This window comes from Calonectris borealis, chromosome 2, assembly GCF_964195595.1.
Source record: "Calonectris borealis chromosome 2, bCalBor7.hap1.2, whole genome shotgun sequence".
NCBI lineage: Eukaryota > Metazoa > Chordata > Aves > Procellariiformes > Procellariidae > Calonectris > Calonectris borealis.
This window is the reverse complement of record NC_134313.1, coordinates 35688407-35760495: the sequence shown is the minus strand read 5'-3', so window position 1 is coordinate 35760495 and position 72089 is coordinate 35688407. Positions and strand designations below refer to the sequence as shown.

At 38.5% G+C, this 72089-nt stretch overlaps 1 protein-coding gene across 1 annotated transcript; it reads left to right on the top strand.

Moving 5' to 3' along the window:
- Positions 1–17414: 17414 nt before the first annotated feature.
- Positions 17415–62122, top strand: CRISPLD1 (cysteine rich secretory protein LCCL domain containing 1). Its single transcript, XM_075141617.1, has 14 exons — positions 17415–17672; positions 37609–37727; positions 37856–37988; positions 39494–39609; positions 40220–40320; positions 41460–41639; positions 41731–41791; positions 41917–41983; positions 42612–42742; positions 47059–47102; positions 47196–47268; positions 51685–51760; positions 58428–58558; positions 60461–62122. The coding sequence occupies exons 1-14, from the start codon at positions 17415–17417 to the stop codon at positions 60510–60512; spliced, it is 1542 nt and encodes a 513-aa protein (XP_074997718.1). The 3' UTR covers positions 60513–62122.
- Positions 62123–72089: the final 9967 nt, after the last annotated feature.

Genomic DNA, 72089 nt, shown 5'->3' with positions numbered 1-72089 from the left:
TAGAAGATCTTGGCTTACAAATAATGTAATTTAATTAATTATGGGTTGTTTTAATCAGATTTTTCTCATCAGCTCATCAATTTACCTGTGCCAAATCAACACTTCATTTAGTGGATTTAAAGGCTTACCAAAGAATTTCTTTTCCATCCATCTTGTGTTCAGAGCTTAGTAATAAATCTATGGATTTTCTTCAAAGACAAATCTTTGAAATGGTTACAATTAAATGGGCACACCTGGAACTCAAAGCAGTAGAAATATTATAACAAGCATACCAGTTTGTTACTCTGTGTAAGATCACTGAAGATGCTTTCAGAGAATGAATAAAAAACATCTGAAAAAAACAAGGCAGACTACATTTTTCAGTTCCTTACAGAAATCTGAAATGGTGCTTGCTTCACTCACTGATATTCCATAGTATGTCTAATAACCAAAAATAAAAATCAAGAACATCAAAGCCAGGATCCATATTATATTCTGTAGCCAAGTGAGAGTCTGAAGAGATGGGTCTCAATCAAGAATGTAAAGAGAATTGGCATGACATCAGAAAGTGATTGTACTTGAGAGACACGGTATTACCTGTGTCTCTCCATACCCTTCTACATGCTATGCAGCTTCTACTTCTGTTTTATTAACTGTTTTGTAGCAGTGATATTTAATTGATATTGTACTGCATTGCATCTTGAAGGATAAAGATAAAAGTAGACATCAAAAAAAGAAAATACAGGCACTTGCCATTTAACAATCAAACTTTTAGTAAAAATCCAATCTGTGTAACATGACATGGCTGTCTTCTGCCTTTGCTACATTTGGCATTTACAGCTGGAGGGGACACGTTTTCCTGAGTCTAATGCAATGGTATTAGCCTGAACTACCGTGTCAGGCTGGTGGAGTAGGAGGGAGAGACAGTGGAAAGAAGATGATAAAATAAAGGCCCGGAAAGTGAAAACAATTGGTGAGGAGTTGAAGAGAGACAGTGAAACATATGTCTGCCTTGTTCCAAGAAGGAAAGGGAAAGGACAGTGAGCATAAGAGAGGCAGCAGGGAAGAAGGGTTCAGGATCAAAAAGAAAAAAAAGCCATGAAATGAAAGAGACTGAGAAAATGCATTCTGGCAGGCAACAAATGGTTGAAACAATATTGTGGTGAGCAAATTGTGGAAAATATTTTTAAATAGCTAACTGGAGAAAAATCCTGAATTTGATAAAAGATGGTTGTAAGTGCACAAAGTATAGGATATAGTATTGAATACTGCACAAACAAATTTCAATACCTTCCAGTTAAACTTAGTGGATTGCTTGTATTCAGTAGATGTATGTAACTGTTCATGAGTTATTTATACAAGTCTTCTGGAAATGCTTCAAGATGTATCAGTCCTGGTTAGGCATTTTTTTAGGCTCTATCAAGAATAGATGGTTGTTCACGAGATCTGAACTGCCAGCTGGCCTTCTTGAGGGTTCCCCAGGACAACTGGATACTTTCCGCTTAGACAGGAGACGTGTGCATCTTGCCTTGGCTTATGCTACCAAATGTACCGTGAGATTAGGGAAACGTTGAATCAACAGCGGTCCACAGCCTGGTTTGAAGAATTTCTGCAGTCCAAGAAAGAATAAAGGCTTCCCAAACAGATTTGGGAGTTGCATCTCACATGGAAGGGAAGGCTGGGAGCAGGCATGGAGATACCTCTAAGAACTGATGAAGACACTTTACTGAGAGCAGCAGCCTGGCGAGGTATGGTAGTTCAATAAGCAGTTGGATATGGGAATTATGAAATATAACAGAAATATTTTCACTTGGATGTTTTAAATCACTCTTCTACACATGGAAATATATACATTATAATTAAAGATTCTTATAAAAAAAGCTTTAAAATTAGAAGGACTTTGACCTTTAGTTTCCTTATGGCAATCTCTATAGACAGTACCAATGCCAAACCATCTTTCCTGCACTTAACGCTGTTTCTTTTATGTTCCTTTGTCTCTTAAACTGTCTTAAAAGTTGGAAGAAAATGCTTTCTTAGCATTTTTTAAAGAAACATGCAATTTATTATACATCTGGAAATAATGCATTATATAGCTCCCTCAGAGCATTTTTTCTAATGTATATTTTGGGAACCTTAGAAATTTCAGTTATTTTTATCATGATTAGTTAAGTATAGATGTGAGTCTTGCTGACAGGTCATTTTTCAAAACCTTATCATATGTCAGTAAGTGGGTGGTCCTGATGTCAGAAAGTGATTGTGAAAGGGAAACGTGGCTGAGTGGAGAAAGTGCGTAGAGTTAAAATCTGCCCAGTGTCAGGTGGGTCACCACATTAATGTTGTGTGGCTTTTTATTATGATAATATTATTTTGACTATGTGGTATGCTATCATTCATACATAGTAATTCAGTTGTAAATTCGTGTGATATGAAACATTTAGGAGAAAAATGCCACAATACATAAAAAATGTCATCCACAAGTTTTCACCAAAACCGCAAGGATCAGGTTTCACAATCTTCCCAAAAAACTTTCGTCCTCTGAAAATTTTCTGAGAAGTATTTACCTCAGGCACAAGCACCTTTTAATAAAACCTCCCTATTATGCACCCTGACAACTTTGCACATAAATGGCAGTATTTTATCATTTTACTATTTTTCAAAGTGCTATGGTGAGTTTTTTTTTAAAAAAAAACTGCTGAACGCTTATTAGATCTATTACAGAATGTATTACAATTCCCCAAATATTCAAATATTAAAACTTTACTTTCCTAATGCTAGACCAGAGACCAGAAATTACGTGCTATTCCATTACAACACTGACAAGCAATAGCAGAGAACACAAACACAGCAGTATTTTGATTTGCTAACTGCAAAGGACATACAGACTATCAGCAATATTTGAGGGATAGGTCCTTTTTTCCTTCATTACTGAATCAATGTTTTGCACAGAGGAAATGAAGGAATCAAAATCTCCCCTTTCTAGCCATGCACTCGCATGTGGGGAAGTTACAGGTCTAGTTCATTAGTGATAATGGAAGCAGACAGTGATACCTTTCCCATGTAGCCCAAGTGTCCAGCTCACTGACCCTACCAGATATATGTCTCAATTGAACAATCATACTGTGCCAGCCACAGACTCCTTGGCACCCTCTGGTGTGTGCCAAAAAACCTGAAGCCTTCTAACTCCCTGTCCCCCACAAGATCCAGACTGTGATTCCAGCAGCTCTACTGCATTTTGAACATTTCGCACCTCCTCTGTAGTCAGTGTATTTCTTGCATGGTACAAACCAATTAAAATGAAGCCACATCAAATTTCTTTTCCAAAGGAAGGAAACTTCGAGTAAACTTGTTGCTTCCACTTGGCTGCACTAAATTTTATAGCATCCTCAGGAGGACCAGTCACAAAAGACTGTATGGCTCACAAAGTTTATCCTTAGATTGGTCAGGTACCATACTACTGCAAAGATGCCAAGATCCCAAAGCTCTCCCACATCAGGAAAGACCTGTCCCTTTTTCCCTTTTTTTCAAGGCAAGAAGAAACTGTGGTGTGAAAATATTGCAGTCCATACTCTCTGTAACTATCTTGTTTGCATATATAAATATTGCTTCTTTAAGAAAAACAGACGCTGGCACCAGTGTAAGAATGTATGTTTTAATATTTGCACACATACAGATATCAGTCTGTTTAGAGCAAGAAGGCTGAAGAACAGGCACACACAACTGGCACAAAAGGGAAGCTGACCTTTCAGTATTTACCCTGGTGGTGTTTTCAATGGCACCTACCTGGCTGACGTTGGCGACGCCGTTTCAGAAAGCGCCAATAGACTTTGCAAATCTGAAAGCTTCTTTGCAAAACGTTTACTATACGGCTTGCTTGAATTTCCTTTTCTGGGGCCCTACATTCTGTAAGCAATTAATTATGTTTTATAACACAAGCATTCAGAGAACAGGTCAGTATTTTGATGTGTATAACCTGCACTCCTTTAAAGGTGCAATTCCTTCAAAGCAGCAACTCAAATCCTCACATACCCTCCTTTAGCTGGAGCTGGAGCTGGAGCTGGAGCTGGAACTGTGTGGGTTTGCCATCCACTGCAGCAGCTGCGGATGCAGCATGTTCCCCAGTCCTTGGCAGAAGTACTCTGTTTTAACTGTGGGTCAGAGCAAAGAGAGAGTTGAGATTACTGGATGCAGAACAGCAGGGTATGGAAGACTGATGAAATGGGAGATTCCTAGGAAAAAGGAGTTCTTTGATAAACATCCTTTTATATTTTTCAGCCACCTGTATACCCATGCCCATGCTGCTGCCAAATGTAGGATTTTTTAATGCATAACCCATGCTACACAAGCAAAAAGGTGATAAATAAATGGTGTATCTACTTAGAAATATGTGCCCAGTTATTCTGAGAGGTGAGGTAGGAAGTTAGGGAATTGTAAAGAGATTGCTCCTGAGCAGGAGTCGGAGGTCCCGATATGAGGCAGGTAAGTACATGCAATTACAAAGTTGAAGAGGCAGAAAATAAAGGGCTGGGTCTTGCTGTGAGAGAGAGGGAGTATGGGGTCTGGTTGCTTGTTGGTGGAAGGACAGCAGAAGTGCGGAGGAAGGGAGGGAGTGTGGGACCGGGACAGAAGGAAGTAGGGGAGGAGAATTTGGTGCTTGGCTGATCTCATTCAATCAACATTTGACACAGTTAAGTTTAAAGAAGAAATGAGGGAAGAAGGGTTCTTCCTGCACCGCCTGCACTGCAGGCGCAGAGCTGGAAGCTGCTGCTGCTGGTGAGGGTGGCAGCCCGTCCGCATCACGGTATCCTTGCAACGGTCTTACTCTTGTACGATCATATCCGTCTCTCCTTGATACAACCAAATGTGCCACATGGATCAATTCCCAAAGCCATCATTGCCTCAAAAAAAGATACTGCGTCACAGCCCTTTTCCTGATACTGGAAAATAACTTACCCAGAGTGAGGAATGAGTATTTAGAGGTGCTAACAGTCAAGGCTACGCACTGAATTGTAAATGACTGGCAAATAAGCTATTAATTAAAATAGAAATTGATTCCATCTTGTGGGATTTAAGGAGAAATAAGATTCTCACAAGGTCTCTTCTGAGTGCTCTTTTAGTACAGCTAAAGGCAGTATTTTAATTTTCAAATAATCCAACTCTATAATTAAAGTTACATTTTTGCCACAAATTTTAAAATATTAATGAAACTTGAATAAGTCTGGCCGAAGTGCTCCTGGGCAAAATATAGAAATATGCTAATGAGCACCTTCTTCAAAGATCTACTTATGAAAAAGCTATATTCTAACTGACAAAGTTCATTGCTTTCATTGTCCTTTGTAATTCTAATTAAATCTTCCTTTATGAAGCAATTTTTAAACCATTCCTTCCTTTCATGTGCTTGTGGAATCATACATTTAATTACATTTATCTGGAAATTTACAGGAAATATAATAATATAAAAATTAATAATCTTAACATCTTTGTTTTAAACATTGTGTTGATTTTTGCCACCTAGAACGAGTTGCTATTGAAAACTGAGGTTTATGTAGGATGACATAAATTAATTCTTAATAAGTGGATTGTAACTGTCCATGCTGATATAATTTATAACGACCTTGTTTTGCACAGCAGGGTATGAGTAATTTATATAGAAGAAGAAAAAAGAATTACTAACAACCTATAATAGAAGAATTAGCATGCTTAGTCATGCCAACATAAAATCAGAATTAAATATTCTTACTCTTCCTTGAACAGTCCTGTTTCAGAGTGTTCCAGTTGCACTATCAGGATGTGAATAAAGACCTTTAGGCTGTGGTGTCATGAGATACTAAAGGACTCCCAGCACCAACTCAGAATCGTAGCTAAATAAAACAGTTTTTCTGTCTGATCTATGCACCTGTACTAGATTTGTTCAGGAGAAAAAAAAAAAAAAGTGGATTAACTGTGCAAGAAGTTTTTCTGTGTTATCTAAAACTATCCTGTGCTCTAGATGTACTAGCTGTACCACAGGCATGATCTCCAGTACCTCCATCGTTCCTTTGGCTTCTGGTGCTCCTGGGGGCTTCTGCCCCCCAAATCCCTTAAAAGCATCAATCCTTTCTCTAGGGGAATGCTACCTATGATCAGTGGAATTATTATGCCTCTGTCTGGTTTTGTCCACATTAAAAAGACATGTGATTCAGCCAAAGCAAGGCCTGAGAGTTGTACTTCATTCTGTATTTCACTGCAGAATCTCATATTGAACATCTATACGTAGGCAGAAGTGCTGGACGTACCAGGTCTCCAGGAGAAAGGTTGCTGCCAAGGAGTCACTTACTAGGGTGGCACAGATGGTGTGAGATGTTACAGATACTGATGCAGATGATTCTGTATTGGCACCTGAACATGTTTTCTCAGATGAAGATGCTCTACCAGTGTCACTGTCAGCCCCGTTTGTTGCTCTCTTCCAGTCATAAGCAGCTTGGCATAAGTAAGTAGACCTGTTCTTCTCCTCCACCTCTCATCCTTAGCATGGCATACAGCTTTGAAGACCCAGGATGATGTGGGAAGCAGAGGCTGAGTCCAAGATAGGGGTACAACCATGGCAGAGGCTGTCCCAGGGTGAAAATGGGTTTCTTGGAGCTAGATTGCTCCAGGCCAGTCAAGACATCTGAAGTCCTCTGATTAGACTGCAGAGAACTGTGAGTAAAGAAGACGACCAGCATGTGTAGAAGCAGTTCCGTAGGTCCTTTTTCATATGTGTTTGATTTAAAAAACAGACAAATACGTACATAACAGGGACACTCCAGGCCCAAGCAGGAAAGTCAGCAGGAAAGTCAAACATTTATGCCTTGCACCATTTCTAGCTCTGGGGTCAGGGCAGTGCTGCTTCCTATATTTCTCATCCCCATAACCAGCTATGCATCTCTCCCAGCTCACTTACACGAGCTCTGAACCTGCAGGATTTGGAGCACTGCATTGCTATTAGTTCAAGGTACCTCACAGCACTGGTCATACCGGTGCTATGTAACTCACAGCAGTTCTCAGCTGCTGCTTTTCTCAGAGACAGGACCTTCTAGTTTTTCAGGGTGATAGTGCTGCTGAAATCTGACTATTTCACTTGAAGTTACAGTCTGCCTTACTGCAATTGTGAAGGATAAAGCAGGCAAACATTAATAGGACATCAAGTCTGATACTGATGGATCTCTGTCTTCCTTCCAGTAAGCAAAACGCACATTTCACATACTATATCTGGAATCTAAAGTTGGTGGCTTCTACATACCCACAGTATCTTTTTCACTGTCGGTGGGCCTTCTAGTTTGTTCAATGGCCAAAATATCTCAGCCCAGATGCCTGTATCGTTTTCCCCACCCACTAAGCATTTCTTCATCTTTGTAGAGTGATGTACTGTTACCAGTCATTGCTCTTCCTATGTATCCAAACACTTTCAATAGTGAGTAGAGATGAGGCCCTGCAGACATCATCACTGGGAAAACATATGAGGCTGATACTTGCAGACTGCCTGTGCCCCAAGCGTGCACGCTTTAAGCTGCACAGGTCACGCCAGAAACCTACAAAGTCTAGAAAAGTCTTACCAGCAAATTAATGATTGATCCATCCCTGTGGGCCTGGTGGTATAGCAGGTGATCAGCATGGCCTGGGTAACCTGCAGCATGTAAGCATGTAGGTCTGCCAGAAAGGTCTTCAGGAGGCGGAAGCAGGCTGTGCTCCCCCACTGCAGCTAACCTTGGCTGTAGGTTAGGGGCATGGACACCTTGGTACCTGTGTTGCTAAAACAGCACAGGGGTTGGAGGATTAGGGCTAGGGGTGGTGGGGCCCCATGCTGGCATCACAACTAGGTGCTGTCATGACCTCGATGCTCTAGGCAAAGATGGGACAGTGCAAAGACAGAGGCCCACTGGGAAGAGTTGTCTTCCTCCTGTGTCTCTTACAGAGCCCCAGCCTCCCTAAAGAGGCCAAGTCCTCCCTGTCAGAGCGGAGAAATGCCTGGCAGCTGGTGGGTCAATGCCTCAGTGGTGAGTGGAGGTGCTGATGACACAACGGTGAGGGAACCACCTCTGAGGCCGCCCCAGCTAAGAGCTCCACAACTGGAGGAACAGCAGGAGAGTTGCTCCCTGCAGCTCTCTGTGCCTCTGTAGCCAGCTCTACCTCCTGGGCCATCTCTGGGCCATAGCCACAGGCCCACAGGTAACCTTCTCAGGTGTTTCGAGACTTTTCCCACCTTAGTGAGGAATGTGCTAGGCCCATGATTTAAACTTGGTGGTTTTGTCCCTCTCCCTGAGATAACTGGCTAGGGGATCTGGACTGAGGGCCACATGGCAGTGTATAAAGAGAAAGGATCAGAAGGCAGGGGAAGGAAGGAAATGGTGTAGCCCCTGGAAATGATCCTCTTCCATGCCAGACACACGGTTTCCTCTAGTTTGCTGTTCAAGAACCCTGTGTGGCTTTTTTTTGCTCCAGGCTGCTTTACTGGGTGTAATGGGAAGGGTGTAGGTGGTTGATTCTGCACCTGGGTGGGCTCTTTGGATAGTGTTACAAAGGAAGGGTGACATTCAGCTGAAGTGAGTCAACAACAATGATGTAGTCAGTGCTATCCACTGTCTGGGGCACTGGAGCTCCTCCTCGCTGTGCTGAAGGGCTGTCCTCCTGGGGTACTCCCACAGCCAGCAGGAATAGCACCATATTGCTCTTGCAGAACAGTTCACCGGGTAGAGGGATCTCTCCTTGACAAAGAAGGGTGACAAAGAACATTTCTATTCCTATCCGTCACACCGTGTGCTGCCACTGGCATTTGGATGATGTTTTGCCGGCAAAAGGAGAGCATGTGGTAGAAGGCAAGGTACTTGCAGCCCGGTGGGAGAGGGCTGAGGGGGAAACTGGCCTAGGGAGGCTAGAAAAGAGAAGGCACGGGGGGACGGAGAAGAGGAACGCAGAAGGGGGATGAAGACTACTTATAACCATAAAGACTCAAAGGGGATGGTGATACTATACACTGAGATTTCCTTCTCCACTGCTGTCAGGGTGTTAGCCCCCAATACAAAGATGACCACCTTCCTATACATCTTAGAGAATTATCACCACAGCTGAAAGCCCCATCCTCTCCTGTCTGGGTCTCAGGTTGGGGCAAGACAACATGATCAATGAGGGTAAAAATTTGCCTTAAACGCCCCCCCCCCCAAAAAAAAAAATCCAAGCAAAAAGAATTTACTTAGATATTCAGAAGGAGAAAAGGAGAAAGGTGAAGCAAGGGGGGAACAGGACAGAAGCCAACAGGAAGGACTTTCCTCTGTCCCTTTCCTTTCAAGGGGGGATAAACTGAGGAGTCTAGGTGTAGCAAGAGATATAATTCTTGGCAATAGCAACAGTGGTTGCAGCAGTTCAGACAGTAAATGTTTGATTTTTCCCCTCAACCCTCAGCGAGGCAGTAGGATTTTCATTTCTGTGCTGCTGTAGCCAGCGGGCCCTGCCACGAACACAGGCAGTGGGGCTGGGCTTGTCCTTCTGTCCTGGCTGGCCTCTGCTGGGCTGAGCTCAGTCTGCAAGGGGAATAGACAGCAGAAAGTGGCCGGCTCACGTGTGCTCCCTGTGCAGCCTCCTCTATGGCTGGCATTGGAAACAGGGCACTGGGCTAGATGGACCATTGGTCTGACCCAGCAGGGCACTCCTTATGTCCTTCATTTATTCTTACTATTCAAAGATTTCCTATGCTTAGATTTAGACGTTCAGAAGAAAAAAAATGCTTCTAACTGCCTAAACTTCATAGCATCTCTGTGATACTGTTTCTGTGCCAGCCAACTCAGACAAACAATCAGGATGCTTGGGCAGATGGAATTTACTCCCTGGGGAAAAAAAAAAAACAAAACACACAACAAAAAACAAACAACCAACCAAACAAATCTTGAACATTTTCATTGGAAAGGTCTTTGTCCAGGGACTCACTTCTCCATAAATTCTCATATTCAAACATTTTTCTCCCTTTCTATCTCGACTTCTTGCTGTAATTCATATGTTGATAAAGACGCTACTTTTAATGGTGATACTGAAAAAATACTGATATTCCCACCTAACTTTAAAAAAGGCTGATATGGCTAAGTCAAGCCATTTCTCTTCCAGAGAGTAAACAAGAAATTAATGACTCTCACAGGGTCAACTGGACAGGACTGCACCATTACAATTAAACTGTTAAACTGTTCAGCCACTGCAATGTTAAATGCTCTAACTGGCAGGAAAGGATTTGGTTTGCTCCCTCATACATGCAGCTCAAGTGATTCATACATTTAAATTTATAAATAAATTGTCAGCCACATTTCATATAAAAACCATAGGAAAAATACATGCAGTTCAGTACTAGGTTTTGTTCAAAACTTATCATGACAAAATCCACCTATCTTGGAGTAAAAGTTGGTTTTGGGCAAAATGCTCCAATCCTGTCTCTGCAGCAACACTGAGCAAAAGAGCAACATTTAATTCAGTTAAATTATTTTATGGGGCAAATAGCTGGAGACAATAAAAAGTTCTCAGTCCTATTCCAAATCAATCAGCAGCAAAGGGATTTAGAACAAAGTGTTTCTGTGCTTAAGGCTTGAATTTGTTGGAGCTGTCTGGGTATATCTGTTCAGGCAGAAAAAACCAGCATGCTCTAAGTCCCCTATCCCCCTCAAAACAAACAAAAAAATGAGACAAGCATATGGTTGTGAGCTTGAGAGAGAGCAGAAACAGGAGACTAAATCAACAAGAATATATATGGTACCATATATATTCTCCAATTAGTTCTTTATTTCAAATATATTAAATGTAAATATCAGTTTTCAATGTGATTACATTTTACCAGAAGTGCCCTCATCACTGGGTTACAAAAGCGTTACTACACATCCTCCTGGCTCAAAGTATTCTTGATTATTTTGTGAAATATAAGTGACAGAGAGAATGCCATCCTGACTCACTGTAATGTACAGGTTGGGGGAATTAATCACGGACAATCAGGCTCAAACCTTTTTAGAGAAGGGTGGAAATGGAAACCTACTCTTTCAGATGCTGACTGATTATCTCTTGTGGTACTGTGTAAAAGAAAAGGGAGTATGTATTTGTCTTTTGTTATATTTTATGAACAGCTATATTGAAACAATGAGTATATACGCTAATATTTAAATGTCAGAGACTGTTTCTGTGAGAGTTCAATTGTGCTTCACTTTGGGATTTTTTTTGTTTGGTAAACAAAATACTTTTTGATCTTTGTATGCTTAAGAGGCAAGGGAAGCAAATTAACCAGTTTTATAATAAACAACAGTTCAGAAATCAGAACAATTTCCTGTATCTTTCTTTTAAAATGTATCTTCAAAGTAATTTAAATCATGACATTTTTCTTTTTAATGATAACCTGCCTTCCCTTCACCCCAGCTCCCCAGTGGTCTGCAGCTCTGACATTTCTCCATTGGTTAAAATCTTTCTTGGATTTCATATTAGTTGCAGAATGTTAACTGCTGACAACTTTTGTTCGTTGTTGATCTTGGACAAAATTAAACTAAGAAAATAAACTGTTCTTAATCTCAATTAGAAGCAAAGTAGAAGCTTCCCTTAGTAGAAATAATTGCTTCCAATCACTGTAAATACACAAGAATGAGTTTTTCAAAATAATACAATGATAATAAAATTATAGTTCTGTCCTCATGCAATCATTGTATTCAAATTTTTTTATTCAACACTTTTTAAACTAGTAACATAAAAGTAAAATCTTCATGCCATCTATTCATACTTAAATATAAAAAGTTATCTTCACATAATTGTTCTAGAAATCATTGAATGACTTTATTTCGTGTATTTCGTGTATCTTTATAACCCAATTTATCTTTGACCATTTACTTTTACAGACCCTTGTGATTACTTTTTCAGTCACTTGTGTGAAATAGCTGGTGAAGATGGTGCAGAAAAATGTTTCTGCCAATTTTGCTCTTCATCATAGTGAGGGATAATACATGATAATAGGCATGGCTCCTTTTTCCAAAGCCCGGGAACTATGGAGTGTTAGGAGTATCTTTGTTAAGTCCTGTTCTTTTAAATATTTTTCAAGCTTCTTGGAGAGAGAGTGGAAACCATGATTTTTGTGAACTCTGCTGGTGAAATACCAAAAGCAATGGATATAAAATTTTCTCTAGGATGCTACAATGTCTAAAGATGACCAACTCTTGAATGAGCAGCATGTTGCACAAACTGTGCTAGAGAATGCATAGTGATACCTGTTGATAAAAGGAGATGCTTGGAAATGCTATCTGGTACACGCAAAGTGTCCAGGCACTTGAATGACTTCTGATAGATGATATGGGATCTTCATGCATCTTTTTACCCTGGAAAATCTGGCCATAGGAAAGCTACGTCTCATTGCTTTGTTTTGGTTGAGTTCTATCTCCAAATTACCAATATAGCTGTGCTCTTTGAGAATAAAACAGTTCAGGAGGTCCTCAACAATGGATGTGGCCAAATCATTTTCAGCTGAAGGAATCCATCTATCAAAAGATCTCGCAACATTGGAATAATTTTGTTTTGGATAAAGGTTTCCCACCACACCCAGAGTAGCACAAATACCAACACCCATCGTCTCTTTACTTCATTTGTTGTACTTGCCAGAAGCCTTTTGTGACAGTTTTTTAAACCTGACGAGACAGAAAATCAAACACTGCAGAGGCAGTGTGGGCACAACATTAAAGCAGGGCTCTGAGCAAGCACAGTTCCTCCATTTTAGCCACCAACTTACAGATGAATTTATTTGGTTTTTCTAGTGCTATGTATATTTAATTGTAAAATGGAACAGATTAAACAAGAACCACCAAAAGCAAAATCAAATCAGACTGCTCAGCAACATTGTGGGCATATTAGGTTCCAGCAAAGGGGCATTCAAGAGCCTGCTCCACATCAGGAAGAGATTAAATTTGAAAATTGGTCTCCCACCTTACAGACATGTCTCTGGAAAAGCCTCCTGCTTGGCCATTTTTGTGGGAGTCTGGAGCAATTTACCACATTGTTGGGACACGTAAGCAGGGGGGTGCCTGACTTGGGAGAGTCACTGGAGCTTACGTGCCTGTCAGCAGGTTTGTCATATATGCAGTAATGTACACCTCCAGGGATTGAACTTCAGGTGTACGGTGGGTTTTTCTGGCAAAAACTGTTCCGGTGATTATTAGTTGCCTACAGGACCAGGCAACAACTAAACACTGGTTTTGTGGGTCTAATTTTTGGAAAAAAAAGTGGCACCAAAGTTCTGTAGAAGATCGGACTATTTAATAGTTCTTTTTGGTCAATGCAGTGCTGTGATACTGTAATGTCAAGCAGCAAACCAGAAGGTATATTGACTAAAGATGTTTAAAATCAAGAGAAAGATGGCCTGGATTTTTCTTCTTCCTTCTGTTTTCAATTAAAAGCCCAGCGCTTATAATTTAGCAGATTTGCTAAATATGTGTTTATATGTATTAGAGTCTTTCTCTCTGTCTTTCTTACTTGGTTGTGTCACTCTTTCCTAACCCAATTATCCACACTTGGGGGCCCTGTGTATTATTTCTATTAGGAAAACAAACTGATGATGAAGTAAAATATCTTTCATTCAGGCTCTTGTTTATTTACAATGACTGCTGGAATTCTGTCTCCTCGAACCCAGGAAGACTCAGACAGCAGAAGATACTCCTTCCCTCAAGCTTTAAACCATTTTTAAGCCAAAGTTTAGGCTAAAAATCTTCCTTTCTAGGATTTTCTCAGTGCCATATTCTCAGTGCTTGTCCAGCATGCACTTGGTGACCCCTTACTGATTTCTTTCAAGTGGATTTTTTTGTTGCAATTGTTGTTGTTGTTGCTGCTACAGCTATTCAGAAAACAGTTACTGAATCTGTCTGTCTGCATGTGCCCTGTCTGCATGTGCCTTTGGGAGGGGAGGATAGTTAGTTTTAGTTTCAGGAGATGTAGTGGTGCTTAACTGCTTATTATAACAATTTTAAATTACGGATTGCAGTTATATCCTCAGTGTCAGAGGTTTAAACCAATCCAGAATAACAAAAAAGGAGAAAAGGGTCTCCCCCAAGCTGATTAAGACAACAGATCCAGGCAATTACGTTTAATTACATACACAAAATTAGTGGATAGGTCAAAATATCACTTGTCAAAGTCACCACACTTTTACATGGTCACAAATCAGATAGCCATAAACCAATAGAAAAGGCACAGTCACAGAGTGTAAAGGGTTTATTTACTTGCTGATAAATTAATTGATGAACAAAAAGAAGTCAATTTCAATGAGGCCTATCTCTTTTTGTATTAGTATTTATTTTATTGAATCTAAAACCTGCATTACAATATAATAAGGTCTTCAATCTGACAAAGACCAAATATGATCAAGTGCTTTCTAAAAAGTATGATGAATACTCAAAATGAAAGATGGAAGGTGATGTGTGATCTATATTATGTTTGAAGCCCAGCAGATGTCCAATGCTGACGGAAAGGGGCAGCTACTGTGCTTTCCAACAGTTGATGGGAACCCCATAAATATCTTCACGCCTTTAGAATTTTTCAGTTTCTTGTGTGTGCAACCATTAATGGCTATAACAGTAAACCTTTTCTGCTGCTTTATAATGAAATAGCACTTGTGCCTGTACACAGAATAGACACATATTCTTTATTAGGTGATGATGGTGAAGCTGTGCCTCGATGATATAGAGTGCACGTCTTGGCCTCCAGAGGTCTAAAGAGGATGGAAGTCCATCTAGCAAGACAAATGGCATGTGAGTATTACCAAAATCCAGATTTGACGTGTAGACTGTATCAAGTTCTTCTAATTTTTTGTTTCCTTCCTCTCTCTTCAAACTCTTTTGAATGACCAGACTATAAGTAAGGCTCGTTCTTCCATACCAAAAATGTCAGATGTTAAGGCATCCTGGTGCATAAACCTTGAAAAAACTCGCATCTAGTCTGTGTATCCAGCTGCACAATGGCATTTTACCTCACAGTTTTGCTAGGAAAAAAGTTTAGTGTCTGATACTTGAGTGCAGAAGTCCACTTCCCAGCATTGCAAAGAAAAAGTCACAAAGATCAACCACTATAGAGCATAACAATTTTTGCGTATCACGGTGCGTAAGTAACAGAGTACCTACAGCATCCTGCAAGACAGGTTAGTTTCAAAGTCTTTAGGGAAATTATAACTAAAACTGAGAAAGTACAATAAGAAGCAGTGTGTTACTTGCATGGCATTGTTTCTCTTGGGCCCATGAAATTTGGAAGCATTTATAGAGCTGGTCTGAAGCCAGCTGGATTCTGATGAATTTTAACCTCAGCCTCTCAGTTTCTGAAAATGAAAATACAGAAAACCTTTGCAAGCTGGTACAGCAGTCCTGTGAAGACTGGAAGCTGGTCAATCCTGCCGTTAGCTCAATGTACCAAATTATACTAAATAAATGAAACATTGTCCCGATCAGCTTGCATAAAAAAATCAGGGTAGAAGATTTTGATACAAATACAACAAAGTAGTACATATTTGATGCCTAGTCTTGCCAGAAACAGAAATGAGTAGTTAAAAGCTTTTGAATTCTACTTCATAACGAGAAGTCTCACGCGGCTGGTCTGAATCCACAGTAACATTCCTGTGCTGATACTTCCAGCCATATTCACGTGTTCTAGACTTTTGCAGAGCTCATGTGCGAACACCCATCTTTTTCGCTGTGCTGTGTTTCAGCAGCAGCAGGCTGGCTTAGCATCCTCTTGCCAGCTACCAACGGGTGGAGGCGGCAGGGGACGGGGCCCCCCTCGGCTTTTGCAGGACCGAGGCCAGCTTCTGGCAGGAGGCAGAGGTCCCAGCCAACCCTTGCTGCCCGCAGGACTCGGGCCACCGCCCGGGGAGCTGGTGCGGGCTCCGCCGCCCACGGCCGTTCCCGCACGCGCCCGGGCGAGGACGGGCGGTGCGGGCGCGGGTGCGGGTGCGGGTGCGGGCGCGGGTGCGGGCGCGGGTGCGGGCGCGGGAGCGGGTGCGGGGGCCGGGTCCGGGGGCGGGCGCGGTGCCCGGAGCGCGGCGCGTCCCGCCCCGCAGGGTGCCGGGGAGGGGTGTCCGCCGCACGTCACCGCCGCCCGTGATAAATGCCCGGCGGGGCGGGAGCCAGGAGGAGAAGCGCGGAGCTCCTCGGGGCGGTGGCGACCCGGAGGCCGGCGGGGGAGGCGGTGGCGGCGCGCTGAGCGGCAGCCCCTCGCCGCGGCTCCGCTGCTGGGCACGTCCGCACCCGCCGCGCCGCTCCCACCGCGGCTGCCCGCCGCAGCGAGCGGGGTGAGGCCGTACCTGCGCCCCCCGGCCCCGGCCCCGACGCGGGCCTGGCGAGGAGGTGGGCGGTGGAGCGAAGCTGGCTGCGGAGAGAGGAGGCAGCCGCCGCCGGAGGGGTAAGGGCGTTGGTGGGGGGCGCCCGGCGACTCCTCGCAGCACCCACTCGCGGCGGGGGGAGGACGGGGGCCGGCGGCATCCAGACCCCGGCGGCCGCGGGGCGCTCCGATCGGGCAGCGGCTCCTCGGGGCCGGCTGCCCCACGGCGAGCGGGGCCGGGGCCGGGCCACCGGCTGCGGGCGGCGGCGGCGCGCTTGGGACAGCCCGGTTGTGCCCCCTTCGCCTCTTTTTGTTTCCCTCCCAGCGGCTGGGTCCAGCGCGGTCGGTGTGGCGGGATTCACGCTTTTTCACCCGGGGTGAGGGAGTGACCATGGCTTTCCTACCTAAAGCACTCAGTCATGTAATAGGCGGTGTTGGAATGTTGTATTCTTGGCAGTGGGACTACTTTTTCTGAGAGTTATCTGTGCTTTCCTTTGTTTGGTGAATAGAATATAACTCCATCTCTCCTCATTTTCTTGGCTGAGTTGAATACCTTTAGTTTTATTAGGTTTTTGGAAATCATAAACCAAAAGCTTTTATCAAAGTCATATTTTGAAATGCACCAAGAGGGGATATTTCCTATCAACTTTATTGTGTTTTTCAGTTTGCGTTTTGGCAATGGATGCAAGCCTCTTAACTTTTTTTGTTTTTAAATTCCAATACTGGAAGACCTTATCTACAGTCTAATCTTCATTGATGTCTGGCTCCTTTTAAGTAGATATGAAAAGCATGCTTTCTTGCATGCGGGCAGTGAAATGTGCATGCCAGTGTACTATATAAAACCACTTGAACAAACTGAAGTTGAAGATAAGCTATCTTCCCAAAGCAACAGTGTATACTTATTAGAGTAAAAAAAAGTAGCATCCTGGCTTCTCGCCCTAAAACAACAGTGGCAAACTCTGTACAAACTACAGTTTGACTTTTGTTGCTTAGTAAGTTCATATAGGCCAGTACTTCAACCTCCAAATTACATTACTCTCTCTTATGCATTTACAGCCAACAGACCTGGAAGAAAGACTTTGTCTTGGAGCTAACTCCTGTGCATTTTGAGATCATTCATCATGAAGTATGTAGTACAGGAATGGCTCAGAGTAACTACCTTGCTATTCATAGCTCAAGCAGTTTCTGCAATGGTTCTTCCCAATGCCACGCTCTTAGAGGAACTTTTGGAAAAGTACATGGATGAAGATGGTGAGTGGTGGATCGCCAAGCAGAGAGGGAAAAGGGCTATCACAGACAGTGATATGCAAAGTATCTTGGATCTTCATAATAAATTACGGGGTCAGGTGTATCCACCAGCTTCCAATATGGAATATATGGTAAGGAAAAACTGATAGCGACATGCAGAAAGAAATGTTCTTAGAATAGTTACTGTCACTTTATAAAACAGCATACTTTCAGTCTTAGCTTGCTTGTTTTCTCATATAAAGCACTTGTTACTTGTTTGTCTTTTTTTTGTACAGGGTTGAACTGTGAGATAAAAATGCCTGTTTGTGGATCAAGTGTCATGTTCTACTGATATTAATGGGTTTATCTCTCACAGCTCTCCTGAATCAAAGTCGCAATTCCTCAGTCTAAGGGGCCTATTTCCAAAATTGCATTACTCAGAATAGTTGATTATGGCCTGAGAAGTTACTATCTAAGAAAAGTACTGAACTATGAAATTTAAAAATAACATGGATTCTCTCCCATGCTTCTAGGTTGGATGGAATTTCTGAGAAAAATGAAGCTCCTATAACAAGAAAGTCGTCATATTTAAGTTGTAATGTGCTACTAGACGGTGTCCTGTATGTTCCTATGTTTAACAGATTAATAATGTAATACATAATTTCTCTTTGTGTTTTTCCCTTAAGAAGCCTCTATGTTTGGTTTGTTACTAGTAGACTTAAATCTCCCATGTTTTTGAACTTTGATTTTATGCCATAGTTCAAGGCTAACTATATCTCTCCTTGCTAATTAGATCAAATCAAGTCATTAGAGCTGACAAGAATGGGAAACTTTTCTTCTGCATTTTTATTTTGCAGAAAAGCTCAAATCTTTTTCCTGTGTCCACACTGTGTTTATCTGTGCAGGCACCAGAGAAATAGCATTACTATAGGTTGGGTTGTTTATACCAAATATTACACAGATTTCCTGACACTTTCCATTGTAAGGTTATGACAGAGGATCGTATTAACACATTTCAAGATTAAATATCTTTCCCAGCTTGGAGTGATGTCTCTCAGCTTGGAGATCTGATTGAACTGAGCATGTATGTGTCCTGGAGAAACCACGCTTGCTTAAACCATCAATAAAGGTAGTTTAACTTAAGTTTACCTATATGAGTGTTACTATATTAGACTTAAGAGCCATCAGAGAATTAGTTACCACATTCCATCTCCAAACAAAGGGATGATAGTATCTGAAACCCTTTTAACCCTTTCACTTACAATTATCTGCACATATCCTTAAACTTTGTTTTCTGTTGTGAATTTTTCAGACCTTGTTATAATATAGGTTACCTTTTTGTTCCCAGTAACTCAGGTTGATTTATTTCTGGAAAACTTAAGAAAAAGCCGTCCAGCCTTTTTGTAAAATGAGAATAGGGAAGACTGTATTGTTTTCGCATGTTAAAATACCGCAAAACTTTTTCCCAAGCTTTTACGAAAGGGTAGCTTTGATTTTTAGTTATGCGCCTTTTTCCATTCCTAGTGTCATTCCACAGTTGCCTGTATTATATATCTTGGAAAGAAGAATTTGAATGTCCTCATTGGACTTAGATTTTTAACGGCTGTATTCTTCAAAGGTTCCTCTTGCACTGCACACACTTTGGCCTAGATTTTGTGTTAGGTCTACATCTGGAACAAGTTTTTTTGGTGATGGTGTTGTTTCTATGCTCCCCAATGACCCCTGACCCAGAGGGTAGCATGGAAAAGAGATTATCCAATTTTAACGTAGAGGAGATATTCTTATGTCCCATTATTCAGAACAGGACAGCAGCTTTCAAGAGAGTGGGATTCAATTTTGGCATAATACCCAAGGGAATCAGGGACTGGGATGGGCAAGAGTTTGGGATTTGTGAATGCAAAGGGTCTGTGTAAAGGGTCTGGTCAAAGGGACAGATACGTGTTCAGGAACAGGGACCCATGAGAAGGGCATGGAGAGAGGCTGAGAGTCTGGTCAAGAAGGTGTTGAGAAATCAGTAGGATGGAGGGAAAGAGCATTTGATGAATATATGTGGTTGGGGGAAGGACTGTGACTCTCTGGGCAGAGAAAAATTGGGAGCAGAAGTTTATGGAGGGAGGTTAAGAGCACAGAAATTTGCTAAAAGGTTATTTAAAAAGACTAAACCTGGGAGTGAGTGGGAAGGGAGATTGTACCTGGAGGAAGCAGGTGGGAGTCAGTATTGGGAACTGAGAGAGGATGGTTTAGGAGGCAGTGGGAGCCCTCCACTGCTTGAACAGAAGGAAGAAAAGACAGGATTTCTGATTAATTGCACATATATTTTTATAATACAGTTTGAGATTGTGTGATTGTTCGCCTTCTTTTCTACACGAGATGTCCTAAAGGAATCAAGGCTGTTTTATTTTTTAATAAGAGCAAAATTTGAGTACAAAATTGTAAATGTGGTGTGGAGCCACAGACTGAACAGCAAAGAAGGAACAAGAAATGATAGCTTGTTAAGGAAGCAGGATTTGTCTTGTGCAAAGAGATTCCTTTGGAAAAACTAGTATCATTATCATACTGCATATATGCAAGAAATAAATTACAGAGGCAAACTCCATTCTATCATTTCATAACTTCTAACAGATACAGCTGCATAACTATTACCACTAGCTTTTTGTTCATAATTAAAACAAATGCCTGTTTTGACACTTAGTAGTCACTTTATTTTTCTAGATGCATATTAATAATAGAACGGACAAGTTCCATTTTTCCAGATAAAGACATAAACACTCTTAGATCTGGTTTTCCAAGGGTCTGTGACCTCTGGATCAGTTTTGTGAATGACAGAAAGTTCAAACACCCAAGTATTGATAGAATTAAAACTGTACTTGGCTATTTTTTGTAACATAAAGGATGGGGATAAATGAGGATGTTTAATTAGAAAAAAAAGGTTTCAGCAGATAGACCCATACCACTAAATATCCTTGCAATGGGGTCTTACCAAATGTGAGTTCCAGTGCTCCAGAATAGGGAAACAATCCCTCTAAATGTTTGCCTGATGTTTAGTGAGCTAGATAAGTACAGCTGAAATGCTTTTGTCTACTTTTGGGGTGTTTTATTAGTATAGTCATGCTGGCAAAAAAATTTCCTGCTATGGGCACAGTCATGTCACTGTAAGCTGCCCCTTGTACTGTAAAACCTTTCCTTGTAAATAGAGCTAGCTCTGCTTGGGGAAGTGAAGTTTTATGTCTTGCTGAATCTGAATGGAGGTGATCAAGGTCCAGGTGCCTCACTGGTACACCTGTCTCTCTAGAATTCTGTCATATAGTTGAGAAGTTTAAGATCCCCAAGAGTGCTTGGAGCTGGGAGAAGGTTTGTGGGGGCTGCATGCCCTCATTGGCACTGTTAGTGTGGAACAACTAAGCTAGCCTGACAGGTGGCTCTGACTGAAACGCCTCTGTCCTGCTCCTGCCACTGACATGTGTCTGAGTTGATGATGAGACTGGTCCAAGTACTTAAAGAATCAGATTTTATTTTTTTAAATTTAATTTTTAAATTTTTTTTCCAGTCTGAGTCATGAAACTGGCTCCCTACGTGGCTGAATCAGATGAGTACCAGTGCTAATAAAAGAAGGTGGGAATGCATAGCTAAGGAATGGGAGGGATGAAGAAGAGAAAGAGAACTGCAGGGCTAATGTCACATTTTGGTTTAAGTTGTGCAGAGGAGAAAAGCCTTTGAGGATGGGCTCCAGCATATAAGATCTTGTTTCTATTTAAAAAAAAAAGGAAAGCAAAAAGGTTGAATTACTGATTTTCTGTACAGCTGTACACTCTCCCCTTATGCCTTGAAAAACAAAAAGGGTACTGGGCTATCACAGTTCAGAGACCTAAAGTTACTAGCTGCAGTAAGATTCACAGTAGATATGTCTAATGAACAGAATGTTCTCATGGTTGTCTGGCTGAATTTACCGGATGAAAAGTTCATCTTCCCAAGTACTGTGGCTCTGGTGGTGAGCAGTAAAGGATTCCTAGGGTAAGAGGATAAGAATAGAGCATGTGAACAGAGAAACTTCTGCAATGAACCCCCCCAGCTTCCAGCAAACAGTAGCCTGGGGACTTCCTAAATCTGCTGTTGTACTTTTTGTGTCCAATAGTCTTAGATGGAATTCTCTTTTATGAATCTGAACGCATTTGAGTCCATTTGTATTCTTTGAATCCATGGCATCAAGTTGCAGAGCTCTATAGATTTAATTATGCGCTGTGTGAAAAAGTACTTTTTTTGCTTTAAACCTGTTCTTTTATTTGACGTCTTGTTTTTCTTTAAAGCGATTATATTTTGTTTTCCTTCTCTATCTGCTGTGGTATTAGTGATTTCCTTTTAATTCAAAGGGAACAAACCAAACTGTTGATAGTTATGGCATACTGCAAATTGATATAGTTGGGTTTTTTTCTTTTTTTTCGCTTTTTGACTGTGGCTAAACTAAAGCCGACATTTTCATAGAGCTATTCACAATAGCTCCAAGATCTTTCCAATGTGCTAAGGTAATTTACTACACTACAGTGTATGTATAGTTGGCTGTGATCTCCAGCAATGTCCTCATTATTTTGCATGTGTTCATATTGAATGCTATCTATCATTTTGTCTTCCAATCACTTAGTATTTGTGAGTCTCCTATCTCTATCTTTTATCTTCCTATCTTGTTTTTAACTACCTTAAGTAGTTAATATCATCTTGTAGTTTCTTTTCTTGGGCTATTGTGACAAAGGTATACAGCAGAGGACCATGGACACATCTTGCAGGGAATTTGAAAAACAATTTCGTATTCTTAAATCTGTTTTCTGTCTTTTATCACTTTTTTCTTTATTTCATGATAGCTTAATTTTATTCATTTATTAATTTTTAAATAACTTAGGAATTTTGTAGAAGGCTTAACTGCACTTAACCCTTTTCCACATGTTGTTGACATCTCCAAAGTCTAATATATTTGGGAGGAATTCATATTATCCATGTATTTAATATGTTTTTTAACTTGTCCTATGATATCATCCCAATGGAAATCAGTTTTTAGTCTGCAGTTTCTCAGGATCTACTGGAAGCTTTTTAAAATATTAACACCCATACGCTGTTTTTTGTTACTGTGGTAACGAGGCCATTTTAAGAGAGGTTGTGTACCACACTGTAATTCAGAAGTTTCATGATCAAGTTCTTCCAGATTCTTGAAGGATATTGCCTGGTCCTGGCAATCTGATACTGTTGATATTTTCCATTTCATCTAATGTTTCTTAAGTCTGATACGGATCCTCTGGCTTGCCTTCTGTCTCTTTCTTTGTATAGAAGGATTCTGGCGTGAGAACCTGCGTAAGCTCCTCTGTAGGGAACAGCAGTCCAACAAATTCAGTTAACTCCTCTGCAGTGGCCTTATATGACCTTATGACTGCATGTTAGATCATTCTTTCCTAGACCTTTTCCTTCAATGCTGAGAGGGTTTTTGAATTGTCAACATTATGACTTCAATAGAAAAAAGATACAATCTTTCTTGAGGTTATGATGAACAGTTTGTTATATGTATGTTTGAAAATGTATGGCAGATGCATGCTGTATATATGTTTATCCTGACATATGCTCTACACAATTGTTTCCTAGTAAAGAAAGGAGTAAGGAACATTTTCTTTTTGGTGTGCCAAAGAATTTAACAGCACTGGAAAGAGCAGAGAGGGATGATGTTTCCCTGCTGCCCTTCCAAAGCACCCAAAGAATGCTTATCAGAGCGTTGTATGAAATATCATGCTTTCAACATTTCCCACCCTGGGCCATTGACACCAGCGTGGCCTTCACACCATGTACGTGCTTGGGGTACATCTGTATGGAGGAGATATCTGAGCTAGTACTGAAAACTGAAGCCAGCTACTGCTGGCAGTAGTCAGTCTGACCAGAGCAGTGTGCTGTTGTGGCTCGGCTGCTCTGCGGCTGCTCTAGTGTCCCTGCCTATTCCTCTGCTGTGCTGGAGCTGTCTGCCCGGCCTCCCTTGGCAAAGACCTAGCTTTTAAGACAAAAATGGGAACCATTTGTCCTTTGTCATATACTTGTCAATGTATGTAATAATCTTGGAATATATAAGGTAATACATCCTTTCTGTGGTTAAAATTGTTATTTGGCAGATTGACTTTAGACAACCTTATGCACTCTACTGACATCAATCCCACCCTTAAATAAGTATCATACAAGAGACTGTGACGAAAGCGGGAAATCAGTACCTTGGTTTCTTGTTCAGACTGGATTGATGTGGAAGGCCTTATTCTATGTTATTCAGTTAGAAAGGGTTTTATTGCATTATTAGTAAATTCTTACTAGGTTGTGAAGTGTTAATAAAACTTAAAAAACTTGTTCCAGGCACCATCACCCTACAACTTCCTAACCTCTTTTTTTTGTAGGCATTATTTGTGTATCATGGACTGAATTTGCAAAACTTTTTTTTCCCCCGATAATTTCATTGGCAACATTGCACCTTAATAAATCTGAACATACTAATGAAAACTGAGGTTTTTTTCATGGTTATCATGGTCAACACTTTAAAAATAGTCATTATTATTTGGATAGTGGAAGTTGTTAGTTCCTTTATATTCCAGTTGTACTCTGCAAAATAAAAGGACCCACCAAGAATAAAATTTACAAAAGCAGTTTTTATTAATGAATTTATATAATGCATTCTATTTTAAGCCATTCCTTTAGTATTTATTCCTTCATTTCATACATATTTTCCCAAACAAAAGAATAAGTCAAATAGCTCATGCAAGATCCTCATTCCATGCATGTGCCTTTGCTGTACTGAAAAGTGTTTAGGTTCCCAGCTTGATAGATAGCAATGCATTCCAACCTGGTATTTCTTGACCCCTAGCCACACCCTGCGTTTTCTAATTACTGTAATTGGAGAACATCAGTGTCCTCTAGGGCAAGGAACTCTATTTCTTTAATTATTTTTAGTCTTCTTTTGGCCATATCCTGCTGATAAATGCTAGGGATGTCATTGCAAAGCCCGTGCCTTGCTTCTATAAAGTTTTATTTTGCAAACCTTCACCTTTTTGTGAAGAAAAGTCAATCTTCTAGAGGTACTTTTAAAAAAGTTCAGATTAGAATAATTTATTTGGTATAACTGCGTGGTTCTTAGGGACAATTATGGATGTGTGTCTGGCAGCAGTATTGGATCCATATTTTGTTCACAAGGGAAAAAAAAAAGAAATATATTTATTCTTACTTTGTGTTGGTATAATATCTCTGAAGGTCTTAGTTTCAAAACCTTGACAGTGATGTCTTGAAAGTGCTGATACCATATAATTTCTTTCAAAACCATTACTGACTCGTGACTTCTGTGGGGCCTTATATTTTGGGAGGCTTGAAGGTTTGCCTCTCCATTTCAGTAACTTTATGAAGACTTCAGAAGAAGAATATTAAGAATGACTGTAAATGTTTCTCATTTAGATTCTTCTTAATTTTTCCTCAGGCAAATTCCTGCTGTATTTAAATACAGATCATTGGACTTTGGGTCATATGAACCCACTAGCAGATAGAGTTCTTGCATGGATAATAATAAAACGTTGTTCATGTCATCATAGCGACTGAATAGGGATTGAATTAAATTTTTGGCTATTTTGTGATGCTTTTTGATCCTATGATCTGCATAAGTCTTCCTGTCTCTGTGTATCTGTCAGCTCCCAGCTGAGATTTTTTGTCTGTAGTATACTTAGGAGAATTGAAACAGCATTAGGAAACATAAAGGAAGGCCTTGTAATGGACTTACACATTTTGGTGAATTTTTCTGAGCTGAATAGAAATGCCCTGTTAAATTTCCTAGATCTTTCTGACAAAACTTTTTCATGTCTCTGTTTAGTGTATCTATCTTGTCCGTTTTGCCAAAACTCTTCAGGGACGCTTGGTTAAAAACAATTCTCATTCCTTTCGGGCAGAAGACTTTGGTTTGTGGAAACCCTCAAGTGGCTGGAGAGCACTTTGGGTGCCAAGTACAGAGCAGCTCTTTTCAGAGTGAATCTGCCTGCTTTCCTTCTGGTTTTCCACTTTTCTGCTCCACTTCAAAGGCTGGTGGAAGTGCTTCAGCTCCTTTGCCTGTGCTCAAAGGCTACTGACACTGCATCAAAGAACACAGTGAGGTTGACTTATCCTCTTATTCTCTCCGGCAGTTTTAGCAAAGGATTGTGCAATGTGAAGTGGCCAAGAAAGCAAGTGGATAAGTCCACGGTATGACTTTTATTGATGTAATGCCAACAACAATTAAGCAACTCCAAGTAAAGAAACTGAAAGTGGAAAGTAGCAGAAAGGCTCATTGTCTCAAAGTTTAAGGGAGCCTTCCCAAAATAAAATAATTAACAACACAGGACAGCCACTGTTCACCTTTTATTTTTGCTTCTTCATCCCCCATATCAAAAAGATTATTAAAAATTAATCAGTAGTAGCAGAATCAGAGCTTAAATACAAAATATGAACTGAACAATGAAAGAATCAGTGAGATTTATAAAAGTAACTCCATGTAGCCTGTCATTTTCATGATATCTGCCTGGGAATCTTCTTCAATTTAAGATTTTTTTAACTGAGAAAAAAATACTTATTTCTTGACATAATTTCATTGAAATGCTAGATATTAATTTATCCTGTTATCTATAAATATAGTCCTCAACCTTAGATTTGGCATAAGTAGTGTGACTATCATAGTTAGAAAAGCATGATTCATTAAGATTATCTTCTGTCCATATAGAGAAGGGCAATTTTTACTTTATTATGAAAGAAGATAACAGTTTCTTAAAATGAGTCTATATTTCACTCATTAAATCCAGAATTTTGGCTGCCTGATACATATCACAATGTATTTGTCCTGAATTCCCTGTTGGATCTCCAAATGGTCAGGAAGTCCTTTAATACATTTTCCAACTCTCTTTTTAGATTTTATTTAAACGTATTTCTAACAGTAGTGCCAAGTCACATATGATCAATGGGTGCTCTCTGGCAGTAAGTTCAATTCACTTATGTCAAATCACAGTGGTCATCTTTTAAAAGTAAACACTCACTGTGACACATATTTGAGATACTGCAGCTAATTCCTGTTCAAAGTCCAGGAAATTCTGTAGCATCTCTAAAACTTCTGTATGAAAGCAATCAGTTACAGCTAGTTTATTGTGGTAATCATGACTCGGATTTGAGGTAAGGACCCGTGCTCTGGTCAATTTGTAGTTAGTTATAAGTATTTATGAATACTGTTTGTAATGAATGTGTGTAATTCATACTTTGGCAACGGACAAAATGCAGAAATCAAGATCAGCTTTCACACTGTTGCTTCTCTTCCATTCGTGTCAGAATATAGAAGTGAATAGATGATTTTTAGTCATATTCTAATAGAAAGTCTTTATGCACTGCTTTTAAAAAGTAGCAAAGTAAATGTACTGTTTCAGAACACCTTGGAAAGCTGAATATTCCAGCAAGGCTTTTTTAACATGCTTAGAGTACACACAGAATTAAATGTGATTAGTCATGTCTGCTGGTTCTTATTCCTGGTTTTACTTTTTGAGAACAAAAAGCTCAAACACATGAAACTGTAATAAGGAGATACTTCTAAATATTGGTGCAATTTATTCAGCGTTCAGGAACAATATTTTTGGCCTCATACTGCTTTCCTGTTTCCAGGCAAAAGCCACAGTTTTCCTGCTTTTTACTCTTTTCCAAAAGAGTAGCTGAAACCTCAAGGTCTATTCAGGGATCTCTGCCCAGTTTAAAGCTCTATAAACTCCAGTCTACCACATGGTAGCATGTAAGGGCCTTACCATTTCATCTCTAGACAAGCAGTAGTCCTCCAATGGAAAATGGATGCCGAACTTTCATGGGAGTGGAAAGTTTAACAATTTAGGTATCCTCTTTCTTTGTGCTTAAAGGATATATCAGCACTAGTTAGTATGGTTAATTTTGTAATTTTTTCAGGGAGAGTTGTCTGGTGTTTCAGTACTCCTGAGCTTTTGTGGTCACTCTGCTGTATACTGTAAGGGACCTCAGGCTAGCACGGAGGCCACATTTTTTGCAAACTCAGATGACTGAAGGTGAGCATCTGAGTCGTGTACAAGTTATTGACTTTTCAGATGTGCTAATTATCATTAGTTTCCATGATCTTGCTTCAGCAGCCTTGGTATAGATGAAAATGCCTCATCTGAGCGTAACTGAAAGCCAAGCCGATGAAAACTGCCAATGTCTGTTCATCAAGAAGAGATCATGTTAAAGAAATCTATTTTACTTTTTTTTTTTGACCCAGTAATTAACCAGCATAGTGTATTGGGGGAGGTAGTAGGTGTCATATTTTTGACTCTGGAAAGTTTTTGACACTCTCCATCCCGACATTTTTGCGAGTGAAAATTGACAGAAGCTCCCCGTTAACTGGCAGAAGATTGACAGAGTTGATGCTGTTGGAGCCCATCCCTTTTTGGTTAAGCACTTAGGTTACAACTTGTGTGAGCAAAGAATATACTTAAAAACTGCAGAATACATTAACATGGGCACAGGTTGGGTTGTTTTAGAGAACACGATCAAAATTAGAAGAACCTGACAGGTGGAAGTAATGGCCTGGAATCAACATGATGAAATTTAACTGCAAGGTATGGAATAAGGAAGAAATCAAACAGGTAAAATACAGGGAATAAAATGTAGAGGTAACACTGCAATAAAAAGATGCAGGACTTGCACTGAGTTAAAAAATAATATGAGGCAGCAATCTTTGAAAGGAGACTTCTCTGTGTGAAGCTGGTGAGGCCTTGTCTGAAATGCAATGTCTGGTTTTGGTCATTTTTTACAAATGGTCTAGCCATTCTAGAGAGAATGAAAGAGATTAATGGGATTGATTATAAACACAGAATATGTGATTTATGAGAAAGATTGAAGGAATGAAGCAGCTGAATTTGTTTAATCTGGGAATTAAATAAAGGTTGTTACAGTAAAGAGAGTGATTTCTTTTTTCTTGGCAAATAAAACATCAGCTGGCATTGCAGGGCAGGAGGTTTAGGTTGCATACCAAGGAAATCCTCTTTGCTCTTAAAGTCATAAAACTCCAGAAGAAAATTACAGTAAATATTATTATTGAAACTACTGTTACTAGTTTTAATTTAAAAAATGTGGATAATACACATATATTTAATTCTGGCTCAGTGGAAGACGCTAGATAGATTACAGTCAAGATCAGTTTCTTGAAGTAATTTTCAGCTGCACCTTTCTGTCATTCTGTGCTGGTGCCATGCAGCTGATTTCTAGTTCTTAACTGTATTTCTGGCTTATTTGCTCATGGCATTTCTCATTCTATGTTTCATCTTTCCTTTTTTTCCTTCTCAGTGTCATTAGTCTTAAAGAATACAGTGGATTCTATTAAAAAGTAAATAAATACCCATACTGTACTGTGGTATTTACTTTACCACTCTCTCCCTATATTTAGAATGTATACAGCAATGAGGTATTTATACTATGCCATAGTAAATGTTTACTTTCACTGGTGCCCACTATACTTACTTTTCCGTCTTTACTGAGCTTAAATTTTAGCTCTTTTTTTCTTTCCATATAGTCCCATTCCATATGATTTTTTTCTGCCTTCCTACGTATATGAAAATCTCTCCAATTAAAATGTTATCACTGTATTTTTTGTATTTTACTGGAAAACATTTTTTGAGCTACTGGGCTTGCTAGTTCTGTTGCAATACCAGTTGGTATAATTGGTGGACTCACTTATGCTGGTCTGCCTTGGGTGAGAACTCACACAACACAAGTGGTGGGATTCATCTCACCAAGCTTTTGATGTCTGTGGTGTAGATGTCTGCATTTGAGCGAGTCTCCTTTATAATTAGTAGAGAAAAATGAGAATTTCCAACACATAGTTTATCTCAATTAAAGGTGGGTAGCTAAAATTATCTCCCTCTATAGATGCTTATTTGTCTATGTAACTGCAAAGGTAATTTAGATAATTAGCTCAGATGTAGGTATCTGCTTTGAGGCTGTTTAAATTGAGGGGAGGTTAATCCCACCCCATGTGATTAGTTTGGCTGTTGATGAATTGTAATTTAAGCTGCGGTATCCTCACTGAAACATCAGCTCCTCTATAAGCGGAACATTGGTTTCAGGCTACACGCTACTTGAACCCCATGTTGACAGAGGTTAAATACCACAATTTGTAGTCCAGTCTGTAAAGTTAAACTGGTGTTAGTTGTGGTTTATTTTAATGTGATATGTTGTAAACCAGAAGCGTTCAGAAGATCCATGTTGCATGCAACATCCCTGCTGCAGAACTTGTACCTTCTGGGGCAGAAGAAGAGGGGGCAGCTGGAGTCAGTAACTGCTACTACCCTTCAGTTTAATCTGCCACCTGGGTTTTAGCCTCAGCTAGTCTGGCATATGTGGAACATTTGTGAAATGCTGATAATGCCATTTCTATGTGAATGTCTTTGATGGTGCGCTAGGTTTTAACAAGATACTGATGAAGGCAATGCCTGTGTTGGCAATGCTGTGGTGCGATAGGAGCAGATTTGTAGAGCAAAAGAATTGGTGCTGAGGACCTGACATACATGCTGTCTGCATTTCAGGGGTTTTTATTTTGAACTAGGTCTAATCTGTGTGGAGTGAATACCCATGAACAACTGCAAAGTGTTAGGTGCACTCCTGGAGCATAACTCCTGGCATTTTATCTGGAAAGGACCTAGTCTGTACTCCAAGAGTGCTCTGTGATGCACAGTAAATGGGAGTGATCAGGACTTTCATTTCAAAAGCACATTCCTGATCTAAATTAAAAAAAAAAACCTAATCCACTCTGAGTTCAGTCATGGTGGTATTGCAACCCAGTCTAAAATATCAGCATCATTTCCTGACTGCTGGCTCCATGAAAGGGAGTGTTTTAGATAGTAGATCTGTGTAAACTCTAAGAAATGCAACAGAAATAGCATAAATAATCACGATACTCAGATGATGTGCAAGTTGTTTTCCAAAGCTGAAACAGGAAAACACTAGATAAAAGTATACAACCCTACTGAGACTGTAAGGCTGAAGTATGTAGAGCTAAATGTTTTCTTCTCTTACTGTAAAATAGATGCTTGCAGGGGCTGGAAGCTTAGCCAATGCTCCTGCTGTATATAGTGGCTCAAATGTAAGTTTGAAATAGCAGTTTTACTGTGTGGCTATACTATTTTGGATAGCAGAAGCATCTGAGCTATTGACCATGCCGTCTTGTCAGTGGTAGACTATTCAGAGTAGATGATGAAATCAAGTCTAGAGCATCACTAAGCCTTGAACTAAGGGGTTTTGTGTGTGGATGAATTATACCATGGGAGGAACACGCTTCACAACAATGGTACCTAAAAAGTTCATGTAAACCATTTTTGTCACACAGGAGGATACAAGAGTAAAAGGGAAGTGGTTATGCTTGTAACTTTCTACAGAGAAAGATATGTCCTCTTGGATGGCTACAGAGAAAGATACACCCTCTTGGATGGCTAGGAAGCTGGTTTCCAGCATCTGGATCTTCTGTTCTGAATGTACAGGTTTCATTAGAAGAAAAGATTGTTTGTCATAGAGAGGGGTATTACTTGAGAACTTAGTCATGTCTGCATGACCTAGGGGTTTTAGGAAGAGTACTTTTGGCAAGGTTGAAAGCTAAGAGAATATCTTGATTAAGTATTGGATAACACTTGCTTAAGGAAGTCTGCCTTGCAGGATGTTGATCTTGAATATCAGCAAACTCAATATTACTTATGTCTGTTTTGTTGTTTTTTGGTCCTCTCCTTCTGAATTTGGAAATTTTTATATCAAAAAATTGAAGCACAATGAGCATCTCTAAAATTAGGATCAGCATCACTACCCTACCACTCAGCAATCTCTTCAAAATATTTCAGTTTTTCATTTTATTCAACAAAGCACAGGCATGCTCTTGTGAATGCCACAAAAAAAAAAAAATCATTAGAATAATAAAAACATTATTTGTTTCTATAGAGGAAGGTCACGAATCTGTCCACCACTTGGAACTAGACCAATAGGCAATAATGGAGGAGGGAGGAACATCATCCTTTGCCTTCCTAAGAGCCTAGATGTCTGAAGTCGCTTTTGCTGCAGTCTTCAGGAATATGTGTGCACTCAATGCTCCAGCAGTCAGCTCTCAGCAAAACAGTACCCAAAACTCTTTGGCTGTTAGCACCATTTAATGTACCAGATGTCTAAATTAGTTGTGTGAATCACAAGAAATGTATACCTGTATGCTCACAGAGCAAATGTAGACTTGTGGTGATACCATTGTCTGTAGTTGAATTAAAATAGTATTTTTTTAATTATATAGTCCATCCTTAAAGCAGATGTGAACAAAAATCTAAGAAAATTTTCAAAGAGATGAAACATCAGATAGATACAAACTGGAATATAAGAGATTAATGTCTTTCTAGTTGAAACCAGGTCCATAAACTTGTAAAACTGGTACGTGACTTGTAAAAGCCATGTACATGACTTGTAAAAGTTGATAAAGTCAAAGTCTGCAGGCCTGCAGTTGTAAAGAAGTTAATTTGTAAGATACAGTTATCTATGAAAGCTGAAATTGGGAAGGATTATACAGTGCCTAAGTATAATATAGAAAAGAGGTAAGATAATGGGATCAAGTTTTCACAGACTGAAATTTCACGTTTCAAAGGGTGATCACTCATTATTTCCTGGAGTTTTGGGGCACAATTGTTTATGTATGCAGAAGGTTAGAAAGCACTGAACCAAAGGCCATCTTAAAAATTTTACTTTGGGAAAATGTAGTTTATGAGCCAGAAAGCTGTATTTGTCATGATAACCCTGTATTCAGTAGTATCAGGGAAGAAACTATGGCACTGAAGAGCACAAAATGGTACCATTTTCTTAGACTTGAGTATGTCTATATATTGATTTGCACTTGTCTTGCCCTGTTATGTCCAAAGCAGAAAAGTACAATGTGCATTTCTCAAGCTGAGTACAGATGTGAACTTGATGAGAGGGAGGGAAAGAGAGGTACATAACTTGATAGCTACAACCACTTTGACATTGTGACTACTGATGGACGAGAGGGCAAAAAACCTCTTTAGTTTTCTCAATCTCTGCAGTAGCACTGTGTCTTCAGTTGCTAGGTAACATCTTTTGGTCTTTATAATTAGCATCACTGAGTGATCTTCTCGTGGAAGTAAAAAATGCAAGAAGTATTTGGAGAAGTAGAAGGACATTTTTCAATTTAAGACATGCTAACAACTCCTTTTACATTTGTTGCTACTCGTAACAGAGTTCTGTGAAACAAAAGGAATAGCTTCAAGAAGGTTTGTGTTGCTGAGCAGTTGGTGATATGTTGGTGATATGTTGGTGATATGTTCAGTGTTGGTGATATGTTCAGTGTCTATCTATCTCTCTATCTCAATGTAGAAAACCAACCCTGATGATGATCCCATATCCAAAAAGTAGACCACCTGTAGTTTTCTGACAATGTGAGCAATGCTTTTTCTTGATAAACAGGTTTTTCTTGATAAACAGGTTGAATTACCTTGCACGGTAGTACCAAACAATTGCTGGTCAAAATGCTTGTCTGAACTGGGAATCAGCTTCCTAGTTGCACTTCCATCTTCTTGTGCTCCCATCAGTACCCTGTATTTACCAAAGAAGTCTGATGTAACTTAGAAGAGGTTTTATTTTAATTCTAACTTCTGTTACAGACACTTCAGGAAGCCATGGCTTTGATGAGAAAATGAGACCGTTGGATGATGAATGCTGCAATTAAAGAGATTGTTTCCTATATGTGATTTACAGTTCACAGATTTTTTACATCTGAAAATGTAAAGGTTTTGAGATTTACTCCATCACACCCCAAAACAATACTTAAATTAAAATGAAGAATGAATTAAGGTATATCTTGGTAGTCTACTTGGTGTACCTCCATACTGTGGACTGCAATTTGGCACTGAGGTACCTGAAGTAGCTTTGAAATAACTGGCTCCATTAACAATAGTCATTGTATGTTTGAGCACATTTGAACTCAAACATAGCCTTGATGAAGAAGAAGCATTGTTAAGTTGTACTGTAGGTTGATATTTCTTCATGACCTCCTTCTCATCCAAAAAAACCCTGGATCAAACTAAGCATTGACTGGCAGGATAATAGGCAGCATTTTCTGACAATAAACTATGCTAGCTATATGTGCACGATATCCATGCCAGGTAGTTTTTGTATATGGCTTTAGAAATAAGGGATTTAGGTGTTAAAGGTTGAGAAACAAATGAATGAGTCCTTTCTTCTAGGGTGTACACAAAGAATTTCCTGAACAGCTGACTGTTCTGGAGTGACTTTATTGTGTGGTACATGCGTCGGGGAGCAAAGCAAGACATGTGGCATCATTTGCTGCAAACCCAAAATATATATGCAGGTTTTTTGATATCTGATTCATTACAGATATCTCATAACATTTTGAAGTTGGGGTTATCTGTTGATTGATCAGCCTACCGTGTATTTGGGTTAGGCAGTATAATTGGGTGAATTCAATCCTTACTCAGCAGCAACTATTTGCTGTTAGATTTCTGATTATTTTTATCATAAAACTTCTTATTCGCTACTTTTAATCAACATTTTAGTGATTAAACTTAAATCAAAATTAATGAGTGTATGAAATGTATGCTGTGAAATTTTATAGCATATTTTTGATAAAAACATACCTGTCTTTTTATGCTTGTATTTAAATTCTGATTTACGAGACAGTTCCCATGAGACAGTATCACAGACATTTTACAAAAGCACTGAAATATGAATTCCTCAAGTTTTAAAAATCATATTCTTTCTCCAGTGTTATAAAGATTAGATTGCTAAAGATGTTTTTAGAGAACAGTTGATAACTGAATAAATAATGCAAAGATATTTTTATATAAAAATTTACCATGCTAATTAAAACAATGTATCTCATTAGGCTAAATAATGACTTTCTTAGTACATTTTAAAGATTTCTTACTTCTGTGACACACTAATAAATGACAATTGTCTAGCTTGTTAATGCTAGTTAGAAAACTTTTAAATTTTTGTTTAGAGAAAGGAAAATTGAAAAAATTTTAATTTAAACAAAATTTGTTTTTAATCCTCTCATTATTTGTTTTCAATGAAAACTGCCAAGAAGTGTGATTAGCTCAGTTCTAACTTTCTTATTACTTCATTCCCTTCCGTCCCTCTCATATATGAAATGAACTGATGACTCTGTGGAGTTTCTGTCATTAGACCCATCATTATGATTGACATGGAAGGGCAGTGACCAAGGAAGGCTGATGTTATCACTGTCTTAGAGGACTCCGGAGCAGAATCATAAATGAAGCTGCTTCAAGGAAAGTGCACTATGATGAGGCTCACTTCATCATAAACAGTAGTAAATAAAAACCCTGGAAAGCAACAATGGGACAGATTTAAACTCTAATATAAAAAGAAATAGGGTGATTACTTCATGATGAGCCTTAAGCTATGACCTCTTGTCCTTAATTAATTGTGCAGATTCCTCTCTGAGATAATCTCGCACACACAAACCCATTCCTGGGGACAGTGGAGTTGGCTCTCTAGCTCATATACCAACCTTTTCTGGAGTCAGGAATGACATTGCAATGAGCAAAAATATCCAAGCACCCCAAGCTCCTCATTGCTGATATTGTCTTCTGTGCTCTGCTTCCTGCAAAAAGCTTTGCTGCATCCCATCTGCTCAGCCATGAAGATTATTTCTTTGCTGCAGCTAAGGTTGTGGCCTAGAAGTGTGTCTACCTCTGGCTAGGCAAGCAGCGGGGAGTGAAGACTATATTTTATACTTGAATGAAGGCAGAGAAACAGTTAAAAAAGAAGGAACTTTTTTAAAGACAATATTCAATCTCAACAATACCTCGGTGTGTGCATGTTCATCTGTCAGGAGGATTAACAATGAATTTAAGTTTTTCATCAAAAGGCTATTCTTGCAGAGTTCTGGATGGCTCTGTCATGCATAGCTGTCATCAGTCTTTAAAAGAAAATTTTGTTAAAGATAACTACTTCACAAGCTTGAGGAATTTATTCAAGCAGCTACTATTGACTACCTAGCTCTGATCTTCCAAAAAATCATTATTTCAGTTAAAATACCTGCATAAATTATTTTATGACTTGCGTGGAGAAAAAAAAACCACAACAACCGTACAATTCCTTTAACCGTGACTGCTATTTTCAGAGTTGAAAATGTGGAGGGATGCTTTACAAGAGGATATATTGTGGCATTTGTTTTAAAATGTTACAGAGTCATGATTCCATTGTAGAATGATGAAGAAATTGTACTACAATTTATAAGAAAAAAAAATGTATGTGGAAGAAGTGTGTTAATCTTTGTTTTTTACAATGGGTACAATAGGAAGAAAAACTATTTATGACGGTGTGACAAGGAAAGGGAAGAGGAAAAGATTTATACAAACTATCATATAAAACTATTTAAGATTAGAATATTTTCTTATGAAGATTAAAGAATGTTATGGCTTATGACATTGAAATACAGGCACAGTAGTGTGAACAGAAAATTCCTACTGTTTCTTAAACTCAGTGGGTTTTGTATCCATATGTGGGTTAAAAGCTTTATTCTGTCGTTATTAAACTGTTAGAGTAATTCTGTCAAAATAAATGTTGCATTTTGGGAGTCAAAATGTAGCCTGTAAATTTCTTATTTGCTGATAATATTAAGAGACAAAATGGAATTCAATGCATTAAAGACTTCTGAAGAAGAGAACCAAGAACAGGTATTTTAGGATTAAACTGAGCGATATTAAAGTCTTTACATAATCATGGTCCTGCATAACCAAAGACATATTTGTTTTTAATGAGTAGTCTGATTAATAAGAGGAAAACTGCATGTCAAAATCAATAGAAAAATAAATTCTAGCACATGGAATTTGTCTGTGATATTTCTGCATTCTTTGGCTGTGTTAATGAGTTTTTTACCTTTAATCTATGCCAAAAATTTGTAGACATGATCTCCAGCGTCTGCATGGGAATTTGTGTTTGGAAATACTGATTACTGTTATTTAGATAACACAGTCTCATTCTAAGAAATTTCGTCTGAACTTATGATGAAATAATTGAGCTTCTATCAAGAACTGCATTTCTTTCCTGGAAATATTTCAGTTTCCTAACCTGAGTGTTGCTATCAGAGAGTCAGGTATCTGGAAACTACTTCTGCAACTATCAGGAGATTTAAAAAGTCAAGCAACAGTATGATACTTTGCACAAGAGGGACCACTTTGAGCAAACCTCAGCTTAACGCAGTAAAAACTATGCATACACAGTATGGTATCATTTGTTTCAAGAAGAGTAGGTTTTAGTGTGCTTTTGAAAGAAAGAAACTTGCATTTGCCTTTCAGCTACAAGCCTATTCTTCCATGTGTCTTAAAGAATGAAAAATAAGAGTAAACAATTGTGATAAACAATAATTCATAGTCTTTTTCTTTAACTTGTCCTAGGCATGCCTCTTACTAACATGAATGCCTCCTTTTTTGCCAACCTAGCTATAAAACCAATGAATGACAACCTTACTCTAGTTTTCATATTTTGTGTTTGCACTATGTATTATTTCAACAAAAGCTGATTATAGAAAAGGGAGAGAAAAGCACTTCCATTTCAAATAAACTTTTGATTTAGAGGAAATAAAGCCTTATGTTGAAAGTGTGTTGGATAATACCCTTTTGGCTAAGAAAAGTGCCTATTACTAAAAAGAAATCTCACAAGACAGAAAATGCACTTAATTTAGCTTGCATAGTTGAACTAAGCATTTCGGTTTCATATTTGTCTTTTATTCACTGCAGCATGGCTGCAAATGCTTTTAAAGAGAATGCTGTGCAGGGATTAAAACTTTTTTCTTTCTCTTGGTGAAAACATTTTTTTTCCTTATGTAACACAAATGGGGCATACAATTGTCAAGTCTCACTTTTTTCTTCAGTCTTCTGCCCTGGTAACAGAAGCTTTAAAAATAGACAATCCTCTTTTTTTTTTTTTTTTTTTTTTTTTAAATAAGAGATACCAACCAAGTATTTCTAAGAAGATTTCCCTTTCTTTTCTTTCAAATTTCAGACGTGGGACACAGAACTGGAGAGATCTGCAGAGTCGTGGGCTGAAACCTGTCTATGGGAGCATGGGCCTGCAAGCCTTCTTCCATCAATTGGGCAGAATTTGGGGGCACACTGGGGAAGGTAGTTTAAGATACTGTTTTATACTATATATAGTTTTTGTTTTTAAATCTAGCAAAATTTGCTTAAAAGTAGAATGATAGAAGCTACAACTTTTGAATGATCTAACAGACTACTACTGGCTTTCATAGGTACAGACCTCCAACATTTCATGTCCAAGCATGGTACGATGAAGTGAGAGATTTCACGTATCCCCATCCTCATGAATGCAACCCATATTGTCCTTACAAATGCTCTGGTCCTGTTTGTACACATTACACACAGGTATGTAGGTGGGTTTGTTTTTTGTCAGCTATGGAAAAGAGCAGTCAAGACCTCCAGTTAGTTTGCTGTATGACACGTAGAATATATTAATCTTGCAGCATACACTGTAGCACTAAAGCACAAAAGGGGCTTGTTGTTATTAGACCCCATAGTTACAAGCATTGGTTATTGGTGACATAGAGTAGGGTTGTCATACAAATCTTTACATTTCATCCTCATAAATATCACTTCCTTAACAGGATTAAGGAAAAAGCTCACAAAGCCCAGTACTGAGTGTTACCTGTCAGTGCACTTTGTATAATCTAGTCTCTGTGCTGGTATGCTGGTAGTCCTTTCTATAATATGCTGAAGAAACAGCACATTTTAAAAAAAGGTTTTCTTAGGTGAATTCCTCAGATGAAACAACAGTTTTTAACATGTTTCTTTAACTTCAGCAAGATTTTGAAATTGCATAACTAGTAATTTATTTGGTACTGCTGAAATCTAGCCTGAATTTTTCCAGAGAGGAACCAGTCATGTTTTCAGTGAATGGGAAATATGTGATCCTCAGATTATACTAAAATTCACGTATAATATTCAATATAATATTAGAAAACGTCAAAATTATTAATTTTTAAACATTTATTTTGTTTGTTTACTAGCACAATTTACAATTGTATCTAATTTTATGACAGAATTACCTCCATATTCTTATTTACCATTTCTGTAAAAATACCTATAATTACATGCGAGATCAACAATACATATATTTAGTTCTTTGTAGTACTAATTCTTCACAGTACCTATCTCTTTCAACTCCTAAATCCTTTTGGAACTACACAGTTGGCTTATCTTGAATTAATACAAGTTTAGCATATTTGTCATATTTGTCTAATTTGAATGTTCCAGCCTTTGTCGTTGAGATTATTTTAAGATCTGCAATGAAAATGCTTTCAACAGATGAATTAAGCAGCACAGCCACCTTATATTGCAATGACGTGAAAGCATATTCATTTAAAATCCATGACTTGAGTCTTTTCAGTGTATGAGGTTTTTTGTGAATAGTTTTATTGTTTATGTTACCTCCTTTCACTGCTGACAAATATCTGTTCTCTCCGTCTAACCAGTCTAAACCCCGCTGGTTTCTTAGGTTGTGCTGAGAACTGCAGAGCACGGGAACCTAACTACTTCTAACTCATGATTATCTATTAATTGAAATTCCAAGAATCAGTTCGTCAGATCATGTTTTGTAAATATTTTGCTACACTTTCAAATGCATGCGTAGACCATTTAAATAAAATGAGAGCCATATCTTTCGTATCAAGGTAAAGCTTTTCTTTCTAATAAGGATATAACTGAATGGCCTTTTGACAGTTGTAATTAGGCCACTTTCACCCATTTATGACAGAGGGGAATATAACCTCACTTTTGTGATTTGAGTTTTATACATTGAAGTCTGGAGACAGTTTTGATTTTATGTTAATCAGCTGTGGTTTTCACATGCCTTTCTCTTTCCTTTTCCGTAGGTTGTTTGGGCTACAAGTAGCAGAATCGGTTGTGCAATTAATTTGTGTCATAACATGAACATCTGGGGACAGATTTGGCCAAAAGCAGTCTATCTTGTATGCAATTATTCTCCTAAGTAAGTAGGCTGACACTCAATAATATCTTGAGCAGGCAAGATACTTTATAATAATCCAGGAAATAATCTGAAAGGAAATCACTCTGGGTTTTCTATTTTTCGTACTATTACAAAGTAGAGCTTTGTTCCCAAGGCAGCCTTTGGCTGCACAAATACTCTTGTGATTTTCTAGATCTTCAGTTTTCTGGCCTGTGTTGTAGCATACAACATCAGAGATGTTTGTTCTAGTTTGATATTTGTCTGAAAAATAGATGTATCTCCCCATTGTGACTTTAAGAAATGTGTAACATGAAGCCTATGGTTAAGATCAAATTCTATAGAATATTCTGTTTAGGAGAGCGGAGCCTGTTCTCATGTAATTGAGGAATTTAGTCTTATGGTGCTATGCCAATCTAAAAAGATCTTACAGCAGCTGATGGCAGTACTTCAGTTTCTTCTTCAAGAACTGTTCAATTACTTCCTGTGCATTTGGTGTATTAAAACAATGTTATGGTCCAAGTGTTTGCTGTTTTTCATTATTTATTTGTCCACATATTAAATGCTGTTTAATGTTAAAATGTTCATTTATTAAGGCATGTTTTGCTAATTTTTTTTTTTTTTTGGTCTAAAGGGGTAACTGGTGGGGTCATGCTCCTTATAAACCTGGCCGCCCTTGTTCCGCATGTCCCCCTAGTTTTGGAGGAGGTTGCAGAGAAAATCTTTGTTACAGAGGTATGTACTATTTCAACAGTACAACTAGAAATGGGCAGAGAAATGTAACCTTTCGTTTGCTTTGTTTCCTCATTATCCTTTAACATAGTGGAATAGAATATATTATGTATGTTCCCAAAGATCTGCTAGGGGCCTACTGTACTATAATGAATGAGATCATGTACTTATGGTACGTGAGGCTGAACCTCACCAGAGGGAGTGGAGTGTACTGAAGTCCTGCTGATTTAAGTGCTGATTGAGGGCTTTTAATACACAAAGAGTATACTGTTGCTGTGTGCTTTTTGTATGCCTTTCTGTAATTATAGTGGAAGTCTATGCAGTGATTTGTTTATATGGAAACATGTTATCTCAGTGACATAGCCATGTGCATTGCCATAAGAAAAATCAAGAACAAGACTAGAAGACATTAGTAATTAAACAAAATGTCAACTAGGATGATTATTAACTTCTTACAATTTTCATAATGCTATTCATATTTTATAGCATTGAAACACAACATATTATGAAGCTGCTATTTCTTTTTGTTCTATTCTATGTACAAGTAATTTAGCAATTTTTGTTAGTAACTTTTGAAAGTTATTCATCTATTCATATGGACCCTAAAAGCTGCATCAGTGTGCCCAAATACCTTCTTTATGGTTCTTCCTTAAGTAAGAAATGTAGATGCAGTGATGAGTATTTCAAAATTATTTTCGTTATATATGAATGGAAGGGCCTCATTTTCAGGTGTATGTTTTTATGAAATCATCTTCTTTAATTACAAGTTATCTATGAGCTTGCTAAAGCTCTTCCAATGTACAAGAGAAATATCACCTTTGTTCTATTGGTTTTTAATGGCATGAAGATGATGATACTAAAACAGGAGTGTTAAGAGCACTTTCATACCTCAGTTGTGCTGCCTGTGCCAGAAAAATTCTACCTTTTCTCAGCATCGAAAAGATACTTGAGATGTATTATTAAGCTTGAGGTCTTCATCATCTTATGAAGCAGTGGAAAGTTTTCCTTGCTTTCTTGCTTATATTCATCCACCATTTTGTGAGAACAAAGCCATGTTACCAAAACATGGTAAGGGATTTACATTCCACAAACACTGATTTTTTTTGCCTCAGAGATTATTTTTTACCTGTTTTCTGAAACAGAGGATTCAGAAAGGCCTTATTCTCCCCATGAACCAGAAGAGGAAACCAATGAGATTGAACGGCAGCGATCCAAAGCCCAGGATGCAACGATGCAAAGCCGGCCAAGAACTCATTCACCTTCAGGCTCCACAGGCAGTGATGGCAGTGAGAAAAATGAAGTAATAAGCACACAGCAAATGTGTAAGGAATTTACCTGATTTGCAAGTGATCAACAAATTTGAATTATATGTATCAAATTCATTGCAGTGAAATTGCTTTTTGCTTGGTTTAGCTCAGATTGTTTCATGTGAAGTACGGCTAAGAGATCAGTGCAAAGGAACAACTTGCAATAGGTATGGTAAATTTTACAGTTGTCATTCTGAGATTATTATAAAAGGCTATATTTGTATGTGAGCTGGAATATTTTCCCTTTTTGTAATCCCAGGATTTAAGACCAAGTTGTATTTTGTTTTCTTAGGTATGAATGTCCTGCTGGCTGTTTGGATAGCAAAGCCAAAGTTATTGGAAGTGTACATTATGAAATGGTAAACATTTTTAAATTAGATTTTGTACCAGAAGATTGTTCAATGAAATGTCCTTTCTGCTAGAACACTAGTTAAAATCATATTAAGAATGCTTTTTGAAGAAATCAATATTCACCAAAAATAATAGTCTACACCAAATGTTTAAGATAACATCTTAAGTTTGCATCTGCTACTGTCCAAATGTACTTCATACTTCTTAAACATGCACAGAAGTGGAATTTTTGTGTCCACATATTTGGGTGTAAGTAGTGAAGGTGCGACTTAAGGAGAAATACAGCAATTTCTGTATATTCATATAAACTGTTTCAGTAAGGCAAGCCTACTTGTGTAAGCTTAATGCTAGTTGAAAATATATAATTTACTCTGTAGAACTGAAAAATAGTATAGGAAATAACAGCTACTGTGAACAAGTATACTGTAAGGGAGTATAGTGTGTCTCTGAGTAAGGCAAAGTGGTATTTTCTTCATTTGAAACAATACCTACATAGACCACATCAAACTTAACAGACTATCTACCAAGTTTTTAATGACACATTGTAATTAAAACCCGATTTTTTCACAAATAAATTGCAATGTGAAATAGTGACTTTGTCTGACATGGAACTGCTTTTCCTGCTCTGTTTTTCAGCAATCCAGTATTTGTAAAGCTGCCATACATTATGGCATCCTAGACAATGAAGGTGGTTGGGTTGATGTCACTAGGCAAGGAAGGAAAAATTACTTTATCAAGTCTTACAGAAATGGCATTCAGTCAATTGGGTAAGTTTTCTTAAAATTAAAATGTATGAAAGTTTTTCATCTGTTTCTCTTTATTTCATACAAAATATATCAAAGTAATAACATTTTATTCATACTTTTTATCATAAAGAATATGAAAATGCTATAAAAAGGCATGTGGATGTACAGGTATTGTATGCATTCTGAAACTTTAGCCAGTGTCTAGTGGTGCACAAAAAAGTGATGCAATAATGATGCGAAAGAAGGTGAAATAATTTACAAAATCACTTGGGCAGTAAGTTAGTATTTGTGGTTAAATAATCTCAATATTTGGAGTATTCAGTTAATTCATTTGTAAGTGTATATATTGTAGAAAACTAGTACATACTGTCACTGAACTGGCATTGTTTTACATGTCTTGGACAAAACTGGTAATATTTCCAGGGTTGGCCCATGGACACAGTAATCTATGACAGCTAACAAGGCAATAATCTTTCAAGTTTGTGTTTGGAAGTGACCCTCTTGTACTGTGCATATGAACAATATGAACCAAGTAGAAAATACACCTCTTCTTATATGTTGGATAGTTTCATCACAATTCCACAATTACATATGATATTTTGCACCAATATTTTGCACAATTTCTGCATTGACCATTGGTGGAATAATATCGCATGCTGTTGAAGTGTCATTTGGAGGTGTACTACATTGTTCAGGTGCTTGTCCTAAGACTGGCATGTGAAAACAGGTCCAAGTACTTGTTGACATGCTAAAAGAAAAACCAGAAAAACAGTGCATAAAAGTGGAGAACACTGGGCTGTTTGCATACGTAATTATCCAATGATAGGACAATATCAATATTAGTATGTTTGAATCTAAGATATTATTAGTATTTGCAAATTCCACTTCACTATATCTTAATGTATTCTGCAGAGGTGTACATCGCTGTCTTTATTTCTGTGTATAGATAGTGTATGTGTAATAGTAGTATGTGTGTAACAGTTAATGTATAAGTAATATCGAACTGAAAGAAAAAGGAATTTTTCTAAGTGATATATTTGGCTGAGGTGTGAACCTGAGGCTAAGGCGATAGGTAATCGTTAGAGGCTGTGCTCTCACTCTGTGCTGTGCAAACAAATGCCACATGCTATGACACCTTTCATAATTTCTCTTTTCAACAGATTTACCTAATCCAGGATAGAGAGAAACACTGACCAGGCAGACTAAATTCAGTGGCCTATAATTTGGGCTACCTGGGTAGCACTTAAGCCATTGATATTAATCTATTTCTTCGAGTCACCCGATGATCTGACTGTGGTTTAAGTTACTCCCCCCCCCAAAAAATGAAGATACAGACAAATATCTCTTTTTTAAATGCTTTGAGACAAAGAGAAGCAAATCTTGATTATATCAATAATAACATGTTAGGAGCCAGCTTTCTTACAAATGTAGGCGTAACTGTAGAAACTGTAGAAAATCTTCAAGCTAGAAGGAATTGATTTTCCATCACTGGAAATCTCTATGTTTCTATGCCATCTGAGACAAAACTGTACGAGTGCCCAGTCTACAGAGTGTATTTAGCACCTATCCTCTGAGAATTGGAACTCAGAGCGAGGTATTAACACTTGGTTTTGTTTGCTGTGGGCATGGATAATCGTATCATTGCTGAACAGTAATGGCCATTTTGGTCTTGGTTTTGTGATTCAGATGTTGTAAAAAAAATTTAGAATCCTTATAGATAAAAGACTGTTAAAGGACCAAATCTATACCTTCCTATCTACAAGTATATTTCCAGAAACTCGTGCTGCTACGTGTGCGCACAAACTACGTAATTCTTCATTAATGTCCTATAGTATTTAGGACATCGCCTTTTAGAGTGAATTTACAAATACTGTGATCAGGCATCAGCTTTATAAGTCAGTCTATAAATCAAAGTGTTTGGGATAAATAAAGATGATTTACCAAAGTTTCAACCTTCAAAGGGCCCATCAATAAGGCTTGGGATACCCTGCAGCTACCTGACCCTCACCAGTGTCTCTAGATGGAGCCTTGCTGTCCTGGTTTTGGCTGGGATAGGGTTAAATTTCTTCCTAGTGCTGTGTTTTGGATTTAGTATGAGGAGAATGTTGATAACACACTGATGTTTTCAGTTGTTGCTAAGTGCCCTCCTAGTCCAAGGACAGCTCCCGTGCCTACTGACTGAGCTAGGTACACGAGGTGGGAGGGAACATAATCAGGACAGCCAGCCCAGCTGGCTAGTGGGGTATTCCATACCATGTGACGTCATGCTCAGTATATGAAGGGTAGGCGTGATCCAGGAAGTACCAATCGCTACTGTCGTGGTTTAACCCGGCAGGCAGCCAAATACCACGCAGCCGCTCACTCACTCCCCCCGCCCCCCAATGGGACGGGGAGAGAATCGGAAGGGTAAGAGTGAGAAAAACTCGTGGGTTGAGATAAAGACAGTTTAATAGAACAGAAAAGGGAGAATAATGATAATAAATAATGATAGAATATACAAAATGAGTGATGCACAATGCAATTGCTCACCACCCGCGCTGACCGATAACCAAGTAGCGATCGGTACTTCCTGGATCACGCCTACCCTTCATATACTGAGCATGACGTCACATGGTATGGAATAACCCATTGGCCAGCTGGACTGGCTGTCCTGATTATGTTCCCTCCCATCTCGTGTACCTAGCTCAGTCAGTAGGCACGGGAGCTGTCCTTGGACTAGGAGGGCACTTAGCAACAACTGAAAACATCAGTGTGTTATCAACATTCTCCTCGTACTAAATCCAAAACACAGCACTAGGAAGAAATTTAACCCTATCCCAGCCGAAACCAGGACAGCTACTTGGTTATCGGTCAGCGCGGGTGGTGAGCAATTGCATTGTGCATCACTCATTTTGTATATTTTATCATTATCATTATTATTTTCCCTTATTTTTCCCTGTTCTATTAAACTGTCTTTATTTCAACCCACGAGTTTCTCTCACTCTTACCCTTCCGATTCTCTTCCTGTCCCGCTGGGGGTGGGGGGAGTGAGTGAGCGGCTGCGTGGTATTTGGCTGCCTGCCAGGTTAAACCACTACACTTGCATAAACTATGTATCTATTCAGTGAATAGATGAAATGAAGTGGATCTCACCTCTAGTGCATATTGCAAAACAGAAAGGCAGAAAAGGCAATGTCAGTGCAACATGCAGCAAATTTCCTAATCTTCAGCCCCTTTGATTTATAATCAGGATTACCAATACAGATGTTTTTTCAACATACTCATAGTATAGAATACTATGCATTTTCATAGTATAGAATACCATTTTTAACAATATCTCAGCAAGCTAATCAACAATACAATATAGTGAACTATTCCCACATCAGTGTTTGACAATGTTAGGGCAACAGAAGTATGAGCTAACTCCATGAACGCAAACTGGAATCCAATAAATGAGCAAATGTGAAATTGGTGGGCCATACAACTAAATAAACCAATGCAAGCGAACAGTTTCTGAATACAAATTGCAGTGCTATGGAGCACACAGGAGTAATTTGCTCCAAAGATAAATAGGGAATAATTACCTTGGGTTTTTTTAAATAATAAATATCTTTATGGGTGCCAAAAGCATGATCAGCTTCTTTGTTACAGATGAAAAATATTAGAATCAGAGGCATATCCAATGACTTAAAAGAGGAGTAGAAGAGGAGTAAAATAGGAGATAAAAGAGGAGTAAAATAGAAGTGTTTATCGATTATAATGTTACAACAGAATGTATATATCTGACTTTATATAACAACAAGAAACAGATACATCTGAGTATCATATAATCACTGAGAAAAACAGTTACACGTTATACTGGATTTATAGTGATACTGGTGATAATTTAACATAGACACAAGATCCAAAAGTAAAATTTAATTAAATTTTTCAGAAAGGCTGCAGGAGAAACTCTTTTCAGTGTTGGAGCTGTCTTTAGGAATGAAACTTTGGGGGGGAAGCAAATGATCTCTTGGATGGTCCTGAGAAATTCTCAACCACAGATTCTGGTTGCTACATTTTGAGGGACAAATAGATTGCATAATTTGTTCCTAGCACACTTACTCTCTTAACAAATTAAATTGCTGAAAGAGTTTAACATGCATTCCTGGTTTTCAAACAGACTCACTGGGAGTACAAAGTAAATGTGTCATTGCAATAAACAGATTCACAACTGGGGAGAGGGGGTGCAGTGAGTAAGAAGTGATTGGGGACAATGTCTTGAGTTTTTTTCTAGAATCTCTAATAACAATTCTCCTAGCTAGAAGAAATCATTGAGAGATGTTATTTACTGACTATTTCTATTGTTTCTTTTTCAGAAAATACCAGTCTGCTAACTCCTTCACTGTCTCTAAAGTAACAGGTTAGCATTTATTTCTTGTAAACTCAGTACTACTTTTAGTTATGTTTTTTGTAAATAACACACATTTATTTGTTTCTGTTTTACTTTCTTCAGTTCAAGCTATCACCTGTGAAACAACAGTGGAACAATTGTGCCCATTTCAAAAACCAGCGTCACACTGCCCAAGGTAAAATTCTCTGAGTCTTATGAATTCAAAGTGCTGCCATATTTTCTGTCAGTTACTAATTATCTGTAGTAGTCATTGATAAAGGTGACAACAGTAGCTGTAAAAGTGAAGCCAGAAATGTTTTACCAGTATTTTAGTCTTTGTTCTAAGGTAGGTAAAGGTGATCTACAGGCTTTTTCATTAGGAGAATCTCACTTTCTTTTGGCCATAAAAGTCTTTCTTTGGTCCCTTGGCAAATCTTAGTGAAATCATTGTTGGTTAGACCAAAGGGTGTGAAGTAAAATGCATTTTTCTTTTTCATTGTCCACTATTAAATCCATGCACCTTGGGGAGAATACACTTTATTTCAGTTTATTTGCCTGTAAAACAGATACAATAAAAGGATATGATACAGATATTTATCACAGAAGTTATCAACTTGTTTGGGAGCTTTGGAGGATAGAGTGAGCAAATATGTTTGCAAAAAAATCAAAATATGTATTGTTAAGGTAAGGTGTGGTCTGCAGGTCAGTTAACCGCTTTAAATATATGTGCCATTTCTTTGAAGCGTATGTTTTAACTCTTCGAAAGGAGCCTGTGCTGCAATATTTTGAGGAAGGAAATCGGTAACAGTTCTTAAAACCATAGATGAGTCAAAGGTAAATACACTGTAGCATGATTTACCGCAAGCTAAGCTGGAGATATCCACAGGATTACTTTCATAGCAATCCTACAGCCAATACAGGAAGCAAGTACAAAGCCAGAACTGCTAGGAAAACATCCTTCATGTAGCACTTGGGTCCGTGGACTTGTGTGGTGTTTGGCTATGACTCCTAGCTTTCTAGCTGGAAGATGTGGAGAAGTAAGCGAAGGAACAGAATGCAGGAATGGATGGGTACAATCTCACACGTCTATCTTTTTCTTTTTTTCTTCATTATTAAAAACTAAAACTAGCTTCATTAAGAGAAAAATAAGGTCTGTCTTTAAGAAAATTTAAAAATAAAAATAAGGTTAAAAATGACTGATTAGTTCTAATGCATCAACTTAAGGAACGTCACGACAGCAGTGATTCATTCAAGATTCTGTGCATGCTCTTAACTTAATTCTGAAAATGTAGTCTCGGGAGTTACAAGCAGTAATTAGCTATGGCATTGATTGCACAACCTCATTTTTCCCTCTCATGCTGTAATCATAAATCAGCAGGTCTTCAAAAGGCCTCCTTGACATCTTGCTTCCTTCAGACAATAATCTCTTTCCTAGCTGCATCAGCCTGTTTTAATTACCCATCTGGTAAGACTGTAGCATGCCCAAGTGGTGTGATATGCCGAATATCGATTAGAGCATGGATAGCATCCCGGGGAAGAACGCTTGCCCAGGGCTGCCCCATGTAGGGTGGCTCCAAAGCCATTAGGGCATGACCCATTTTTTAAATGAAAGAGTAGACCTGGAGCTGACTGGCACTTCTTCCTTGTAGCATATCGCAATTAGCAAGTAAGATGCTTGACACCTTCTATACTACTGTTAGCTTCCCATATGGTTTTCCTGTGCATTTTGGAGCTATAGCAGGCACGAATCAAAGAGAGAGTTTTTCTAAAAGGTTAACAAAATGCAGTTGAATAAAGACAGTCTTTGTTTCAGTAGCTTTCTGATCTCCTAGAATCAGCTGGGAACCTCATTACCTTCCAAAGTTTTTCATTTTAGCCACAGATGCCAAGTGCTCACCCTCATTATAAGTTGCTAAATTGGCTTGCATCACCAGGTCATCAGCATCACAGCAGGTTCTCATTTAGATATGCTTCTCCTGTGAAGGTATTCAACTGTACAGTTTGTATAGGATGCTCTAGAAACAGATCATAGAATCATAGAATCATAGAATCATTAAGGTTGGAAAAGACCTCTAAGATCATCGAGTCCTACCATCAACTCAACACCACCATGACCACTAAACCATGTCCCTAAGCGCCTCATCTACACATCTTTTAAATACTTCCAGGGATGGTGACTCAACCACTTCCCTGGGCAGCCTGTTCCAAGGCTTGACCACTCTTTCAGTAAAGAAATTTTTCCTAATGTCCAATCTAAACATCCCTTGGAGCAACTTGAGGCCATTTCCTCTTGTCCTATCGGTAGTTACTTGGGAGAAGAGACCAACACCCACCTCGCTACAACCTCCTTTCAGGTAGTTGTAAAGCGTGATGAGGTGTCCCCTCAGCCTCCTCTCCTCCAGGCTAAACAGTCCCAGTTCCCTCAGCTGCTCCTCATAAGATTTGTTCTCCAGACCCTTCACCAGCTCTGTTGCCCTCTCTGGACATGCTCCAGCACCTCAATGTCCTTCTTGTTGTGAGGGGTCCAAAACTAAACACAGTATTCGAGGTGCGGCCTCACCAGTGCCAAATACAGGGGCACAATCACTTCCCTACTCCTGCTGGCCACACCATTTCTGATACAGGCCAGGATGCTCTTGGCCTTCTTGGCCACCTGGACATGCTGCCGGCTCATGTTCAGCTGGCTGTCAACCAGCACCCCCAGGTCCTTTTCCTCTGGGCAGCTTTCCAGCCACTCTTCCCCAAGCCTGTAGCGTTGCCTGGGGTTGTTGTGGCCGAAGTGCAGGACCCGGCACTTGGCCTTGTTGAACCTCATACAGTTGGCCTCAGCCCATCGATCCAGCCTGTCCAGGTCCCTCTGCAGAGCCTTCCTACCCTCGAGCAGATCAACATTCCCGCCCAGCTTGGTATCGTCTGCAAACTTACTGAGGGAGCACTCGATCCCGTCGTCCAGATCATTGATAAAGATATTGAACAGGACCAGCCCCAAAACTGAGCCCTGGGGAACACCGCTCGTGACCAACCGCCAACTGGATTTACCTCCGTTCACCCCAACTCTCTGGGCTCAGCCGTCCAGACAGTTTTTTACCCAGCGAAGAGTGTACCTGTCTAAGCCGTGAGCCGCCAGCTTCTCTAGGAGAATGCTGTGGGAGACAGTGTCAAAGGCTTTACTGAAGTCCAGGTAGACCACATCCACAGCCTTTCCCTCATCCACTAGGCGGATCACCCGGTCATAGAAGGAGATCAGGCTGGTCAAGCAGGACCTGCCTTCCATGAACCTGTGCTGGCTGGGCCTGATCCCCTGGTTGTCCCGCACTTGGCTTGTAAGCACCCTCAAGACGAAATGCTCCATAATCTTCCCTGGCACCGAGGTCAGGCTGACCGGCCTGTAGTTCCCCGGATCCTCCTTCCGGCCCTTCTTGTAGATGGGTGTCACATTGGCAAGCCTCCAGTCGTCCTGGACCTCCCCAGTTAACCAGGACTGCTGGTAAATGACGGAAAGTAGCTTGGCAAGCTCCTCCGCCAGCTCCCTCAGTACCCTCGGGTGGATCCCATCCGGCCCCATAGACTTGTGAGCGTCCAGGTGGTGTAGCAGGTCGTTAATTGCTTCCTCTTGGATTATGGGGGGTTTATCCTGCTCGCCGTCCCTGTCTTCCAGCTCCGGGGGCTGAGTGGCTTGAGAATAACTGGTCTGACTATTAAAGACAGAGGCAAAGAAGGCATTAAGTACCTCAGCCTTATCCTTGTCCTCAGTGGCAATGTTCTCCCCCGCATCCAATAAAGGATGGAGATTCTCCTTGGCTCTCTTTTTGTCATTAATATATTTGTAAAAACATTTTTTGTTTTCTCTTATGACAGTGGCCGGGTTGAGTTCTAGCTGGGCTTTTGCCTTTCTAATTTCCTCTCTGCATGACCTAACGAGATCCCTGTACTCTTCTTGAGTTGCCTACCCCTTTTTCCACGAGTGATAAACTCTCCTTTTTTTTCTGAGTCGCAGCCAGAGCTCCCCATTCGGCCAGGCCAGTCGTCTTCCCCGCCCGTTCGTCTTAGGGCACACGGGGACAGCCTGCTCCTGCGCCTTTAAGACTTCCCTCTTGAAGAATGTCCAGCCTTCCTGGACCCCTTTGTCCTTCAGGACTGTCTCCCAAGGGACTCTCTCATCCAGTGTCCTGAGCAGGCCAAATGTAAGTCCATGTAGTGGTTTTGCTGGCCCCCTTCCTTACTTCACTGAGTATCGAGAATTCTATCATTTCATGGTCACTAAGGCCAAGACGGCCCCACCAGGTAATAATATAAGAGTGAACAGTGTCTCTTCTCACTGGCTTTTCTACTGGCCTCACATATGTTGAACAAGAACACCATCTGCTTATTCAAAGGGAAGAAGACCAGACCTGTTAAAGTATCTTTTCAAGCACTTTATTATGAACCACAACTTACATCAGCAATGCTTTCACCCATATTGTCAAAGCCTCAAAAACTGACAGCCTTTCAGTATCAGTATGGACCCATGTATATGCATCATCAAATTGTTTTATACTCAATAATGCTGATGTTGAATATGATACAGTAATACTCTGATATCATTCTTTATGGTTTATTTTTGATATTTCAGGGTGTATTGTCCTCGCAACTGTATGCAGGCAAATCCACACTACGCTCGTGTCATTGGAACACAAATTTATTCTGATGTAAGTATAGCGATTCACATTGCATTATATAATGAAATATAAAATCCTATGAAAAGCTATAATATGAAGATAATAAGATATAATATAGACACCCAGTTTTTCTCCATATGCTGATTTTTTACACAGTCTTTTCATAAGTTCTTTTTCAGAGGTTTCCATTTAAGTTAATAGTGTTCAGCTGCTGAAGATACGGAAAGTTATTTGAAAACTCAGTGTAGACTTCAGTAGTCTCTGGACCCATATTTTCATTTTTTTATCAAAATTCCCACTGATTTGTTCAATATTGGCAGTGTATACTCATTTAAACCCTTGCTTTTTAGACCCTGATGCAACCATAATTTCTGTCAGATTAAACTAGCCAAAAAAAATTGTTCTGAAAATAAATGTCCACAATCTCATTATTTTGGATATTTCTTATTTGTGTAGATAGCTATATATTTGCAGCAGGATTTTGATATATTTGTGTAAAGTATCTCACGTTGTCGTATTATTTTAACAGAATAATATTGTTTGGTTTTTTTCATTCTGTTTCCTAGTCAGCTTTTTTTTTCTGTCTTTTCTTCATCATGTTTAGTCCTGAAGTGGGTAGAAATAATGAAAAGCAAGTTCTTTTTTATGCCTCTCGTTTGTCATCTCTTTATGGAGAAACCAGGATGTAGTGGCAGAGAGAGCACTTCACATTTTTGCCAGTTAACTGTATGTTTTAACTGTCTTTTAGCTGTCATAAGGAATAGTATGGCAACCAGCTGGGTTAGATGATGATTTTCACTACTTTCCAACACTTTGAAATGTGTGAAAATAATATGCAAATACTTATTCATCATGATTTTGATACTAACTAATGTCCATTAGATTACCTGAGTAACTTGTCCTGAAAATACTCTTGTCCGTGAGTAATGTTACATGTGGAGTTAATTCAGGAATTGAATTGATTTATGCATGTGGAACTGGGTCCTTAATGTGTATAAGAGGGGCAGTGAAAATATATTCAGTGAAAGTTCATTTTGTGGAAGACGTTTTTCTTTCAGTCCTGTGATTGGAATCAAAGGTCACAGCCAAAGTTTCCCACTGAGTTAGGAAAGACTGTTGTAGGAGAAAGAAGGCCCATTTCTGTTTAACTTAAACACGAGAACATCTCAGAATATGTATTTGCTTTGGTAGGAGAAGTCTCACATGACTTTAATTAGTATTATAGGATTATGCTTTAAAATTATTTTAGATGTACTATCTCATTATTCATCTCCATTGTATAGAAATGTGTGCAGCCATACTGCTTTTAGGAAAAAATGGACATAAATACAGGTAAGAAACCAGGGGTGGGAATCTTCTTACCAACTTCAGATGCTGCCAGGGTAGATATCTACACTGAAGGTGCTATTCTAGGTTATGTTTATAGTAGTTTGTAATACATACAGTATAGTGGTAAAGGAAATAAATAGGCATCTGCAGAATTCATTTGACCTTTCGGAGTGTCTACCTCAGTATGAGATGAATTGCCTAATAGAGATGTCTATTCCTTTCCATTTCCTCCAGAGGGGTCCTAGGGCACCTAGCTCAGATATAGACAGATGTGTCTTACCTATATTTATATAAATGTTCCCATTGATGGTATCAGCATTATGCGATTTTCTACAACATTCCTTTGTTGCTAACATTTAAATTATTTTAAAGCTAAGATACTTTTTATTGAAATTTTCACTAAATAATATGATTGGGTATTTTGTGCATTATAATTTATTACTGAACTAGTTTCAGGTGAAGTATTTATAGAGAATAATCTATTTAATAAGTGTGTCCTCTTCTGCAATTTTTCATGTATTCACAGACATATTTGTTCATAGATACAGAGAATTCATTTGCCCACTTGTCATAGCAAATGTATTTGAAATTGCAGTCCATGATCTACTTGGTTGATTCCACAAAATAGATGGGTTTTTTTTGTGACATTCCTGCAAATTCTTTTGTTTCAAAAATGCATATATATGTGTGTGCATGTATGCATATATGCACATGACTATTTATTTGCACTAGTGCTTAGGCCACTTGCATTTGGTAAATGAAGAAGATGTTACAGAGATATTAAGACAAAAATCAAATAACATTAATAGATGTTACTAATGCAAAAAGATATGTTTACAAGAACGTTTTTGTAGTATTCATGAGAATCTAGTTAAACTTTTCCTTTTCTGGATTTGGTCTGATCAGACATTCATTCTTAAACCCGTTTCATATTTTACGGCAACTTCTTTTCCTCCCTGTTCCTGAGAAGGGTTGTTCTGCGGTTTATCAGTAGTACCCCACAGAACTTTTACCCTCTTTTTCCTCCCATTCTTTTTTCCTTTGATACTGCAATGACTGTCCCTAACTCAATTGAAACAAAACCCCCCATTATTTCATCCTCCATTCTTCCAGTCTGCTAGCTATTGTCTCTTTGTCTGTGGCTCATATGGTTCATATACCCAGCATCTATAAACTTATGTGTGTGGAGTTTTCACATAATACCCATCCCCCTGTGCTCTTATACCTTCTATTTTTTTCAGTTGATCTCCCTTTGTTTCACTTGTCTTGAAGGAGGTTGCAAGCTCTTTAAAAGAAAAGTATCTCTTATTCTCAGTTTATGGTACAATTCGTTTCTTTTCTGAATAGACCTATTATGGTATGAATAAGAACTGTAGTGTGTGTTGTTCTCAGCAGACAGAAGTACAAATTACTCATTCTGCATATGGCCCAAACGCATTACCACCTTTGTGCTTTGTGTCTCTGCTGGCCCCACTGCTAAGTTTCCACATGGCAATGCTTTTTGTTGTTGGGAGACCAGGAAAAAAAGAAAGTTTCCTCCTATCTTATGCTGAGGAGTTGGTTCCATCTTTCAACTTTGGTTAATTCATTTTGTCTAAAACTTTTTGATTCTTATTTCTGGAATTTCAGAATCGTGTCATGTTGACAAGCATTTTAACAGTGTCTGTATTTTTAAAGCACTTTTCAATATAACCACATTCGTGAAATAAAATAAAAACCTTCCCAAGAATTGAGTCATGTCAGGCCCGATGTGATTGTCTGAACTCTGTTGGAAATGATCTTGTAGCACCTGCCTGTCCAGAGATTGTCCTTTGTTATTGCTCTTAGTCCCTGGATTACCAAGGTACCAAAATAACAAACATTTTCATAGAGAGAAGGAGAGGCTACAATAGTTCAGTTGAAAATTCTTTCACTTGCAGATTTTTTTGGTAAAATTTTATTTTAATGGACACGCCTTAGATGTGTATATGGTAGAAGTTCTTAACCACATTCCAGTTGCCTTATAAGAATTTCTAAAGAGATTAAGGTTTATATTTATCCTGTTGTTTTCACAGTAGGCAACATTTTCCCAAAGACAATCTCTTACCAGTAGTGACTTTACATTATGGGTGTTGATTGAGCAGTTCTACAAAAAAGTTGAGCCTCCTTTTGGGGGCTAGAGATTAACAAAGGTCTTTTATCTAAAGAATTTGATGGAGTTGTATAATTTCATACCAGTTGAGGACTGTGGCCATATTAATTTTTGTTTCAGTAACGATATATGGAATTATTTCCCTAATACTTGTGCAAAAGTATTCATAATTCTCTGCTGTGGTGAAATATAAACAATATGATGTAAAAAAGCTATTAAATAGTTCTATAGTCCCGTGATGGTGAGGGAGAGACGCTTGTGGTTGAAATGCCTCTGCAGAGTACTGCTATGCCGTGGTAGATATTTGGTATTTTGCTGAGTAGCTGAAGAAGGAAAATAATTAAGCAGCTTGGTATTCAGATTCTATGACCTGTTAAATACTAACGAATTTCAGAGGGTTCACAGCACAGCAATAAAGCAGGGTCATATAATGCTGTATGAAATATTTATGTTAACTTAAAAATACTGCCTTATATATCCTTTGGAGTTAGCTCATCAAAATTAAAGAAACAAACACGAATCTCTGATGAAGGCTTCCAGAAAGTGGCATAAGGCTGCTAATGTAAAATACCAATAATATTCTGAAATTTCTGATAGACCTAAGTGTGAAATCCTGTTCTGCTTAAATTAACAGGAGGTTCACTTTAACAGTTCAAGGAAGTGTGATCAGGATGACATAATATTATTAAGTATAGGAAATATTATGGCATCAGTACTGGAATCTGATTCCATTTAGATGAAGATTGCCAAACCAATGAGAAGTTCTTGAAAGCTCAAAGCAGATAATACTTTCTCAAAAAAATTATATTCTGTATATATTGATAAAACTATATGCATTTATTCATCTGTATTCTTACGAGCTAATTTGAACTTTGAATTTATACTCATTTAATTGTTCATATATTCAAAAAGTATGCACATTTGTTCTCCAATCTCATCTGGAAAGCAGCATCAGAATAGCAGTCTATTCTTCATCTGAAAATAGCCTCTGAGCTGGCCTCATCAACCCCATTCTTCTGACCTCTCCTTTTTCACATATCCCATATAAGCGTCTTGCTTTTAGTTTTAAAATGTCGTGCATTAGCCTAGCTGTACTTCATTGATCCAGTAACCAATTGTGGTACCACCTCTAACAATGACCCTTTTACTGGAAGTAGTTTCCAACAAGTAGTCAGCCTCTTCTGTCAAAATCTCCATCCCTTGACTTTTCCTTTCTTTTGTACTTGACTAGAAACTTCCAAATAACATTGGAACATCCAGGATCTTAGCTACCCTCAAATGTAATTATAAAGGTATCTACCTATCTAATGACGTACACAACGTGTAGCCTTTTGGTTACTATTGCAGAGGTGACAAACTTTGATCTTTCTTTTCCCCAATTGTATCTCTAGATTTTTTATATCTCCAATGTGAACTGAAAACAAGTTGCTACTACATTATAGTACTAGTAATTAATAGTATTCTAGTTCTTCACTGTAGTTAATTGCTTGTAAATCTTACCTTTTTTTCTTTAGACTGTAATCCCGTATTGCAGAGGCCATTTTTCCCCTTGTATATTTGAAATTGCACATGATCAATCTGATCTTAAGTTACCCCCATAGTATGAGTACATAAAGGATGCTATAATCCTAAAAATAAAGTGATTACTGGTGTTCAGGATATAACGACAGTCTTGTAGCCCTGGGAGGAGGAGAAAAAAGTACAGAGGAGCATAAATGGCATCCCTTCTGGCACTTTCAAAAACTGCAGCTAGCAGTGTGAAGAGAAAAACTCTAAAGCTTCTTTGCAAAAGATTCTTTGCGTAAACAATTTCAAATCTTTGCTCCTAGAAATATTGTAACATTAAAAGACAAACTGTATAACAGTGAAACTGGCAAGTTCTGTGCTTGGAATGAGAATAGGAAAATCATTGCTATTTTAAATTCCTGATTTTATATAGCATTGAGATTACAAAATAGCTACGGTAACAGTTATAAATTATTCCAATTATAACTGGAAGAAATGCAATTCTTGTTTAAATAGTGGTCTGTGTGACCAGCTATTGATATTTGTATTGGCTAAGTTTTTAAGGTTGGTTGAGGAGAGACCTATTGCAGTGAAGACTTTTTCCACAAAACAACTTGGCTTCAAGTGGAGATTCACTGTAGCTGGAGCTACACTTTGCTGTGCTATGTATTGAAGATTGGGACCTACATTCTGCAGTATCTAAGAAGTGTCATTCATCTGGCAATTAATTTTTAAAATGCTGAAAGAGTAGTAGAGGACTGCAAGTTTAAATCAATTATCTAAATGAACATTATCAAGATTGTCATTGAGCAATTCTTCTGTGGGTATTATTTATGCTACGTAGGTTCATGAGAGGAATTAGTGGTCAGAGAATGTAGGTTTCACTCAGATGAAACTGCTGTTAACTTCACAGAGAATTTTGCCTGCGTAAAGTCTGTGGAATTAGACCCTGATTTAAAAATTCTTCTTTTGAAGCAATTTTGAAGCCTTTACCTCCTGACTCTATTTTCTCACTCAGAGTTAAGGAGCTAAAGCCATTAGTCTGCCATTAATCAACTGTTGTAGCTAAGGCATGATTTTAGACCTCTATCTTCTGTTTGATCCTCAGATTATACCTTTAATCTAATTAGCTTTTAATATTTGCCCATACCTGGATAGGAAATTGCGGTGTTTCCTTCGAATATGGATCATTTCACTGCTGTTTGAGGTTTTGCATCTAGAGATGGAGTTATTGCAGCCTATCCCTCACCTTTGGGGTAGGACATCCTCCTAGAAACATATGACTGCAGCGTGCCTTTGCTGTTCTACAGTTCCCCTGTTTGGCTCTGGCTGGAGATTAAACTGAATCTCCTGATCTATGATAATTAATGGGACTAAGGTTTGAGTTTTACTACCTCTCTGCTGTTGAAGTGAAGGCTGATAGAGCCTCTAATTTTGAAAAGCTCAAGAATTGAAACATGTTCCTGATCCTTGAACTGAAATAGCCTGAAATGAATGATTTTGGGGTCATGCTGCAGGACGTCTTTGAAGAGGCAGTGTCTGTACTCCTATAAATTGGCCTAATCCCTAGGAAACTGATTTAAATACTGTAAGATTAATAAAATTAGTCTTGCAATAAATATAATTATATGTTTCCTAGAACTTGGTTTAAATGTCTTCATTAGTTTTCTTCTAAACGATTTCAAGATAAAAGGATGAATGAAAACTAATCTTCTCCTCATTCTTTCTTAGATATCCAGTATCTGCCGGGCAGCAGTACATGCTGGTGTAGTCCGCAACCAGGGCGGTTATGTTGATGTTATGCCAGTAGACAAAAGAAAGGTGTACGTTGCTTCCTTTCAAAACGGGATATATTCAGAAAGGTACAGAGCCCAGTTTCAAAGATTACATTTTACCCTTCACCTCGATAAGATTTACAAAGTCTTGCATTGTGTCTGTTTGTACCTGGGGCAGTGCTGGAAACCAAAGAGGCCAACATGGGTGATTTACAGAGCTTGTGTAACAGCTGTGGTGACTTTGGAGAAACTGTAGTACCAGAGCTGCCTGCCTCCTCTAAGCTCATAAACCATTACTCTAAAAAGCTCCTTATGAAATAAAATAACCCTCTTGTTTACTTTGCTGGTTCTGTCGCAACTAACACAATGTTTGATAAGAAAATTGCCTTTGCTTTCTTTGGGATTTTTTTAAAATTAACAGTAGTGATTTATTCTGTCCAAGTTAGAGGATCTGCAATAGACAGGTACTAGTAGCTGATGCAAGTCCATTGGTTCATGATGAAATATTCATTACTGATTTACATGGTATTGAACCAGTGAGCCTGGATCATAAATAATATTCATGAATATTAAAATTCACAATCATTGAAACATATTTTTTAATTTCTTTTTTTTTAATGGTTTGAGCGTTTTTAACAGTGTTTTTCTGAAAGTCATGGAGGTGCTGTGAAAGTTCATTTAGTTGTATTCAGTATATTCATGAGTTCTATGATGATAACACATGGCTGCATGTTGCAGATTAAATTTAATCCCAGAAAGTGTTCTCCAGGTTCTAAAGGAAGAAAGAGAAATTACCTTAAAAAAAAATCTTGTACCACTCTTCTAGTCCTGTAAAGCTAAGAATGATTGTTACCTCTAAAACTATAGGCTTTCCAAGAAATTTGTGTGGGAAAAAACCTCCAAAAGTTTCTGTAGAGAACTTGGAAGTAGAAAAAGATAAAGTATTTTTTTCTTATTTTTAATTGGGTGTGGGAGGGTGTCTTGCCTCTTTCCCTCAAACCTTTTAACAAACCTGGAAACTTGTTAAATACAGATTTCCTTTGCTTAGTGGATGACTTTATATATTCTTTGGCCTTTCCACATGACCATCTAGTTCCCTCTGAAAGAGTGCTTCCTTACTGACACTTTTGTTCTCCATCTAAATCTCCTCATTGAATAGAGATGTAGCCAGGAAAAGTGTTGCAAATTTAATGATTATTTGTACTTTACCTTGGTAAAGTTTGGAAGGTCAGCGGTTTGGAAAACAGTCCCATGCAAGTTTTCTGCGAAGCAGAAGATGGATTGTAATGCCATTGCAGGCAACCTGTTTCATTGTGCCCTTCCTTACTTTCACCTCCATTTCCCTTTCCTTCCCAGATATGCCTCAGGCAGGGTTTGCAAAAGAGAAAACAATGGGACCATTAAATATGAATGCTAGTTCAGTTTAAAAGATAAAAATATTTATTCTAACAAAATTTCATTACAGTTGGATATTTTTGTTTCATTTCTTTTGAAGCCAGATATTTATCCATTCAGAAAGCATTTCCTTTGTTTTTGTAAAATACGAATTCTCTTTAGAAATCTATTCTTCAGCATATAAGCAACTAACAAATAAGTGATCTCCTAGGACTGCAAGTTCTATCCGAATATAGTTATTAGAATAGTGAGCACAAGATGCATGCCTTCTCTTTTTCCTAAAAACTTTTTTTAGCATTGTGCTTCAATAGAGCTTTGTTCTTTAAACCAGAACCCCTCATCGCAAAGGATTACTTGATTTTTTTTTTTTTATGTTATGATTTGTTCCTAATAAGCTGCTTGGAAGAAAAATTAATCTGAAATTTATGTAATTTTTATTTGTCACAGTTTTAAAAAAAATTCTTAGATAGTTAAAATTATGAGTAATCACAGAAAGAGTTGCAGGATCTTAGAATTGTATTTGACAATTCAAAAAAGTTGTCATTGGAGTGTTGCAGTCTTAAAAATAACATCAGGAATGTTTTTATGTTTCAGTTTACAGAATCCTCCTGGAAGCAAGGCATTCAGAGTATTTGCTGTTGTTTGAGTCTAGCAAGTAAAATGTAAAACAAGCAAGTGGAACCAGAGCACTTGGAAGAGAATAATAAAGGCCATTTCTTATAATTCCTAAAATTTGTATAAAGCTGTAACATTATTGTACAGAAGATGTATACTGCTTTCCACCAAAAGTTTAAATTACATATATATCTTAATGAAAAAAATCTGTAAAAGTAAACATGGGAGAAAAAGTCGTTTGAAAATCTATAATGATATATAAAAGTATTTTGAATCCTGTGTTAAATATTGCTATATTTTCTTAGCAGTTACTCCTATACAGTTAATTCAAAGCTCATAAATGTTCTTTGTTTTCTTCATCTGAATATATTATTGTATGGTGCTTTATACATGCCACTAACAGTAACCTTAAAACTATACCATAGGGAGGCCTGAGTTTTTATTTCCAATGTACATAAAAGAAGCCATTCCAATAATTCAATATAATAAATCACGCCTGAAAGTGAAATAAAAATATATATAACTTTTTGATGATTTACAGTAGCATTAGCTGTGCAAGCATAAATGAAGAGCTAGACTGTTTTCAATTTCACACTAATTGTAAGTACAAATACCTATTTTGAAGTAAAATGGAAAATATAAAATATAGGGAAGTCCTGGGTCATATTAGCATGTTTTCCTCTAAATAAATATTTTTAAGAGACTGGGTCATTCATATTTATTATTTCTTAAGTATGTTAATAAATAAAATGTTTACTGGGTGCTGCTAAGCTCTTTAGTTCAAATAACCAATTTATTATGGCCCAGTCCTTCACAGATATTCAGCTATATTGGGATGGGTGAGTGAGAGATAGACATATATAACCTTGAAGGATATGAGAAAATTTTCATGTTGAGAAGTGGAGTAACCTGAAATTAAGGAATAAGCCATCAGTTCTACAATGCAGCTCTGCACACATACATGCTTTATTTTTGCCATGTGATTCCTTCATTTTACCTAAATTGGGTTTCAGCAAAAACATAGAATTGTACACATACATAAAAATTTGCAATCTCGAGGCCTTAAACTGCGCGTGGTATCCGTATACTATACATTAATATGAGGGTAAATGTTCAAGAAAAACTTATAACAAAGGCTAACCTCGCTCCTCATGACCTGGCAAATACTCCTGCAGGCCAGGAAGTATAGTGGTACGGAGCCCAGAGACGATTATGTCATTTGTTGCTTCACCAGTTTTAAAAATTCATTTATGGTGAACAGCCTTGTGCATTAATTTTACCATATTATGGTATATGAAGAACGTGTAGTGGTGATACTATGTTTCTTTCTATGAAAAGTGTATTGGTGCTTTAAGACTGAAAAGCTGTTAAACTTTATTTTTGGTATTTTTTGTTTCTGTTGTTGAATTTATTTCCTTCCAACTTGTAAACTTATTTGTATTCTTCATATTTCAGAATACTATATTCTGCCTTCTGTTTTGCTACATGTACTACCTCATGTAGTTAGGCAAGCTTTGTTAGTTTTTTTAATCTGTTTTGAATAAAATTAATTTACATGGTAAGAGTACCTTTGACAGCCTTTGTTTTTGGATTGTTTGTCCTGCCTCTAGAAGAAAAAAATAACAGCCACCCAAAATTGTCTTTTTTTTTTTCTGTCCTAAACATTGCAAGAGTGGGACCAAGCAGTAGACATAGTCTGAGGTTTTAAAACCTGTAAAGGCAATTTAGGCACATAACTTCCATTAATTGCATTGGGAGCTTTATGGAGAAATCTTCTGGTAATTTTTTCAAATGCTTTCTCATTTTAACAGGGAACTCTTCTGTCAGGAAGTGATTATAAAAAAGCTACCACCTTTTGTTCAGTCCAGCTCTTTGCTGTTGTGGTAAATGTTTCTAGTGCGAGTGTTCCTAGCTACATTTGTTTGGAACAAGCAAGTTTTTATATTACACATTCTTTTTTTTTGCGTCTTAAGACTAATGGGAGTTCCAGTTGGGAAATCTATTTAATTGATGAGGGAGAGAAAGAGTCTTTGATATATAACCCCTTTTTTTGCAGGTGGTGGCAGGGGGGCATTGAAAGAAGCTTTATATAGATTTTGCAATACTGGCATTAACGGTTTTTCAGAATTGAAACCAAAATGCAAGTAGACTTTGACTATGATGGGACTCCAAGACACTCAAAGGCTTGAGATAGGCTTGCACCACTTTTCCTTAAAAGCACCAAAGCAGTAACACAGAAAGGCCTTGCAATACCTACAGCTGGGGTTATCAGAACATAAATGGAGTAAGGCTACTTCTGAAATTAAGGAGATGCAGAACTGCTGAGGGAGACATTTGAAATAAAATGATGTGAATGCAACCGTAGTGCCCCTTTCCATACAGGCGGGATGCATTCTTGCAACCTGGCCTTGCCATTCAGCAGCTCTCCATGTCCTCTGCCTGGCTTGTGGTCCCCAGCAGTTGCCTCAGGAGCCCAAGGGAAGCCTGCTGGGTGCTGCAGAGCCTGGGCGGTGAGCTAGTTCCCTGTTCTGCTGAGTAGGGTGCATCCCTTTCTTTGAGCAGAGCCTGGGGCAAGGGAAAAAAGACAGTCACACCTTCAGTCATACCCACAACTTCCTCACTTTGGGTAGATGAATGGTTGGAGTCCCATGTGGAAACACAGTTGCCACACCAAATTTCTGCCTTTTTCCTCCATTTGTTCCTGACGTCTTTTTTGTTCTGCTGTGTATCTTTGCTTCCTCTCCTCTCTCTCATCTGTAAAGTCCCACCTACATTTGCTGGGAGTTCCTGTGCAAGGGGGCAGGGGTGGACCCTTGGTGCCATAACAGCAAAGTTAGTGCTTGATGGGAGGAGAAGTGAGGGCTGCCTTCAAAGTGTGTGAATGGTTGCTGTGAGCAGCTCTATTAACTAACACGGTGACAAGAAGAAAGGGAGGTGAGTAACTCTTTCTCCTCACATCTTCTGTTGCACAAATTTTAGAGTCCTGTTGCTTTTCCACATGCAATGATTCTATCCTATTATAAATATCCCAGCTAACATCAGCTTTTTGAGAAATTCTCTTCTATATTTACTGTAAGTAATGAGTCAATGAGTAGACATTTCCAAGCAGTTGTAGACTGAGAGCTACACATTGGTATTTTTGTCTGCACCAGCAGCAACTGTATGCCAGATGGTCACAACTAATTCACAGAAAGCCCAAGTGAGTAACTACCAGTATCAAAAAATTTGTTGTAGCCTAATGAAAAAATACAGAAGTAAAATTTTAAATTCTGAAGAATTATTTGGTTAACCAAACCATTACAAAGTTATGTTCTCAACATGAAATAAAAAAAAAAGGGATAATCAGTAAGAAAGTAGAGGTTAATTCATGCTGTTCATAATATTTAGCTTGCCTCCCATGAAAGACCTATAAGTAGCCAACAAGAATTATTACAACTGATACATAACAATCCCCTGCCCCCAAAAGAAAAAGCTGTTTTATACGTTGATATCTGCCATTTATAATTTTGGAAGGGCTAAAACATCAAGAAATGTAAGCCCACTAAATGCAGTAGGCCCTTGAAAGTATATGTGAAGCAGGGAAGAATACATATGAACCGTTTCCCATGATCCTGTGGTATTTCCCATTGTGACTTGCTCCATGAGGAATCTTTTCAAAAGAAAAGCATAGGAACCATTTGGAGAGGAGTCAAGTATTTGTCAAGCATAGTTCACTTGCCTGGTGAGCTTTTCAGTAAGAATCAATTGAGACATTTCTCTGCTATGCTGCATCCCTTCCAGCTGGAGTAGCTAAATCATAACTAAACAAGAATTAGTATGAAAGAAAGTGGTCAGACCCAAACAGATAATTCTTTAACAGTCTCTCACCATTTTGATAACTATATGAGAATACATTTGTTTCAGGGAACTTGGGACCCATACTCATGTCAGCAGGCAGCTCATAGTACTAGCTGGACATAAACTAAGGAAACTAAGAAACATTTCCTCAGCTTTGTGGATACTGAGGAATTTTAGAGAGTTTATAGACTTCCTTGTGTCTGATTTCTGCATAGGGGACAGCCTGATCTAGAAATTATACATAAAGTATTTTTGTAACCAAGCCTGAAACGCAGGTTGGGATAATGTGTGTAAGTTTGCAGGTTTTTAACTGATGAAGTACACAGTTTCAAGTTTTATGTAAATGTCGGACTGTCAGCTGTCTATGAATTCTCAGTGGATTTAGAAGAAGAAAAGTAACATCAGCTTTTTTGCATGTACTGATACATATGCTGAGGACAATGCACGACAGTACTTCTTATGGCAGAGATGTAACCAAGTTACTCACATAAACGATGTCTTCTGTGTGGCAATTGCTTTTGAAGCATGTTTTGAATTTGGCTTAAAACTCACATAACTCAGCTTCCTGTGAATACACAAGGGAAGGTTTATTTCCTGCAATTTCTGTAGTCATACAAAGGGTCAGATTTAGAAATGTAAATATTTAGAAGTTACAAAGATTATTCATACAGTACAATATTCTGTTTGGAAATTTGTATAAATACTGTATGAAATACTGTACTGTCACACTTCTATGTCTTAAGGCTTTTTATAGCATCTGTGGAACTCTAGGGAATTATACAAGGAATGAAAAGCCTGAAGAGTTTTGTTTCATTCAGTGTATAGTATGCATCTTACAGGCTTTAGATATACAAATGATAGCATACATCAGTATTCAGAAAATTGCATATGATTTTATAAAGACATACATTGTGCATATGGGAAAAGAAGCCATGCTGTCAGCCTTATCTTTAGCCTATCTTTGCTGTCAGGAATAAATGACGGAATAGTATTTTAAATATGGTCACTACTGATATTATTGATATTATTGTTATTAAATGAGAAGTCCTTGTCATGTACTAGAGGGCTGTGAAAATACAATAAATGTGATTCCTGCTCCATGTTAACATGCGATGATAATGTGACATCTGAAATTTGCCATCAGCTCTTCAATGATCTGTGTTAAATGTCTTGTTCATCTTAGCCTGTTTGCTAGGAGACAGATGCCTACATCGTTAAACTATCATAGCACTTTGCAAAAAGTACTAATAATGAGTCTTAAATTTTCAGAAGCTTGCAAAAGCCCCCCAGTCAGACCAGCTCGATATAATAAGGCACAGGAAAATACAAGAGACTGAAGGAGGAAAGTAAAGAACAAGCAACCAAAACAGCCAGTCATGATGCTCCATGTCTTACTATAGACATTGATTTCTGCAGTAATTACCCTAGTTATTCAATTCAGTATCTGCCCCCAGTGCTGTATCCAATATTGGTTTTGTCTTTACTAACAATGGACTGAGTGTCTGAAGACTGGCAGCAAAGTTGTTGGTTAACAACTGAGATACAAACAACATGAATAAGTTTGCAATACTATATCTTTTAATAGGCACACAAAAGACTTCAGTTGCCAGTGGCAATAACTATTGGGCTTTTAAATTCACTAATTTTATTTAAAGCGTAAGCATTATAATAAAATAAAAATGTCAGCACATGCTAACTGTTTAGTAAGAAGTTCAGTTGTTCAAAGAATTCCCATTTATTTCAGCTGAATAGAAACAGCAATATTAGCAATAATCTCCTTGAAATTTTATTTAATATAAAGATTGCTTATGCAATTTAACAAACCTTATTTGGTGTGTTTGCAGTTATTTCTGAATGAATGTTGTTTATGAAGACAACATCCTTATTAGGAGTATCATCTTAGAATAAATAGAAGAACTTGCATTAGATTTGCTTGCATATCTTTTTGGAATTACTTCCAAAGGCTGAGCGACTCCTAAGAATTTGTAGTAATACTAGTTATTTTTAGGATGCTCAAGAAACAAAAAGTTCTAGGAGGTAATAAGACTTCTAAACTTAATCTACAGTTTGAAAACCAAGTACTTCAGTTGCTTAATTATTCACTTAGGCTTGTTTATATGCAATGTAAATAGCAAGCTGGTTTTGACTTCTCATAAATTGCTGCTACTGTACATCCCAAAGATAAATTGGAAACAGTTGTTAAATAAATCTCCCTGTAGCCAGTTCAATCTTCATTCCTTATTTATCTGTTGAAATCCATCTGTTTCTTGTTGGTGGAGGGTGTTTTTTTTCCTACTGAAAGATCATGTCTTCTGAATAAGCATTTCTTTTATTGTGTCAGAACGACTCCAAGACCTTTGGAGCTGCAGGCTGCACTAAGCACAGAAACAGAGCAATCGTTTTATGCAAAAGAACTTAGTCTGAGATTTTGGATTTAGCCCAGTTCAGTACACAAAGAAGTACATCGTATGAATTGATTTAGTGCTTGCTGTACTGGAGGTGATAGTCCTACTCTGGCACAGCTATAACTGAGCCAAGGAATAGTTTCATGAAATGCTCTGAGCGCTTCTCTTTTATCCGGTAAGAATTATGTGTTAAATTAGATCAGTTTCCATTTTTAAATAAAAAGAATAACTAGACCGATGGGTTTGGTGGCTTGCTGATAAAGACTTGCCCTTCTGCCACTGATCAAGGTTTTAAGCACACTATGTCAAACATGTTCAATGATGTGCAGATTGTGCAGATGCAGTAATTTTTTTTGCTTGGCACTGATGTTAAAACAATTTATATTTGGTTCTGCTCCAGCAGCTTCAAAGCCCACATAATTTTAAAGCAGTTTTCTAAACTTTACAAGGCAATTATTTTGGAATTTGTTATTATTTTGTGATATGTAAAGATTTGTCCTAGAAATGAAGAAGTCACACCTTAAATGAGATGTGCTGTTGCATCTACTACACAATAAAAATATTGTTCTTTGATTTAGGATTTCTTTTCTGCTAATGCTTCATATCAATTTGTAGTTTTCATTACAATCCCTGGAGAAGTACAGTCCAATCAAAACAGCTAAAATATACTTAAGGAAAACCACTATCTCTACCATGGTCTCTCAGAAGACATTCAGTTCTCATTTGTCTCACATCAGTACAGCACATAAACAACAACTCAGAAACACTCCTGTAAAAATTGCAGTCTATGACTCTCCAGAAGGCTTGCCAGCCCAGCTTCTTATTTAGCACTAGTCAAAAGCATAGGCAAAGGACTTAATGTCTCTTGTAATATACTGAATAACTTAACATCCATTGTCTGTCACAGAATCAGTCTTTAACAAGAAAGGTGAGACTAATTTGCAGCTGAAGGCTAGAATAGCTGAGGTCTCCAAGAATATGAGAAATGCCTCTTACAGGAAAGCAGGGCACTTTCATGTATAAGGAGACAAACTTACGTGCCTGTATCACATGATCCATGACTAGAACTGGTAGATGCTGCTACAATACAAAGAATAAATCTTAATAAAGATTGATCTCAGTACTTTAAAACTGTCTGGTTACTATCACAAACCAAATAACCTTCAAATAACATTTCAAAGCTCATTGTTTTTCTTTGGTGTGTAAAAATAGGCAAATACCGAGGTCAGGGGGCTGAGAAGGAGAATTTGTCTGTAGTTTGACTGGTAGGTGGATAAGAACTTGCTGAAGTATACTGATGCACGAAAATCTGATGCAAATTTTAAGGTTCATTCACAAGCACCCAAACTCTCTGTAAATAGTTTTCCAGTAAACTTTATTCTTTGTGCAAACAAACCACTTAAATGAGTGTCCATTTGAGTTACATTTACCTATTTTGTAGGACTGGCAGAGGAAACTGATTTGCAATGAGTTTTTGCAAATATGGCTCTAAAGTTATTTAGTGATAACTGTAAGGTGAAATAAAAAATATTCCTTATTGTATTTCAGAAATACATCTTTATGCCTTGAAACTGCTTATAATACAGAGCTACGCCTCTCAGTATCCTCTAATGAAGTAAAAACTATTGAGGAACTGGTACCTTTTAGAACTGCTCTAAGAGTCTGGAGGTGATAGATCATCAAGGTCAAATTCTTCAGAAAACAGGACAAAGTACCCACTAAGCAGAAGACGGGGTGGAGGGTTTGTTTTATAATTTTGCCCTAGAAGGTTTCCCAAATTGCTTAGGTTAGTTAGCAAGTATCTCTTATGATGTCTTCTAAACTGAACAATCATCAAGGTTCTCTTAATTTCTAGAGCTATATATTTAGTTATTTAATATATGTAGATATAAAAGTGCGAACCCATAATTTTATTTTGAATGAATTACCAAGAAATTAAAAATGAACTTAAATTCCTGTAGTCTGTTCAACTCAAAACTCTTCCCTTTTCTTGTTCCGTCCAATCTGTAGTTCACTCTGTATCTCCACCAGTTCATTGATGAGCCATACTCTCCAGACTCAGAAATTCCTAGGCAGCAATGTGTTAGAAGTGAAAATCCAGAGAATATGCATTGGTAAAAAGTTATAAAAGATGCATTAATATGTGGGTTATCCTCACACTGCAAGGAAGATAATCTGCTCATGAGGAATGCCGTTTGTGTCCCCAAAAAGCAAATGTAAAGGAAATAGCTTCTTTCAACCTACTGACTAAATGGTATGTGTTAGCTGAAAGAATTGTTATTCAGCACAACTTCTGGGTTTGACCCTGGAGTTACTAAAAGTATCGGTACAGTTGAAGTTGCTACCCAACTCTCACTCTCATAACTCATGCCTAGTTACAGAAGTGACTGTGAAATAGAGGTAGTGTCTCTCCTCCCACCTAACTCAGCTGCTTTGAGTCTCAGCAAGAGCACAAATGCCTCTTTTCCTTCCTAGTCAAAGGTGGGAGTTACAAAGAAAGAGAAAATCTTGAGAGGATGTCTGTGGTGATACTGCACTGCACAGCGGGACTAGAGGGATGGCAGACTCCTTTCAGGGCTCTGTCGCTGGAAGTGTTCATATGAAATCACAGAGAGGAGACAGAGGGAAGGAGTCATGCCATACCATGAGCATATACAAGGCAGCATGATAACAAAGGCATCTTCAGCACAGTAACAATACTGACAACAGTTTTTGTGCACTAGGAAATTTAGCAAACTGTATTATGAAGCAGTCAAGCTGTTTATTTTTAGATATAATGCTGCAAATTTAATAAATGAAAGGTTGGGTTATCTTTTCAGTTAAACTGGTGTAAATCATTTAACAGAATAATCCCACCAATATCTATGACACTCCTCAAAAACTGGGGTAAGGATAGCTTTGGTTTTCCTAATTATAAGAATACTTCTGAAAGAAGCAAGTTGTTCACCAAATTACGATATCTTCATAAAATTTTAGCTATGTCAGTGTTTCAAATGTTTTTAGTGGAAGAAGGATCAGCATTGCCTGTTCTGAGTAATGTCTTATCTTGGTACTAGGTGCTTTAATAAGAAGACACCTTTATAAAAAGGTAGTTAATCCATTTCACTGGGACATTCAAGTCTAGGGTGATCACAGACTCACAGCATGGCTGAAGTTGGACAGGACCTCTGGAGGTCATCTGGTCCAATACCCTGCTCAAGCAGGGCTACCTACAGCAGGCTGCTCAGGACCATGTCCAGACATTTTTTTAATATATCCAAGGATGGAGACTCCACAACCTCCCTGGACAACCTGTGCCAGTGCTCGGGCACCCTCACAATAATAAAAAAAGTGTTTCCTGATGTTTAGATGGAACCTCCATTGCCTCTGGTCCTTTCACTGGGCACCACTGAAAAGAGCCTGGCCCTGTCCTCTTTACACCCTCCCTTCAGGTATTTATATACATTAATAAGATCCTCCCTGAGCCTCTTATTCTCCAGGCTGAACAGTCCCAGCTTTCTCAGCCGTTGCTCATAGGAGAGATGCTCCAGTGCCTTAATCATCTTTGTGGCCCTTCATTGGACTCTCTTCAGTATGTCCATGTCTCTCCTATACTGGTGAGCCCAGAACTTGACATAGCACTCAAGGTGTGGCCTCATCAGTGCTGAGTAGAGGGGAAGGATCACCTCACTCAACCTGCTGGCAATACTTTGTCTGATACAGCCCAGGATACCATTAGCCTTCTTTGCCCCAAGTGCACGTTGCTGGCTCATGTTCAACTTGATGTCCACCAGGACCCCCAGGTCCTTTTCTTCAAAGCTGCTTTCCAGCTGGGTGGCCCCCAGCATATATTAGTGCATGGAGTTGTTCCTCTTCAGTTGCAGGACTTTGCATTTCACCTTGTTGAACTTCATAGGATTCCTGTTGGCCCATATCTTCATCCAGGTCCCTCTGGATGGCAGCATGACCCTCTGGCGTCTCAGCCACTCCTCCCCGTTTTGTGTCATTAGCAAACTTGCTGAGGGTACACTCTGCCCCATCATCCAGATCATTAATGAAGATGTTAAGCAGGCTTGGACCCAGTATAGACCCCTGGGGTACATTGCTAGTTACTGGCCTCCAACTGGACTTTGTGCCACTGATCATCACTTCCTGGATGCAGCCATTTAGCCAGTTTTTAATCTGCCTCACCGTCTGCTCATCAAGGCCATAATTCATTAGCTTCTCTGAGGATCTTAAGGAAGACAGTGTTGATCTATTGACAGAAAGTATCCTCTTTATGCCTTGCCTCTAGCGCTTCCTACTAGACTGCAAATAATCTGCTCAAACAGTGGCTGCAGGATCAAGAAGTTTAATGCAGGGATTAGTAGGGATTAGTTGATGTTTCTCATTCTTTAGGTGGGGGCTGTCTACAGACACTGACAAACACTGTTCTTGATGTTATACTACAGTCATATTTTCATATTATTCTCCATAAAAAAAATGTTCAGTCTCATCATATGACTCTTCAAGCTGGGTATATGCCTGTGACCTTCATCTAGGTCTAAACAATGTCCCAACAATGTCCACTGCCAGGAGCCCAAAAAACCCACTGAGAACATGTCCTTTACAAAATGGGACAGTCTACTGAAAGTGATGACCAGTTTTGCTATTTCAGATGGGTGTTATTCAGTCTTGTAATTACTGGCAGACCTCTTCAAACCTTAAGTATTGTGTCAGTCTATTCATGCCTATTTACATCAGCTGAAGGCTCAACTCAGAAGATTTAATATAAAAGTGGGAAGCCTTGCAATACCACGAGATAAGATTATACTCTGCAAAAAGCAAATCTTTTCTACGTTAGCTCCATAAACAAAACACAGAGATTTGAGTGTGATGAATGAACTGATGTAAGAAAATGTTCTTTTTCTGATTTCACTGGAACAGCTCTGTGTGGAACAGAGGAAGTGAAGCACTCGGCATTAGAAATGTTTGAGGAAGTGGCATGAATTATAGAACATTCAAAACAATGGGAGATTCTTTCAGAGGAAAAAAAAGACTAACAAAGAGGTGTACAGATTATTCAAAATACTTCTCTTGGAGGCAGATCATTTGCTTCTCTATCACATAAGAATGACTGGCTCATTTTATTTCAAACAGGCTGAGTAGAACTGTTTGTAATTCCATGAGTAGGCTTAGTCTTTTCAGATCTTGCTCCTTCCCTCCACTACACACATTTTCTCCACAGTCTTATCCCCATATGCCTTTTTGGGGTGCTATGCTATGATCCAGTTGGGTATATCCCTCTGGATGCCAGCTTTTTTACACAGCAAGCCGACTAATCTTGGTACCTCCTACTTCTGTGAATAGCATTAGTACAGCAAGACACAGTAAGATCTTCTTCCAAG

What these genes read in the sequence shown, in the direction of transcription:
- CRISPLD1 (XM_075141617.1), top strand. Translation starts at nt 17,415, where the DNA reads ATGAAGTATGTAGTACAGGAATGGCTCAGAGTAACTACCTTGCTATTC. An exon ending in AATAAGCACACAGCAAATGT is followed by an intron (nt 41,640 to 41,730) that starts GTAAGGAATTTA and finishes TGCTTGGTTTAG; the next exon opens with CTCAGATTGTTTCATGTGAA. An exon ending in AACGGGATATATTCAGAAAG is followed by an intron (nt 58,559 to 60,460) that starts GTACAGAGCCCA and finishes TTTATGTTTCAG; the next exon opens with TTTACAGAATCCTCCTGGAA.